Consider the following 58,150-nt stretch of genomic DNA (forward strand, 5'->3'; position numbering starts at 1 on the left):
AAATTATTCAAACTATATAGAGGTGCCAGTGGGGGGGGGCTCGGCCCCTAAGGCCCGCCCATGGCGACGGGCCTGGAAAAAACTACGACAAACAAAACACACAGACTACAGCAAACGAAGCCATCTAAAGCCATCGGCCCTAAAGACAAAATAACCTTCGACAAAATGGAGAAATAAATCACACTAACCACAGCAGGCCGCTCTCACCAAACACACACACACACACACACACACACACACACCGACTCCCAGCATGCACCGAGAGAAGGGCTGATGGCTGGCAGGGCAGGTCAGGCAGGTAGAGCAGTAGTGGATCCCAGGAGGGACATACAGAACCAGACTGCCTCAACAACAACATCCATCACAAGCCCACACTGCCAGGGAACCCCACTAATCTCTCACACACACACACACACACACACACACACACACACACACACACACACACACACACACACACACACACACACACACACGTGATTTCTTCAGTCGGAGGTCATGCTACTCAGCACTGTAGTGACCGCCTCACCCTGCCTGAGCAGAACTCGAGCTGCCATCTGTACCGGTTCTCCGTGAATCAGGGCTTATAGTCTCCATGTCAGCTGTGTATGCAGATGAGTGGATCTTAATCACAGGACTTGATCCGGGATGTGAGGGTGGATTCCCTTCATGGAGGACGCCGGTGCATGACTTGGTTTAATGAGGGGAGACTGGTGCACAGACAGCCACCACACGGTCCTTGACAGATCTGGGTCAGGATCCAGTGGCATGGAGTCCAAGATGAGTGGGGGCCCATTTCTGCTGCAGCCTTCATCCACCTTCCCAGCCATTGTGATGCCTCCCTAAAGTCAGCCATCATCCTCCACCTGTTCCACCATTGAGGTCTTTACTGTCCTGACACAGGAATTTACTTCAAACTGACAACGGTGTTTGTAAACTACTGATGATTTACTGCCCTGCTGAAGGAGCAGGTGTAGCTCATCATCATGTAAACTACTGATGATTTACTGCCCTGCTGAAGGAGCAGGTGTAGCTCATCATGTCAACTACTGATGATTTACTGCCCTGCTGAAGGAGCAGGTGTAGCTCATCATCATGTAAACTACTGATGATTTACTGCCCTGCTGAAGGAGCAGGTGTAGCTCATCATCATGTAAAACTACTTGTGATTTACTAGTCTGCTGAAGGAGCAGGTGTAGCTCATCATCATGTAAACTACTGGTGATTTACTGCCCTGCTGAAGGAGCGGGTGTAGCTCATCATCATGTAAACTACTGATGATTTACTGCCCCGCTGAAGGAGAAGGTGTAGCTCATCATCATGTAAACTACTTGTGATTTACTGCTCCGCTGAAGGAGCAGGTGTAGCTCATCATCATGTAAACTACTGATGATTTACTGCCCTGCTGAAGGAGCGGGTGTAGCTCATCTTCATGTAAACTACTGATGATTTACTGCCCTGCTGAAGGAGCGGGTGTAGCTCATCATGTAAACTACTGATGATTTACTGCCCTGCTGAAGGAGCAGGTGTAGCTCATCATCATTTAAACTACTGGTGATTTACTGCCCTGCTGAAGGAGCGGGTGTAGCTCATCATCATGTAAACTACTTGTGATTTACTGCCCTGCTGAAGGAGCAGGTGTAGCTCATCATCATGTAAACTACTTGTGATTTACTGCCCTGCTGAAGGAGCAGGTGTAGCTCATCATCATGTAAACTACTGATGATTTACTGCCCTGCTGAAGGAGCAGGTGTAGCTCATCATCATGTAAACTACTTGTGATTTACTGCCCTGCTGAAGGAGCAGGTGTAGCTCATCATCATGTAAACTACTTGTGATTTACTGCCCTGCTGAAGGAGCAGGTGTAGCTCATCATCATGTAAACTACTTGTGATTTACTTCTCCGCTGAAGGAGCAGGTGTAGCTCATCATCATGTAAACTACTGATGATTTACTGCCCTGCTGAAGGAGCAGGTGTAGCTCATCATCATGTAAACTACTTGTGATTTACTGCCCTGCTGAAGGAGCAGGTGTAGCTCATCATCATGTAAACTACTTGTGATTTACTGCCCCGCTGAAGGAGCAGGTGTAGCTCATCATCATGTAAACTACTTGTGATTTACTGCCCTGCTGAAGGAGCAGGTGTAGCTCATCATCATGTAAACTACTTGTGATTTACTGCTCCGCTGAAGGAGAAGGTGTAGCTCATCATCATGTAAACTACTGATGATTTACTGCCCCGCTGAAGGAGCAGGTGTAGCTCATCATCATGTAAACTACTGATGATTTACTGCCCCGCTGAAGGAGCAGGTGTAGCTCATCATCATGTAAACTACTTGTGATTTACTGCCCCGCTGAAGGAGCAGGTGTAGCTCATCATCATGTAAACTACTTGTGATTTACTGCCCTGCTGAAGGAGCAGGTGTAGCTCATCATCATGTAAACTACTTGTGATTTACTGCTCCGCTGAAGGAGAAGGTGTAGCTCATCATCATGTAAACTACTGATGATTTACTGCCCCGCTGAAGGAGCAGGTGTAGCTCATCATCATGTAAACTACTGATGATTTACTGCCCCGCTGAAGGAGCAGGTGTAGCTCATCATTATGTAAACTACTGATGATTTACTGCCCCGCTGAAGGAGCAGGTGTAGCTCATCATGTAAACTACTGATGATTTACTGCCCCGCTGAAGGAGCAGGTGTAGCTCATCATCATGTAAACTACTGATGATTTACTGCCCCGCTGAAGGAGCAGGTGTAGCTCATCATCATGTAAACTACTTGTGATTTACTGCCCCGCTGAAGGAGCAGGTGTAGCTCATCATCATGTAAACTACTTGTGATTTACTGCCCCGCTGAAGGAGCAGGTGTAGCTCATCATCATGTAAACTACTGATGATTTACTGCCCCGCTGAAGGAGCAGGTGTAGCTCATCATCATGTAAACTACTTGTGATTTACTGCCCCGCTGAAGGAGCAGGTGTAGCTCATCATCATGTAAACTACTTGTGATTTACTGCCCCGCTGAAGGAGCAGGTGTAGCTCATCATCATGTAAACTACTTGTGATTTACTGCCCTGCTGAAGGAGCAGGTGTAGCTCATCATCATGTAAACTACTTGTGATTTACTGCCCTGCTGAAGGAGCAGGTGTAGCTCATCATCATGTAAACTACTGATGATTTACTGCCCCGCTGAAGGAGCAGGTGTAGCTCATCATCATGTAAACTACTTGTGATTTACTGCCCCGCTGAAGGAGCAGGTGTAGCTCATCATCATGTAAACTACTTGTGATTTACTGCCCCGCTGAAGGAGCAGGTGTAGCTCATCATCATGTAAACTACTGATGATTTACTGCCCCGCTGAAGGAGCAGGTGTAGCTCATCATCATGTAAACTACTGATGATTTACTGCCCCGCTGAAGGAGCAGGTGTAGCTCATCATCATGTAAACTACTTGTGATTTACTGCTCCGCTGAAGGAGCAGGTGTAGCTCATCATCATGTAAACTACTGATGATTTACTGCCCTGCTGAAGGAGCAGGTGTAGCTCATCATCATGTAAACTACTGATGATTTACTGCCCCGCTGAAGGAGCAGGTGTAGCTCATCATCATGTAAACTACTTGTGATTTACTGCTCCGCTGAAGGAGCAGGTGTAGCTCATCATCATGTAAACTACTGATGATTTACTGCCCTGCTGAAGGAGCAGGTGTAGCTCATCATCATGTAAACTACTTGTGATTTACTGCCCTGCTGAAGGAGCAGGTGTAGCTCATCATCATGTAAACTACTTGTGATTTACTGCCCTGCTGAAGGAGCAGGTGTAGCTCATCATCATGTAAACTACTTGTGATTTACTGCTCCGCTGAAGGAGCAGGTGTAGCTCATCATCATGTAAACTACTGATGATTTACTGCCCTGCTGAAGGAGCAGGTGTAGCTCATCATCATGTAAACTACTTGTGATTTACTGCCCTGCTGAAGGAGCAGGTGTAGCTCATCATCATGTAAACTACTGATGATTTACTGCCCCGCTGAAGGAGCAGGTGTAGCTCATCATCATGTAAACTACTTGTGATTTACTGCCCTGCTGAAGGAGCAGGTGTAGCTCATCATCATGTAAACTACTTGTGATTTACTGCTCCGCTGAAGGAGCAGGTTTAGCTCATCATCATGTAAACTACTGATGATTTACTGCCCCGCTGAAGGAGCAGGTGTAGCTCATCATCATGTAAACTACTGATGATTTACTGCCCCGCTGAAGGAGCAGGTGTAGCTCATCATCATGTAAACTACTGATGATTTACTGCCCCGCTGAAGGAGCAGGTGTAGCTCATCATCATGTAAACTACTGATGATTTACTGCCCCGCTGAAGGAGCAGGTGTAGCTCATCATCATGTAAACTACTGATGATTTACTGCCCTGCTGAAGGAGCAGGTGTAGCTCATCATCATGTAAACTACTTGTGATTTACTGCCCTGCTGAAGGAGCAGGTGTAGCTCATCATCATGTAAACTACTGATGATTTACTGCCCTGCTGAAGGAGCAGGTGTAGCTCATCATCATGTAAACTACTTGTGATTTACTGCCCTGCTGAAGGAGCAGGTGTAGCTCATCATCATGTAAACTACTTGTGATTTACTGCCCCGCTGAAGGAGCAGGTGTAGCTCATCATCATGTAAACTACTGATGATTTACTGCCCCCGCTGAAGGAGCAGGTGTAGCTCATCATCATGTAAACTACTGATGATTTACTGCCCCGCTGAAGGAGCAGGTGTAGCTCATCATCATGTAAACTACTGATGATTTACTGCCCCGCTGAAGGAGCAGGTGTAGCTCATCATCATGTAAACTACTTGTGATTTACTGCCCCGCTGAAGGAGCAGGTGTAGCTCATCATCATGTAAACTACTGATGATTTACTGCCCTGCTGAAGGAGCAGGTGTAGCTCATCATCATGTAAACTACTTGTGATTTACTGCCCTGCTGAAGGAGCAGGTGTAGCTCATCATCATGTAAACTACTGATGATTTACTGCCCTGCTGAAGGAGCAGGTGTAGCTCATCATCATGTAAACTACTTGTGATTTACTGCCCTGCTGAAGGAGCAGGTGTAGCTCATCATCATGTAAACTACTTGTGATTTACTGCCCCGCTGAAGGAGCAGGTGTAGCTCATCATCATGTAAACTACTGATGATTTACTGCCCCCGCTGAAGGAGCAGGTGTAGCTCATCATCATGTAAACTACTGATGATTTACTGCCCCGCTGAAGGAGCAGGTGTAGCTCATCATCATGTAAACTACTGATGATTTACTGCCCCGCTGAAGGAGCAGGTGTAGCTCATCATCATGTAAACTACTTGTGATTTACTGCCCTGCTGAAGGAGCAGGTGTAGCTCATCATCATGTAAACTACTGATGATTTACTGCCCTGCTGAAGGAGCAGGTGTAGCTCATCATCATGTAAACTACTTGTGATTTACTGCCCTGCTGAAGGAGCAGGTGTAGCTCATCATCATGTAAACTACTGATGATTTACTGCCCTGCTGAAGGAGCAGGTGTAGCTCATCATCATGTAAACTACTGATGATTTACTGCCCCGCTGAAGGAGCAGGTGTAGCTCATCATCATGTAAACTACTTGTGATTTACTGCCCCGCTGAAGGAGCAGGTGTAGCTCATCATCATGTAAACTACTGATGATTTACTGCCCCGCTGAAGGAGCAGGTGTAGCTCATCATCATGTAAACTACTTGTGATTTACTGCCCTGCTGAAGGAGCAGGTGTAGCTCATCATCATGTAAACTACTGATGATTTACTGCCCTGCTGAAGGAGCAGGTGTAGCTCATCATCATGTAAACTACTTGTGATTTACTGCCCTGCTGAAGGAGCAGGTGTAGCTCATCATCATGTAAACTACTGATGATTTACTGCCCTGCTGAAGGAGCAGGTGTAGCTCATCATCATGTAAACTACTTGTGATTTACTGCCCTGCTGAAGGAGCAGGTGTAGCTCATCATCATGTAAACTACTGATGATTTACTGCCCTGCTGAAGGAGCAGGTGTAGCTCATCATCATGTAAACTACTTGTGATTTACTGCCCTGCTGAAGGAGCAGGTGTAGCTCATCATCATGTAAACTACTTGTGATTTACTGCCCCGCTGAAGGAGCAGGTGTAGCTCATCATCATGTAAACTACTGATGATTTACTGCCCCGCTGAAGGAGCAGGTGTAGCTCATCATCATGTAAACTACTTGTGATTTACTGCCCTGCTGAAGGAGCAGGTGTAGCTCATCATCATGTAAACTACTGATGATTTACTGCCCTGCTGAAGGAGCAGGTGTAGCTCATCATCATGTAAACTACTTGTGATTTACTGCCCTGCTGAAGGAGCAGGTGTAGCTCATCATCATGTAAACTACTGATGATTTACTGCCCTGCTGAAGGAGCAGGTGTAGCTCATCATCATGTAAACTACTGATGATTTACTGCCCCGCTGAAGGAGCAGGTGGAGCTCATCATCATGTAAACTACTGATGATTTACTGCCCCGCTGAAGGAGCAGGTGTAGCTCATCATCATGTAAACTACTTGTGATTTACTGCCCCGCTGAAGGAGCAGGTGTAGCTCATCATCATGTAAACTACTTGTGATTTACTGCCCTGCTGAAGGAGCAGGTGTAGCAGTTCATGAATCACCTGCCTGACAAACTGCCCAAAACCAGCAACACTGAAGTTCTGCTCAGTCCACGTCCTGCCCCATACGTGGTTTTCATGAAGTCGTAGGTGTCCTGGCGGGACGTGGAGGTGCTGGTCCAGACCTTCTGCTGGTCTTCTGACCATAGAAACTCACCGTTAACACACGTGTGCCACCAGGACAACCTAACGGGTCCAGATGTGAACCAGTATTCCAGATGTGCACCAGGGTTCACGGGCGGGGGGGGGGTTGGTTGAAAACGCATGTTGGGTTCTAAAAGGGGGTCCTGTAAATGAGCCTGCTGAAGACCAGCTGAAGGAGGCGCGTCGCCGTAAACAACATGAACATAGAGAAAGACCAGGTCCGGGTCAGACCACCGCTACGCGACATCCAGAACTACATACACACACATGACGAGTCGAGCTGCGCTCACTTACATGGACAGCAGCGGATCTTCAGCCCGGTCCGGTTGTGGATGGGAGAGGATGGAGGGTTCCAGCTGCGGACTCAGACCGGGACACCAGCGGACCAGGACACCGGAGGACTGCAACACCAGAAGAACGGGGGACCAGAACACCAGCGGACCAGGACACCGGAGGACTGCAACACCAGAAGAACGGGGGACTAGAACACCAGCGGACCAGAACACCGGAGGACTGCAACACCAGAAGAACGGGGGACTAGAACACCAGCGGACCAGGACACCGGAGGACTGCAACACCAGAAGACCGAGGGACCAGAACACCAGAGAACCAGGACACCGGGACCAGCTGTGCTTTTCGGCACCGCTGACAGACAGGACCGCATCCGAACCAGAGCACGTGGGAGGGGGCTCCAGATACCTCACCTGTCCGGCTTGATTAATGACCCCCCCCTCCCGCCCGCCCCCCGGGGCTCCTCTGCAGCACCACCTTCGTATGCGGACGACAGAGACAACGACGCTCAGGTGCTGCAGCAAAACCCGCAGCCGTCAAAGCGCCGCGGCCGCATGGTTTTCCTGGACGCCCAGAAAAGCGTCAGCCAGTCTTCAGTAAGCCGCCTTTCCAAGACTCGACCGCCTTCCAGATGGCTTCCCGACCTCGGCCACCCCGACTCCGGACTCTCTTGCGCTCGAGCCTCTGCTGGGTTTGCGCAGTTCGTCTCGCGCCGCAGGCACCGCTTCACGCCGACGAACCTTTCTCCAGCTCGCGCCTCCGTGAACCACTTCCTGTTGATGAGAAAACGCTTATCCCTTATCGCGACGGCCACGTCCCCCTCAGGCCACGTCCCGCTCAGGCCCGACGTTTACGTCAACACGAACCACAAAAAGTCCTCGAAGCAGCCCGCAAGCAGCCCGGAAGTAGCCCGGAAGCAGCCCGGCAGGAGATAACAGCTCATCCGAGCGTCAGCTGCAGCTCCGACATGCTGAGGTAGGAGGTGTGTGGGTGCTGACGGTGAAGTTTACAGGAAGTTGGTCTAGCAGAGACTTCCTGTTTAAACTCCTCCTCTACACAGAAACCAGCTTGTGAAATCCCTCAGTGATTTCCCCACACACACACACACACACACACACACCTCCCTTATACACCCTGCAGCACAACAATAACAATTACAATGATAATAACAATGATAATAAAGATGAAGATGATGACGATGATAAAGATGATGATGATGATGATAAAGATGATGATGATGATGATGATGATAAAGATGCTTGCAGTCACAGTTCATAGTCACAGCTTGGACGCAGTGGGATGGTTTCTGATGCAACATTTCACCTTTGTTGTTGTTGTTGTGCAAAGGAGGTGAATCAGGGGCAACTGGACTTGGTATGTTTCCGTGAAGACGTTTCGCCTCCCATCCAAGAGGCCTCCTCAGATCCTGCCTTTCTGACTAGACCAGACTAGTCTTGGTCTAGTCAGAAAGGCTTTGGATAACCAGGACCTGGATGAAGGAGAACATTCACAGACTTTGTTGTCGTTGTTGTTTTTCTTTAATCCATCAGTAAAACATTTGGGTCAGAACCAGAATCAGAATCATGTTTATTGGCCGTGCAGGTCCTGGGAGATTGTGGAACCCAGATATCTGTAGTAGTGTCCAACCCTGCTCCCGCAGAGCCGCCCTCCTGCCGGTTTTCACTCCAGGCCTGATCTAACGCACCTGATCCACTTAGTGAAGGTCTCGGTCAGCAGGTGGTCAGTACACCAGGCGGAGTGGAGAACGGCAGGACGGCATCGCTCCGGGAGCGGGGTTGGACACCACTGCTGGGTTTTCACCGTGCTGTTGAGTACGGTGGGGTGGAGTGGGAGTGGGGTTGGGAGTGGGGTGGAGTGGGAGTGGGGGTGGGGGGGGGACTCCTGAAGTCCACTGTCGTCAGCCCAGTTTTGAGCGTGTCCAGCTCCAGGGTGTTAGGGCCGCACGAGAGGACCGGCTGATCCACCTCCCGTCGACATGCTGCGTAGGTGCAGGTGTGAGAAGAGACAGACAGGCGTTTGTCCCGCTGGGCTGCGCGTGAGCTGTGATTTAGAAGTATGATCTTATTCCGAAACACGGAGAGACGCGCTCCCTTGACCTTCCTCTAGTCCCCCACTCTTTGGGAATTGTACATAATTTTAAACGGTTCACATATGACTGAAGTTTTCTCATTTAAATAATCTAAATCTCATCTCCTGATCTGAGCATCAGCCCCTCCCTCACCTCCCCGCTCCAGGTCGTTTCTCCGCCCACTTCTCTCGTTCGTGGTCCTGATTGGACGGCTGGCCGCTGAGTAACAGGCGACCGCACCAACCAGCTCTGCTGTAACCACGCCGTCACACACGCCGTGTGATTGGTAGGGGCGGGAAGTGGGCGGAGCCATCACAGAGATCAATAATTTCTCTGTTAGTTCATAAAATGTCTGCAGGTTAGAGTGCGTCATGGTGTCCAGCGGCAGGACGTGTTCGCTGAGTTCCGCTGCGTGACGCTGTTGCCGTGAGTCATCAAGTGGCACACAGTGGTTTCCATTAACCACCCTTGTCAGGGCAACTTCCTGCAGGCTGAAGAAGTTCTCTCTGCTCAGGACGTGTGAGGAAATACTGACGAACCACGGTCACATCCATGGAGGGTAGAAGAGGTGGTCCTAAACCCGGACTTTCTTGGCTGACCTGAAATGTGCTTGTGCGGTGAATCTACTTAACAGTTCTGAAATATCATTACCGTTAATAAAGTATTGTTCGCTGCTTTCTCCGTGCAGTGTCCTCTCCTGTGTCAGGAAGCGAGTTTAAACCCTTTACTTAATACCGCCATCTAGTGGAAATATTACGTCATTACATATAACCTGATTAAAGCTCCACCATGGGAAACTCGGATGAAAAGAAAAGTCCCTAGGCTGAACCCCCCCCCACACCCACACACCCCCCCCCCCACACACACACACCATCATCATCATCATCATCATCGGCGGGCACTCGGGGTCGAGTATGACCGTCCACCCTCTGGGTCCCTCTGGTTCTTCAAGTGGGTGTAGAGGCCGATCCTGGAGCTGCATAATGGGAGGACGCCTGCACGTGACAGCTTTTTACGTGGAGTGGCTGATGCGTCCGCAGCCACTCCACGGTCCTTGGCAGGGGTCGGCCAGAGTCCAATGGCATGGAGAACAGGGACGGCTGGGGACAAGCCTCTGTTACAGCCATCATCCGCCTTCACTGCCGTTGTGACCTAGAGACATCTTCCGCCAGTTCCCCCGTTGAGGTCTTTGTTGGATCACACTTCGTCTGGGTCCTCCCCCTTGACCTATCCGCCTTGGGTGACCCTACCAGGAGCCAAGCTCCGGACGGCATAGCTCTTGGGAACATTAGTACAAACAAGCTTCTCCACCACAGCAAGGTGGCGACACACACACACACACACACACAAAATTGAGAGACAGTTCTGGCTGCATCCTCAGGATCAGAACCCGAAATTCTTTCATTGCCATGTGCATTATATGCACTAGCAATTTAGCTTGGCGTTGTTGGTATAGAGAATAAAATAAAATGAGTATTTGGAAAAATATATACAAATACATATAGACGTTTTCCTTGCACGCATGCATGTTGGCAATGTTTTGCGCCTGGCCCGAAGTGAACGTTGGCTTTGTGTGTCTTTATGATTGGGTTTGTGTTTACTGGCTCTATGGCACCGTGTATCAGCAGAGTGAAAGTGAAGCTGGTAACCAGACTGATGTTGCACTCAGGTTGTTGTGCTGCAGGGTGCAACTTACCTCAGGAACAAATGCTATTTTGAAAATGAAAATGTTTTGGTTTCCTAAAAAAGAGTAGAGACGGCCAGCATGGATCACCGCTGTGAGAAGAGACTTAGCAGCCCGGCAAGAACTCCAGGATCTGTACCCTCGTGTTGTTTCAGGTGACAAGAACTCCAGGATCTGTACCCTCACTTCATGCAGGATCTGTACCCTCACTTCGTTTCAGGTGACAAGAATTTCAGGATCTGTACCCTCACTTTGTTTCAGGTGACAAGAACTCCAGGATCTGTACCCTCACTTCATGCAGGATCTGTACCCTCACTTCATGCAGGATCTGTACCCTCACTTTGTTTCAGGTGACAAGAATTTAAGGATCTGTACCCTCACTTCATGCAGGATCTGTACCCTCACTTCGTTTCAGGTGACAGGAAATCCAGGATCTGTACCCTCACTTCATGCAGGATCTGTACCCTCACTTCGTTTCAGGTGACAAGAATTTCAGGATCTGTACCCTCACTTTGTTTCAGGTGACAAGAACTCCAGGATCTGTACCCTCACTTCATGCAGGATCTGTACCCTCACTTCATGCAGGATCTGTACCCTCACTTTGTTTCAGGTGACAAGAATTTCAGGATCTGTACCCTCACTTCATGCAGGATCTGTACCCTCACTTCGTTTCAGGTGACAAGAATTTCAGGATCTGTACCCTCACTTCATGCAGGATCTGTACCCTCACTTCGTTTCAGGTGACAAGAATTTCAGGATCTGTACCCTCACTTTGTTTCAGGTGACAAGAACTCCAGGATCTGTACCCTCACTTTGTTTCAGGTGACAAGAACTCCAGGATCTGTACCCTCACTTCGTTTCAGGTAACAAACTCATGATATGTGATAGCTGATACACTAGTCTAGCCTAGTCAATTTTATTTGTATAGCCCAATATCACAAAATATAAATTTGCCTCAGGGGGCTTTACAGCAACACAACATCCTGTCCTTGGACAGAACAACTCCTTAAAACCTTTAACAGGGAGGGAAAAAATAGGAAGAACCCCCAGGGAGAGCACCAGAGGAGCATTTATACGACTAATATAGTATAAATGTTAGTAATATTAGTAATGTTAGATCAATGCCAGTAGTTAATACACTTTAGCTATGTTTTGAACTAACGTTATGATACCTGTTTCCTTTGCCGTAGTCTGCTGTCTCTTTGACCTACAGCACTTGAACTCAATTTAAGGAATTTAGAGGAGGTCTCAAAGTCTAACCAACGGCTGCTTTCATCGTGTCGGACATGAATTATTTATATGTAGGCAGCATGTGATGAATCAAACTGTCCCTGCGTGACCGGCCATTCTGGCTGGTTAATACACACCAGCAACATACTTTTGACAGAAGAATAAAAGCCAAAGTTAATAAGAATACACTTGCTAATTGTAATGCATTGTGACTAACAGGCAGTATGTTTGCCTGGCGCACACACACAAGCACACACTTTGTCTCTTGGCCAAGTCGCACTACACTTTCAGGAGTGGGCAATCGTATCCAGAAAGAGCCGGTGTGGGTGAAGGTTGTTGTTCCAACCAAGCAGTTACACACCTGATCCCACTAATCAACCGGTGGAGTCTTTGCTGAGGAACTTAATTAGGAGACACAGCAGTGTAACTGCTTGGTTGGAACAAAAACCTTCACCCACACTGACCCTTTCTGGATAAGACTACCCACCCCTCCCAGATAGCAGCCGGATGTGGGCCACTTCAGGCAATGATGCAGCACTGGTGGCCTTCTTCTGGCCCTGACAAACTGGATGTGAGCCTGAAGTGGCCCACATGTATAATAGCAAATATGGCCCAAATATGCCAAATCACATGTGGGCCTTTTCTGGCAAAGATGCGGTGCTCTGGGCAACATGTGGTCTGGATGTGACCCTGAAGTGGCCCGTGTGGTAAATGGTGAATATGGCCCAAATATCACAAAACAAATATGGTCCACCTTTGGCAAATATGTGGCACATGCGGCATTGCTACGGCTTGGTTCTAGCCCGGATCTGGCAAACGGGAGTAGACCACCCAAGTGCCATCATTTCATGCGGTATGTGGGCCAGATGAAAAAAAGATGAGAGTCAGATGTGGGGCGGGTCCGGGCCACAGCAATTTTGCTACCTGGGCTCCTTTAACCCATCCTAGAAAAACATACATGGGACTCCCTCTCTAATCAAACAATACCTTGCTGGTTTCCTTGTTGGAAAAGTGTACAGTTGGCATAATGACTGAAACCAGCAATCAGTTTCATATGCAAATATGGGTGTGCCTGTCACCATCTTACAATGCTGTGACTGCAGCTATTCCCCAGTCCTCTGTGAATAGTACACATGACCACTGTAACTCTAGTTAATGGTCACACCCATAATATCTGCATAGGAAACTGGTGGTTGGTTTGGGTGGTTATGCCACTGTATTGTTTATAAGGGTGGGGACACCTGCAGTCACTGTATAGTTTATAAGGGTGGGGACACCTGCAGTCACTGTATTGTTTATAAGGGTGGGGTACCTGCAGTCACTGTATAGTCTATAAGGGTGGGGACACCTGCAGTCACTGTATAGTTTATAAGGGTGGGGACACCTGCAGTCACTGTATTGTTTATAAGGGTGGGGTACCTGCAGTCACTGTATAGTTTATAAGGGTGGGGACACCTGCAGTCACTGTATAGTTTATAAGGGTGGGGACACCTGCAGTCACTGTATAGTTTATAAGGGTGGGGACACCTGCAGTCACTGTATTGTTTATAAGGGTGGGGTACCTGCAGTCACTGTATAGTCTATAAGGGTGGGGACACCTGCAGTCACTGTATAGTTTATAAGGGTGGGGACACCTGCAGTCACTGTATTGTTTATAAGGGTGGGGTACCTGCAGTCACTGTATAGTCTATAAGGGTGGGGACACCTGCAGTCACTGTATAGTCTATAAGGGTGGGGACACCTGCAGTCACTGTATAGTCTATAAGGGTGGGGACACCTGCAGTCACTGTATAGTTTATAAGGGTGGGGTACCTGCAGTCACTGTATAGTCTATAAGGGTGGGCTACCTGCAGTCAGGTGAGGCTGAAGAGGTCTCTTAGATGATGATGAAAGGTATCTGTCAGTAAATCTTGTGTCCAGATGAACCAATTCAACTTTCTTTAATAATGTAACCTACAAAAAGACTCACTGGCCGATCGCCAGGGAGTCGGCCCCCTTTAGTCGAGCGGTTAGCGATGCGGCGTTATGGTACAGTACAACCCGGATCGAATCCCGCAGCGGGCGGAAATATGCTCGGTTACAAAAGTACATTGGTGGCAGGTGTGGCTAACCATGTGCCACGGGGAGCCACTTGTGTGCAGGTTTTCGAGTCCGGCTGGAACGAAAACCTGCACACAAGTGGCTCCCCGTGGCACATGGTTAGCCAGGGCTGGTGTGGTATCCTGAGTCCTTTCAGTCTCAGGGACAACAGTACCTGTTAAACTGGAGCAGGAGGCGATGGTTCTGTCTTTACTGGGTCGCGTCACTCCGCAGGCCGGTCAGTATAGCTTTAGTTCGACATAAGGGAACCAGGACACACGAGGTTTTGTTTCATTGTTGTTGTTTTTTTTATTTTCAATTTTTCAATCATCTTTTTCATCCTGCTTAAGTTTTTTCTAATATATGGTGCATTAAATGGAAGTGTCACAAAAAAGGTGCAAACATCGCCAAACACAAACAAAAAGGTAAAGATGCCCCCCCCCCCCAACACCCCGGGGTAAAGTCATTGGAGAGCCTCGGTCGCTTAATGGTGATGTCATCACACCGCCCTAGTACACGAGGACGGTGCAGCGGCAGTCTGAAAACCTCAACCACTGCTTTAAAGAGTTACAGTTCAACAGATGCGGATGGTGGACGCGGCGTCCCCAAGTCTTTACCCGGCCTGTGAAGTGGTCCGTCCCTTACAGAGTGAGACAGGCTTAGAGAACAGGACCAATAGAAACCGTGTTCACATTCAAATGAAACATTCGCTACCTCTTATTTGGCTGTACTTGTATTAAAGCAGATTACATGAATACACTCGCAGGCGCCTCACCCCCCCCCCCCCCGTGACGTGTCAGTTCCCCATTGGAAGACATTTTCAGTGGTGGTACTCTGAGGACTCTGATTGGTTCATTTGATTGCCACCATGTTTACGCACATCTGTGACGTCATCCGGGTGAAAAAACAAAAACGGAGCGGGATGACGTCACAGCCTCGCGAGACAACCAGACACCGCCCCTTTAATCTTCCGACCCTGCCCACTCATGCGCCACCCCACCTAAACCTCGGGTGGGTTTCCTGCAGTTTGAGCCAAACCGTTTCAAAGCTGGACAGAAACGGTCAGTTTCCATCATGATGACGTTGTCTACCTGCTGCCAGCAGCTCAGCCATCCTCACCCGAGGTTCAAGTGGGACGAAGACGAAAAGGGCTTGTGGTGTTTTCAGGAAAACCCTGTTTCTTAACTGCAGACAGACCGGGAGCCGTGCCTGGCAGACAGGAAGTGGGGACAGGCAAGGAGGAAGTGATGACATTGGTATCGAAGGAGGAGAGGTCATAATGCAGTTTACCAGACGGGTCCAAACATCACTGAAAACGAGTCCAATCAACTCCGCTGTCAGTTTAGATCTCATCCTCACACCTCATGTTGTGAGTTTAGATCTCATCCTCACACCTCATGTTGTGAGTTTAGATCTCATCCTCACCTCATGTTGTGAGTTTAGATCTCATCCTCACACCTCATGGTGTGAGTTTAGATCTCATCCTCACGCCTCATGGTGTGAGTTTAGATCTTGTCTTCACACCTCATGTTGTGAGTTTAGATCTCATCCTCACACCTCATGTTGTGAGTTTAGATCTCATCCTCACACCTCATGTTGTGAGTTTAGATCTCGTCTTCACACCTCATGGTGTGAGTTTAGATCTCGTCCTCACACCTCATGGTGTGAGTTTAGATCTCGTCCTCACACCTCATGGTGTGAGTTTAGATCTTGTCTTCACACCTCATGGTGTGAGTTTAGATCTCATCCTCACACCTCATGGTGTGAGTTTAGATCTCATCCTCACGCCTCATGGTGTGAGTTTAGATCTTGTCTTCACACCTCATGTTGTGAGTTTAGATCTCATCCTCACACCTCATGGTGTGAGTTTAGATCTCATCCTCACGCCTCATGGTGTGAGTTTAGATCTCATCCTCACACCTCATGTTGTGAGTTTAGATCTCATCCTCACACCTCATGGTGTGAGTTTAGATCTCATCCTCACACCTCATGGTGTGAGTTTAGATCTTGTCTTCACACCTCATGGTGTGAGTTTAGATCTCATCCTCACACCTCATGTTGTGAGTTTAGATCTTATATCCACACCTCATGGTGTGAGTTTAGATCGTGTCTTCACACCTCATGTTGTGAGTTTAGATCTCATCCTCACACCTCATGTTGTGAGTTTAGATCTTATATCCACACCTCATGGTGTGAGTTTAGATCTTGTCTTCACACCTCATGGTGTGAGTTTAGATCTCATCCTCACACCTCATGTTGTGAGTTTAGATCTTATATCCACACCTCATGGTGTGAGTTTAGATCGTGTCTTCACACCTCATGGTGTGAGTTTAGATCTCATCCTCACACCTCATGGTGTGAGTTTAGATCTTATATCCACACCTCATGGTGTGAGTTTAGATCTTATATCCACACCTCATGTTGTGAGTTTAGATCTCATCCTCACACCTCATGTTGTGAGTTTAGATCTCATCCTCACACCTCATGTTGTGAGTTTAGATCTCATCCTCACACCTCATGTTGTGAGTTTAGATCTCATCCTCACGCCTCATGCTGTCAGTTTAGATCTCATCCTCACACCTCATGTTGTGAGTTTAGATCGTGTCTTCACACCTCATGTTGTGAGTTTAGATCTCATCTTCACACCTCATGTTGTGAGTTTAGATCTCATCCTCACACCTCATGTTGTGAGTTTAGATCTTATTTTCACACCTCATGTTGTGAGTTTAGATCTCATCCTCACACCTCATGGCACCTTTCCACAAGAACCAGAAAGAAGACACTGGTTGTACTGGGAATGAACCATTATGGATGTTGGGAGGTGTATGGGACTGTATCAGGGTGACTGTGTTTTCTCAGGACTAAACTCACAGCTGTTTGACCACTTTGCAGACTCTCCTGACCTCTGACCTGAGAATCATCTCATCACCCATGGAGATGGTTTAGAAATGTAACGCCAACCTGACAATGAATTCATTGTGTGAAGAGTTGGCCTGTGATGAGAGGAAGGCTTGACCTGGATCTTTGTGTTAAACGTGTTAAGATGAGTTTAACTGGTTTAAACGGGGCAGTGATGTTTCCTCATGAGGAAATTCAAAGTGTGAATAGTTGTGGGCAGTGTTGTCTGACTGACGTCACATCTACCTGGTCACACAGCGGCAGCCAGGAGAGGACGCTGACGTCACATGTGGTTAAACGGATCGAGGCCCAGGTCTGAGTGACGTCATCGTCCTCTCCTCTTTCCTTCCTGTTGGTGACGTCAAGAACACGTCCGATGACAGGTGGAGAGGAAGAAGGTGACGCCTCAGGCTTCATAAGGCTGTCGCTACACAGGAAGGGCAGTGAGCTGTATCTGTTTTAAGACACCTGTCTATCGATCTGCCTGTCTGTCTGCCTGCCTATCTGTCTGCATGTCTGTCTGCCTGTCTATCTGTTAGTCTGTCATTCTGTCTATTTAACCACGTTAACCAGAGGTGATGTTTCCTATTTCACCTGAAGGTGAAACAGCGTTCAAATGTTACTTCCTCCACATCAAGGCGACGACTTTACCAAATACATCAGTACTGACGTATTCTCACTATCCAAATTCATCAGTACTCACGTCTTCTGACTAGCCAAATATGTCAGTACTCACGTCTTCTATCAAATACGTCAGTACTCACGTCTTCTGACTAGCCAAATGTCAGTACTCACGTCTTCTATCAAATACGTCAGTACTCACGTCTTCTGACTAGCCAAATACGTCAGTACTCACGTCTTCTATCAAATACGTCAATATTCACGTCTTCTCTCTTGCCAAATGTCAGTACTCACGTCTTCTATCAAATACGTCAGTACTCACGTCTTCTCACTAGCCAAATGTCAGTAATAATGTCTTCTCACTATCCAAATACGTCAGTACTCACATCTTCTATCAAATACGTCAATACTCGCGTCTTCTCACTTGCCAAATGTCAGTACTCACATCTTCTATCAAATACATGAGTACTCACGTCTTCTGACTAGCCAAATGTCAGTGCTCACGTCTTCTTTCTATCCAAATACGTCAATACTCACGTCTTCTCACTAGCCAAATGTCAGTACTCACATCTTCTATCAAATACATCAGTACTCACATCTTCTCACTAGCCAAATGTCAGTGCTCACGTCTTCTTTCTATCCAAATACGTCAATACTCACGTCTTCTCACTAGCCAAATGTCAGTACTCATGTCTTCTATCAAATACGTCAGTACTCACATCTTCTCACTAGCCAAATATGTCAGTACTCACGTCTTCTCACTAGCCAAATGTCAGTACTCACGTCTTCTTTCTATCCAAATACGTCAATACTCACGTCTTCTTACTATCCAAATACGTAAGTACTCACATCATCTCACTAGCCAAATGTCAGTACTCACGTCTGCTTTCTATCCAAATACATCAATACTCACATCTTCTCATTATCCAAATACATCAGTACTCACATCGTCTGACTAGCCAAATACGTCAGTACTCACGTCTTCTCACTAGCAAAATATGTCAGTACTCACGTCTTCTCACTATCCAAATACGTAAGTACTCACATCATCTCACTAGCCAAATGTCAGTACTCACGTCTTCTTTCTATCCAAATACATCAATACTCACATCTTCTCATTATCGAAATACATCAGTACTCACATCATCTCAGTAGCCAAATGTCAGTACTAACATCATCTTTCTATCCAAATAGGTCAATACTGACATCTTCCTACTATCCAAATACATCAGTAGTCACATCGTCTGACTAGCCAAGTACGTCAGTACTCACATCTTCTCACTAGCCAAATATGTCAGCACTCAAGTCTTCTTTCTATCAAATACGTCAGTACTCACGTCTTCTGACTAGCCAAATATGTCAATACTCACATCTTCTATCAAATACGTCAGTACTCACATTATCTCACTAGCCAAATGTCAGTAATAATGTCTTCTTTCTATCCAAATACGTCAGTACTCTCACGTCTTCTCACTAGCCAAATATGTCAGTACTCACCTCTTCTTTCTATCAAACACGTCAGTACTCACGTCTTCTCACTATCCAAATACGTAAGTACTCACATCTTCTCACTAGCCAAATGTCAGTACTCAACGTCTTCTTTCTATCCAAATATGTCAGTACTCACATCTTCTCACTAGCCAAATGTCAGTACTCAACGTCTTCTTCCATCCAAATATGTCAGTACTCGCATCATCTCAGAAGCCAAATGTCAGTACTAACGTCATCTTTCTATCCAAATAGGTCAATACTGACATCTTCCTACTATCCAAATATATCAGTACTCACATCGTCTGACTAGCCAAATACGTCAGTACTCACATCTTCTCACTAGCCAAATATGTCAGTACTCAAGTCTTCTTTCTATCAAATATGTCAGTACTCAAGTCTTCTGACTAGCCAAATACATCAGTACTCACATCTTCTATCAAATACGTCAGTACTCACATCATCTCACTAGCCAAATGTCAGTACTCACGTCTGCTTTCTATCCAAATACATCAATCCTCACATCTTCTCATTATCCAAATACATCAGTACTCACATCGTCTGACTAGCCAAATACGTCAGTACTCACTTCTTCTCACTAGCCAAATATGTCAGTACTCACGTCTTCTCACTATCCAAATACGTAAGTACTCACATCATCTCACTAGCCAAATGTCAGTACTCAACGTCTTCTTTCTATCCAAATATGTCAGTACTCACATCATCTCACTAGCCAAATGTCAGTACTAACGTCATCTTTCTATCCAAAAAGGTCAATACTGACATCTTCCTACTATCCAAATACATCAGTACTCACATCGTCTGACTAGCCAAATACATCAGTACTCACGTCTTCTTTCTATCAAATACGTCAGTACTCACGTCATCTCACTAGCCAAATGTCAGTACTCACGTCTTCTTTCTATCCAAATACATCAGTACTCACATCTTCTCACTATCCAAATACATCAGTACTCACGTCTTCTCACTATCCAAATATGTCAGTACTCACGTCTTCTGACTAGCCAAATGTCAGTACTCACGTCTTCTGACTAGCCAAATGTCAGTACTTACGTCTGCTTTCTATCCAAATACATCAATACTCACGTCTTCTCACTACCCAATTAACTGGGCGACGACGTTGAAGAACTTGAAGATACTTTGGAATAATCTGCTACTGGTCCAACCCACCGCTGACGTCATCAGATTAGTATCTTGAAGTCCGTGGTGTTCAAGGACATCCACCATCATTTTCTTAAACATCTGTCAATGTGGTTTTAAACTGTTAATATATGGATGACGTCACACGCGTTGTTCTGAACAGCTCATACATATAAGACAGTGACACGTCCCTCTATAAAATCACACAATCAAAGCCCCGCTGATCCATTTCCCCGCCCATTTTCAACCCGGCCCCTCCCCCCTTCAGCCAAGAGAGAGTGAGGGCTTACAGGCTTTAAAAAAGTGCAATGTGTTATATTTCTGCTTCAGCGGCATAATATCACCAGTAAATACCATCATAATATAACCAGTAAATACCATCATAATATCACCAGTAAATACCATCATAATATCACCAGTAAATACCATCATAATATAACTAGTAAATACCATCATAATATAACCAGTAAATACCATCATAACATAACCAGTAAATACCATCATAACATAACCAGTAAATACCATCATAATGTAACCAGTAAATACCATCATAATATCGCCAGTAAATACCATCATAATATCACCAGTAAATACCATCATAATATCACCAGTAAATACCATCATAATGTCAGCAGCAAATATGACAAGTCAATATAATAATATGGCTAGGAAATATCAGCAGGTGTTACCGAGTGGTACTGATCAAAACAAAGTAAACGAGTCAGACTTGGACTGGTTGCAGTTTTGATTCGTGGTTGTAGTTCGCGGGCCTGAACGGCAGGGGGCAGCACTTAGTTATCAGCCACACGGAACATGGTAGACGCTGTTCAACATATCCGTTTGTTGCACCTGAGCAGAAATGTTCTTTAGTCACCTTTACACATGCCGTCACTTTGCGTCAGCTACTCATAAATACCCATATCAAATCATATGGAGCCACACTGTAGCGAATTAGGAGGAACGACGCAACCACAGGAAGTGCCGCGGCCGGGACGCGAACCCGTGTCGCCCGCACCGCAGGAGGCATCGCTAACCGCTGGACTAAAGGGTCAGACCCTCGAGCCAGCGGCCAGCGTGTCTCCTTCTCCATGCACGTTACCATATGTTACATTCCAAACGAAGAAACGCTTTGTTTCTACCTTTGCACTTCCGCTATGAGACTCCAAGCAAACTGCCGTTGTTTTGTGAGTCACACAAATGATGCGGACATCCGCCCTGCAACCCTCCTCCACGCGACCTCCCCCACACGCGGCCCGGAGCGCTGAATACGAGCTGGGCCGTGTTCGGCTGGCTTGGTCAGCGGCAGACCGGCGCGCCGCAGCACGAAGCTCCGGCTCTCGTTGTTTCCTCAGCAGCCACTCACCACGTTTCCCACAGGAGCGCTGACTGGGACGTGACGTCTCATCCGCCGCCACCACATTTCCGGTTTCCCCTCTAACCCCCCCCCCCGCCCCCCTTTGGCTTTTGTTGTTGTTGTTGTTTGTTTTTGTGGCTTTTCCCGCCCTTTTTCTCCCCAATTGTCCTTGGCCAATTACCCCACTCCCCCGAGCCGTCCCGGTCTCTGCTCCACCCCCTCTGCTGGTCCGGGGAGGGCTGCAGACTACCACATGCCTCCTCCCATACATGTGGAGTCTCCAGCCGCTTCTTTTCACCCGGCAGTGAGGAGTTTCACCAGGGGGGCGTAGCGCGTGGGAGGATCACGCTATTCCCCCCAGTTCCCCCTCCCTCCTGAACAGAAGCCCCGACCGACCAGAGGAGGCGCTAGTGCAGCGACCAGGACACATACCCACATCCGGCTTCCCACCCGCAGACACGGCTAACTGAGTGTGTAGGGACGCCTGACCAAGCCGGAGGTAACACGGGGATTCGAGTCGGCGACCCCCGTGTCGGTAGGCACCGGAACAGACCGCCACGCCACCCGGACGCCCGTTGCTGTGACCTTTTTATTGCCACCACGACCACAGCGCAGAAACTCGGCCTACAAACAAATCCAGACTGTCCGGGGGATAATTACTGAACTGTCGGGTAGCTCATGTCGGCTCATCTCGTAATTACAATGACCTGGCATGACCTCCCGAAGGCAGCATTACTCCTGGCTAGACACGACCCGCATCGCAGAGCACTGTGGGAAATGTAGTCCTAACCCGAACCCGTGGGGGTGAGGACCCTCCTGTCACAACACTGTCCTACACAGCTGTGGTTCCGACAAGCGGACATGCTACGTGAAAACGGGTTAATGCAGAGCAAACTGTTTAACCACCATCCTCCACTTCCCCGACCAGAACAGATTAGTCTGGTTCTGTACCAAGAGATTTGTCTGGTTCTGTACCAAGAGATTTGTCTGGTTCTGTACCAAGTCCGTGTTTGCTCATTCGCATCAAACAGGCAAATTATCATTCCAAAAGACACAGAACACAGTAAAACAAATACAATGTAACGATTTCCCACGGCACGTGACCTGCGGGGGTGAGAATCACGTGAGCTGACCTCTACAGCCAATCATCTCCAGGCAGGAAGGAGGAGCGCGCGCGGCACGGTGAAGCGCAAAACATGCACAGAGGACTCAGAACTCAACCAGTTCCGGTCCAAACATCCGTCAGCAGGGTCAGCAACAGGTCCCCCATCCAACCCCCCTTTTCCAACACCCCATTAAAATCTCACGCACACACACACACACACACACACACGCACGCACAATAAATAAATAAAATAAATTAAAAGTGTGGCATGTGGCCTGTAGAGACGATTTCCAATCCAAAAAGTTCGGACTCCGGGTTCGGACTCCGGGTCCGGACTCCGGGTCCGGACAGACAGAAGCAGGGTGTAAAAGTGCCGCTTTGCGTTAATCAAAACCAAGACGTGGTGTGAAGTTTTCCACCATGGCTTAAAGCTCGGGGACAAGTCTCCGCATTCAACTGTGGAACATTTGGAACATCACGAGGGCGGTGGCGGTGATAAGGATGAAGAAGAAGAAGAAGAAGAAGAAGAAGAAGAAGGGTAGATGAGTTCAGCCTCCCCGTGCCATTCAGCAAAGGCTTTTTTGCATAAAATGTAAATTCATCGTCTTGATTTTCCGATTTTTTTTTTCCAGACATTTTTTTTCTCTAAAATATTTCATCACAGGCAAGAAGATTCCGATTTATTTTTTCAAGGACTCCGTTTTTTTAGCATCTTTTTTTCTTTTCTGTTTTCTTTTTTTCGTCATCGTCGCTGACGTCGCTCTCGCCTTCGTCCAGGTCTCCTCAGTCACCGCAGCTGTTGTTGTTTATCGTCATGGTGGTTTGTTGTCGTCAGTGTGGTTGCGGTTGTTGAACAAGGACTATAAGAAATGGGAGTTAGCCTCCAGGGCTGCGGGGGGCGCTGCAGGCTACGAGCCGTCCTGCTCTGTAGTGTCCTCCTGCGGCTGCTCCTCATCCACCTTCTTCTCTCCGTTCATGGTGGGACTCTCGTCATCTTTCCTCATTTTCTCCTCGATCTCATGCAGGGACGGCTCCTTGTACATACACACTGCAGACAGAGAGAGAGAGGAGGGAGAGAGAAACAAAGGTGGAAGAAGGGATGGGTCAGACAGAGAGAGAGGGGGGAGAGAGAAACAAAGGTGGAAGAAGGGATGGGTCAGACAGAGAGAGAGACAGGAAGAGGGGAGAAATAAGAGAGAATCTGATAAGTAAGGGATATTTCTAAATGAATATATAGAGAAAAACAGAGAGAGGGGGAAACAGGGAAACAGAGAGAGAGCGAGAGAGAGAAAGCGAGGGGGCAGAGTGAAAGACAGAGAAACAGACAGACCAAGAGAGAGAGAGAGAGAGAGAGAGGGAAACAGAGCGAGAGAGAGAGCAAGAGAGAGGGACACAGAGAGCGAGACAGACCGAGAGAGAGAGGGGGGGGGGAACAGAGAGAGAGCGACAGAGAGGGAGAGAGCGAGACAGACCAAGAGAGAGCGAGACAGGGAAACAGAGAGAGAGCGACAGAGAGGGAGAGAGCGAGACAGACCAAGAGAGAGAGAGGGGGGAAACAGAGAGAGAGCGACAGAGAGGGAGAGAGCGAGACAGACCAAGAGAGAGAGAGAGGGGGAAACAGAGAGAGAGCGACAGAGAGGGAGAGAGCGAGACAGACCAAGAGAGAGAGAGAGGGGGAAACAGAGAGAGAGCGACAGAGAGGGAGAGAGCGAGACAGACCAAGAGAGAGCGAGACGGGGAAACAGAGAGAGAGCGACAGAGAGGGAGAGAGCGAGACAGACCAAGAGAGAGCGAGAGGGGGAAACAGAGAGAGAGCGACAGAGAGGGAGAGAGCGAGACAGACCAAGAGAGAGAGAGAGGGGGAAACAGAGAGAGAGCGACAGAGAGGGAGAGAGCGAGACAGAGACAGAGACGGGGGGGGGGGGTGCAGAGGCGCTGCAATGAGAGAATGAACGCTGGTTTTGTGTTTCCTGTTAAACACAACATCTGTGATATTCGAGCCAGCGTTTGTCCCCAAGCTCAGAGGAAGTCAAACTACACCTTCATCTTACTTCACACACGAGGCGGTGAAATGCCAAACACACCTGGCAGGAGCAGGAGGTCCCACACTGATGACTCCCTGTTTTACCAGACGAATTCATCTGAAGATTCAGCCTGCCGTTTCTCCCCCTCCTCCCGCCGCCATCATCCTACATGTGACTTACCAACCAACATGTCTAACAGCAGTGTTGGTGTGCATCTATGTGTGTTTTCTGTCTCACCTTCGATAGGTCTGGGGACAAAGTGTGAGCAGGGTTTGGTTTTCTTGACCCGGTTCCCCTTCATGATGGCTCCGTCCTTGTTGAGGCCGAGGAACCAGGCCCGGCCCGACTCGTGCTGCCGATACAGTGTGGAGGAGTAGATGACGTAGTAGTTCTCAAAGACCGACTCCTTAAACTTACACTCCGCCGTGAAGATGTCCTGAAAGACACAGGAACAACAGCATGAAAACAAATGAAATATCCGGAGACAAATGGCGACTGCCCCTGACCACTGAATGTCATCTGGCAGGCCTCACGATCTGCTATGAATCCTCTACTCAATGGAAAGAAATAGCATAAAACGTGGACATTCTTATGGATTGACTTACGCAACCCTCTACCTGAGGTTGTGGAGGTTGCAAAACAAGCCCATTCAACGGAGCACATCCATGGGCTTTTTTTTTTTTGCATGCTCAATAATCCAGGTAAGAAAACCACAGAAAGTTGAATCAGTTCATCTGAACACAACATTTATTGAGCAGTTTTACATGAGTTTTAAGCATGGAAAATTTAGAATCCAATGCAGTCATCGGTTGCTATTGTCCGCAGACGTGTGCGCCTATTCAGCAATGGCCTGGTCATGAGAGCTAAGTTTTTGTTGAAAGGGTTTGATGGTATGTTTTAGCTTCTCTCTTACTGGAGATATTTCAGCCTGCAGGTCGAAGACAACGAGTCAATTTTACTGCAAATCTCCCCTTTCAACATATCCAAGCATAACTTTTAGTTGTCCCAGATTGCGCCCTCAGAGTCGGTAGCGTCCCTAAGTGGTGAAACAGGATCTGCCAAGTGCAAGGCTTTCATGCAGCCAGTGCATGCCGAGAGAGGGCGTTTTTGCACGTGAGGACAACATTGTTGGTCAAAAAATATGAAAAAGTACACCGAAGAAGTTCAAACACAACATATAATCAAACACTGGCAAACAAATGATAAAAAAATAAATAATTGAAAATGATCACAAACTCATGGAGCAATAGAGAGACCCATCTGTCTACCCCCCTCTTCCTCTTTAATGCTCTGCACATGGAAACCAAGATCTGCCTTTTAAACTTTAATAGCAGTAAATTAATAATGGAGAGAAATAGAGGCAGTGGTTCAACGCTGAGCAGAGAGCCACTCGGATACCCAGATGACATACATACTTTTAAACTAGCTGTGTTTCCCAATACAGAATCAAGATCTTCTTTTGCACCTGCTGTTGATTTTGCTGGTTTCAATAAATATACCTCACCTTTTCTAATATAACCCATCAAAAAGTCATCAGGGAGAATGTTCAAGTTTTATTTCAGCAGGAAAGCTGATAGTTATTAGTTGTGCAGTGTTGTTTAGTACGTGGAAAGAGAGTCACTTGTAATTGTGAAGTAGTGACTGGTGAGCACTAAAATCTGGAAATAAAACTAAATGGTCCGCTAAGCGATTTTCATATAGATCTTCTGACACCTACGGGTGAAGGTGCAGCTGAGGCTCCCGACTACAAATATTATATGACTTCCATTCACTTTCACTTTATTTAACTCGCAAAATCAACGGGTCACAAGAAAACGCAGATGGAAAACACATGAGATTTACAAAAACATGATTAATTCAGTTGTTACCTGTCCAACAGGAATAAAGCAATTTTGGCATCCCTTGGATGTCCTTAGTCCATTTTCAGAGCTTTCTGACCTGAGAAGGCCACAATATTCACCCTCGTTTGGCTGTCATCGTTGGTTGTGACATTGCTGTCTTTCTTCGTCTCTCTTTTAAGCCTCTTTGTTTCCGACTCTCCTGGTGTCTGCCAGTGAGGTATATCCATGATCTTCCATGTTTGACTCACCAGCCATTCACTGCACTGAGATACCACTGGGTTATCTTGCCAGTTTTACACCTAAATCTGCGACCACCAGGCATTGTGATCTGCACATGAATACTTTCTACACTTTCAGGTGTTGAGGTTCACATCAGTTTTGAATGGAAATCTGGGATTTGCAACATGAAAATGACTATGGTGACCAGCAATTGATACAAAATCCACTAAAACTGAAGAAATTAAGAATAACTCCTTGAATTCAAATTAAAAGTCAAATTGAATAACATAGAGGTTCCCGATGACTGAAGCCAGAGCCACCGCTGAGAAAACCAGTTCTGTAACTATAATGGTATAACTGGTTTCAATCTAATAAACATTGTTACAGTGGTTAAACAGACATCTACCATTAATAGAAGCCATCCCGACACTGGAAAGTTACTGGTAACCAACCGGTCAGTGACCAGAATGTCATATTAGACATACTCATCTGAGGAACTGAGGTCAAATCTCAGTATAACTAACCAGTATTAAGACAGACAGACAGACAGACAGACAGGCAGATAGATAGATAGATAGATAGATAGATAGATAGATAGATAGATAGATAGATAGATAGATAGATAGATAGATAGATAGATAGATAGATAGATAGATAGATAGATAGACTTACTGATGTGTAGAGAAATCCCTCTCCATTCATAGCAACGTAGAGTCCAGCCTTCACTCCTTGGATGGCCACCACCCTCAGTCCTACTGGAATCAAATTAAAGAGAGCTGGAGAGACAGGTGAGAGGGGGAGAGAGAAAGAGAAAGACAGAGAGAAAGAGAGGTTTTTATTTTTATTTTAAAAAACATTTATTAAAAAAACTGACAAAAATGTAAACTTTTTTCCATTACAAAAAATAGTACTGTACAGTACAGTTAAAAACACAATTTCATCACTTAACTTAAAAATGGTATTAAATACTAAGTCATCACCTGTCACTGAACATATTTTATCGTTATAGCACCACTTTTTGATAAAATCACCCATGTTCCTTTAAAGAACACCGGAGGGTGTGCTCTGATTATCGGGGCATCACACTGCTCAGCCTCCCTGGGAAAGTCTACTCTAGGGTGCTGGAAAGGAGGAGGCTCCGACCGATTGTCGAACCTCAGATACAGGAGGAACAATGAGGATTCCATCCTGGCCGTAGAACAACAGACCAACTCTCTATGCTTGCGGAAGTGCTGAGGGAGGCATAGGAGTTTGACCAGCCAGTCTACATGTGTTTTGTGGACTTGGAGAAGGCTTACATCCATGTACCCCGGGGGTCACTCTGGGGGGTACTGAGGGAGTATGGGGTAATGGGGCATTTGCTACAAACCATCCAGTCATTGTATAACCAAAGTGAGAGCTGTGGCCACATTCTCGGCACAAAGTCAAACACGTTTTTGGTGGGTGATGGACTCCGCCAAGGTTGTCCCTTGTCTCCTATTCTGTTTGTGATATTCATGGACAGGATCTCAAGGTGCAGCCACGGTGAGCAGTGTGTCTGTTTTGGGAACCTCAGAATTGCATCTCTGCTCTTCACAGATGATGTGGTTTTGTTGGCTTCATCAGAACGCCACCTCCAGCATGCACTGGGGCGGTTTGCAGCTGAGTGTGAAATGGTCAGGATGAGAGTCAGCACCTCCAAGTCTGAGGCCATGGTTCTCCACCAGAAAATGGTGAATTGCTTCCTCCAGGTTGGGGATGAGTTGTTGCCTGAAGTGAAGGAGTTCAAGTATCTCGGGGTCTTGTTCACATGTGAGGGCAGGATGGAGCAGGAGACTAACGGGGAGATTGGTGCAGCATCAGCAGTAATGCGGACATTGTACCGGACCGTTGTGGTGAAGAGGGAGCTGAGCCAGAAGGCAAAGCTCTCAATTTACCAGTCAATCTTTGTTCCAACCCTCACCTATGGTCATGAACTTTGGGTAGTGACCGAAAGGGTGAGATCGTGGATACAAGCGGCTGAAATGAGTTTCCTCTGTAGGGTGTCTGGGCTCAGCCTTAAGAGATAGGGCGAGGAGCTCAGACATCTGGAGGGAGCTCAGAGTAGAGCCGCTGCTCCTTCGTGTTGAAAGAAGCCAGTTCAGGTGGTTCAGGCATCTGATGAGGACGCCTCCTGGGCACCTTCCTTTGGAGGTTTTCCGGGCACGTCCAACTGGGAGGAGACCTCGGGGAAGACCCAGAACTCGCTGGAGCGACTACATGTCCAATCTGGCCTGGGAATGCCTTGGGATCCCCCAGGAGGAGCTGGAGGGTGTTGCTGGGGAGAATGACGTCTGCTGTGTCCTACTTAGATTGCTGTCACTGCGGCTCGACCCCGGAGAAGCAACTGATGATAACATAAGATGAGAGGAGATGTTCCTTTAAAGAATCTAAAATCAACCCAGACTCTGGCTTTGACCAATGAGAGGAAAACAGGAAGTACTTCCTGCCCTGTCCTGTTCTCCACTCTGTTCTTCCTGCTACTGTGGATGGACAGTTTGGCCTCCCCTACTACGAGATTTAGTAGTTGCCACTTACAGATGTCAGATTTTTTTGCAGCCAACTGCCAAAATAAAGACAGTCTTAGACCACCTCTCACCAAACTGTTCGCCTATATATGGCCTCGATCTCCTGTGGAATCTGTTAGATTCTGTAGTTCCACCATTTCATTCTCTAGATCTGTCATAGACCTGGCTATGTCTCTGGTGACATTGCGAGTGTACCGCTGGCAAAACTGCTTTATCTGGCACTTGCCAATGTCCCACCATTGCTGTAAAGAACTAAAGTCAGACCTTCGGTTTCTGTACTGGCCCCAGAAAAATCTTAAAAGCATCTCTAAAGTTGTTATCATGTATGTTGGGTATGTGTTTGGGTATGTGTGTTCGGTTACACTTTATTGTAGGGGATCGGAAATTACCTAGTAATTTCCTAGTATTGGGTGGTAATTATCACGTAATTTCTTAGAAATAAGGTTGAAATGACCTTGTTATTTGGTTAGGGTTAGGGTTAGCTGTAAAATAACCAGTAAAAACTACCACCTTGTTACTAGGAAATTACAAGGTAATTTCAACCTTATTTCTAAGAAATTACGTGATAATTACCACCTTATTACTAGAAAATTACTAGGTAATTTCCAACCCCCTAAAACAAAGTGTTACCGTGTGTTCTTGTAGTTTTTGGATGTGTTGTTGCCTTTGTGTTGCACTGCTGTGGGCTGGGGGAAACGGCATTTCGTTTCATTTCATGTACGCAAGTGCATGAAGTGAAATTACAAATAAAGTGTTCTTGGTTCCTGATTCCTTCCTGATGTAAAAGGGCTGTATTAAAATGCCAGAAAGTACAATTTGTTTTGACACTTCTTCTAAAAACCGAACACTGTACCAGGGAGTGATCAGAGAAACAAACAGGACGTATATTGCATTGTCTAAAGACGTTAAAATGATGTTTAAAACAATAAAACCGATCGAGCCTTGCTATGGAAAGCACACTATCTTTTGAATGTGTCCATGTTCCATAAAAAGCTCTCCAAACGTCTTTTAGTTCACGTGACAGTCTCCCTCAGACTCAGACTGTCAGACACTCTGAGTTAACGGTCATTGGATTGGCCCTGTCGAGTTGTGTTTGTGCTGCTTGTTGTGTGCTGCGGTAGTGCATTATAGATAGGGTGTTATGTGCACCATGCTTGTTGATATATTTTGTTCTTATTTCTATTTCTTATGTATCTTTGATTTCTGTCTGTTTCTATTTTCTTATCTTGTTAGTTTTTGGTTATTAGAGCGTGAGTGTCTGTAATAGAACTCAATTTCTCCTCGGGGATATAGATAAAGGATTCTGACTCTGATTCTGATTTAATTAAAAGTGTGAGCCAACAAAGAGATGCAGGATGTGGTTCCTGATGATTCCTGTCCAGCTTGCAAATTTCTGTACAGCTAAAGTCCCCTCCCAGAAATAAATACTCCTCACTGTCATATTTACCGATTACATCAAATAACACATCCATAAAAATAGTATTTCGGGGCCAAGGGTTGGACCATAAATATTCATAAAAACTATTTTTATATTTTCATATTGTGCTCTTACTTTCAGTAGTCTGCTTTTGACTGCTTCCTCTACTTCAAAGGAAGGTGGCATGAAATCTTTTGAAAACAGATTCCTGACCCCACCACACATAGTTGATAATGACTGAGAATCATTTCTCCAGTCCAATCCCTCTTCCATTCAATTTCATTATCGAGGGTGCCTTGTGTTTCTTGCACAAGCAAAACATGTATTTTCTTAAAATCAACCAGTTTAAACACAGCAGCTCTTTTCATGTCATCTCTTGCTCCATGTAGATTTAAGTGCCTAGTTGTATATTACCCATGAGGAGAATGCAGCTGAGCTGTGCCAAGGCCAGGCTTACACTAACCAAAAAGACAAAACTTGTAATTATCATCAAGGAGCTGCATTTTTACTACCTGTACAAGTTTTTTCAGTCTAAAGATTTCCTGTTCAGTAAACGTGTTTACCTCCAAATCAATCAATCAATCAATCAAGTTTCATTTTATATAGCGCTTTTCTAGCTGCAACAGCCACTCCAAGCGCTTTAACATGAAGTTAACAGGAAGTCTCATGTGTTTTTCATAAAAAAAATTCCCCCTTTTTCTCCCCAGTTGTACTTGGCCAATCACCCCCACTCTCTGTGCCGCCCCGGTCTCTGCTCCACCCCCTCTGCTGATCCGGGGAGGGCTGCAGACTACCACATGCCTCCTCCCATACATGTGGAGTCACCAGCCACTTCATTTCACCTGACAGTGAGGAGTTTCACCAGGGGGACGTAGCACGTGGGAGGATCACGCTATTCCCCCCAGTTCCCCCCTCCCCCCGAACAGGCGCCTCGACCAACCAGAGGAGGCGCTAGTGCAGTGACCAGGACACATACCCACATCCGATTTCCCACCCGCAGACATGGCCAATTGTGTCTGTAGGGACGCCCGACCAAGCCGGAGGGAACACGGGGATTCAAACCGGCGATCCCCGTGTTGGCAGGCAACGGAATAGACCGCTACGCTACTCGGACACCCTTCATAAAACATTTAACTGAGTAAAGAAAAAGCTGCAAGTCTGGAAAGAAATGTTCCACCTTGACTGCCCCCAAACCCTTGGTCACCTGTAAGAACTTGCTGATTTTCAGGACAGCACAGCTCCCTCCTCCTTCTGTCTCCACCTGTGTGTGAGGAGTGGAAACTAACCCACAGTCACTTCCTTCTGTGTCCTCGTCAGGTAAAGAAGAGGGAGGCTTTTTACCTTTGGAAACCCTCCTTGCTCTTTCATGTTCCTGTCTACCCTCTGTGGGCTTCCTTTTAATAGACTTTTTTGATGTTATTTCATCATCCAACAGCATCTCTTCCTCTTCCTCAAGTACAGACTCTGCCACTCTAACAGCAGTCTGCTGTATTTGCTTCTTCCGGCCACAGTTCATATCTCGCCCAGCCAATTTGCTGTACTCCCTGTTCTCACTGTATTCATTTTTTTTTTATTCTGTTCAACCTCCCCTACCTGCTCCTCCTGGCTGTTGGCTTCCACCTGCTCAAATTCTGTCACCTTCTCATCGTGTTCACCTTTTTTGACCTGCTCAACCTGCCCACCTTCCTCTCCTGCCTGCTCAGTCTGCCCGTTTCCCTTGTGTTCTCCAGCCTCGGTCTCTTCCTGTTTCACAACCCGGTCTATTTCTCCTGCCCCTCGCTCCCCGGCCTCCTGTCTGCCCCGTGCCGACTCGGCAGCGCCGTCTCCGCTCGTGGTGGCATCGGGGGACGATAGTGGCCCTTGAGGATCAGACCTACGTGTAAAGTGCACCGATAAATAGACTCGCTAGCCCTTGGCTAACAGGATGGACCCTTTGGTCGACTGGTTAGCATAGTCACCCATGGTGCGGGAGACCCGGGTTCATGTCCCGGCAGCGGAGGTTCCCAGGCTGCCCCCCGAATTCGCTACATTGGTTCCAAAAGTGGGAGGGTGAGACCACGAGCCCATCAGAAGCGTGTGCACCCAGAGGCGTGATGGAGCTGATATGCTGAAGCACGGGGACGCACTTCCCGACGGAGGGGGGTAGTGCGTCCCCGTGGGCGTCCCTACAGACACAATTGGCCGTGTCTGCGGGTGGGAAGCCGGATGTGTGTGTGTGTCCTGGTTGCTGCACTAGCGCCTCCTCTGGTCGGTCGGGGTGCCTGTTTGGGGGGGAGGGGGAACTGGGGGGGAATAGCGTGGTCCTCCCATGCGCTACGTCCCCCTGGTGAAACTCCTCTCTGTCAGGTGAAAAGAAACAGCTGGCGACTCCACATGTATGGGAGGAGACGTGGTAGTCTGCAGCCCTCCCCGTCTTGGCAGAGGGGGTGGAGCAGCGACCGGGACGGCTCGGAAGAGTGGGGTAATTGGTTGGATACAATTGGGGAGAAAAAGGGGGGAAAATCCCAAAAAATAAAAAAAAATATCTCCATCTCTGAACCAACTCACACACAACATTTAGGACTAGCACACTTAGGACGAGACAACGTATAAAACATAACAATACAAAATGCTCTCTGACATGAGGAACCAACCTGCTGCCGGTCGCCACATGAGGAGCACCCCCCCCCCACCCCCACGACCCAACGACGAAGGTTCACGGAGGTGTGTGGAGGTGTGTGAAGAACTGAGGTGTGTGGAGGTGTGTGAAGGTGTGTGAAGGTGTGTGATGGTGTGTGAAGGTGTGTGAAGAACTGAGGTGTGTGAAGGTGTGTGAAGAATTGAGGTGTGTGATGGTGTGTGAAGAACTGAGGTGTGTGAAGGTGTGTGAAGAATTGAGGTGTGTGAAGAATTGAGGTGTGTGGAGGTGTGTGAAGAATTGAGGTGTGTGAAGAATTGAGGTGTGTGGAGGTGTGTGAAGGTGTGTGACGGTGTGTGAAGGTGTGTGACGGTGTGTGAAGGTGTGTGACGGTGTGTGAAGGTGTGTGAAGAACTGAGGTGTGTGAAGGTGTGTGGAGGTGTGTGGAGGTGTGTGGAGGTGTGTGACGGTGTGTGAAGGTGTGTGGAGGTGTGTGAAGGTGTGTGAAGGTGTGTGAAGAACTGAGGTGTGTGAAGGTGTGTGAAGGTGTGTGAAGGTGTGTGAAGGTGTGTGAAGGTGTGGTGACGGCCGGCGTGACTGTCTGGAGGAACTCACTGTAGTCGCTGTTCTCGTCCTTGTTGCCGCCGAGGCCTCCGTCAGGCTGCATCTGCAGGTAGAAACCCTGCTCACTGAACAGACGCGTCACTATGCCCTTCAACTGTGGGTCTGTAACAAACACACACACACACACACACACACACACACACACACACACACACACACACACACACACACACACAGACCAGGGTTAGATCACCTTCATGCCCACATAACACACACACACACACACACACACTGTGTGTGTGTGTGTGTGTGGTGTGTTTTGTCAGTGTGCCCTCGAGCAGGCCAGCATAGCCCCCATGTCTGGTGTACTTGGCTGTGGAGCAGCGAGCTAGCTGAACACTGTGGATCTACCAGATATGAGCTGCTGCTCTACATGACAATGTGGGCCAGGAGGACTCAGCACTGACAGGATGGAAATAGACGCTACGCCTGCACACCTAATGTGGAGCAGGCCGACTGACACCCACTCCAGATGAGCAAGGCACACAGATGGACCAGGAGAAAGACAGACACACAGTGATAGACAGACAGACAGACAGACAGACAGACAGACAGACAGACAGACAGACAGACAGACAGACAGACAGACAGACAGACAGACAGATAGATAGATAGATAGATAGATAGATAGATAGATAGATAGATAGATAGATAGATAGATAGATAGATAGATAGATAGATAGATAGATAGATAGACAGACAGACAGACAGATAAGACAGATAGATAGATAGATAGATAGACAGACAGACAGACAGATAAGACAGATAGATAGATAGATAGATAGATAGACAGACAGATAGACAGATAGATAGATAGATAGATAGACAGACAGACAGATAGACAAATAGACAGACAGACAGACAGACAGACAGACAGACAGACAGACAGACAGACAGATAGATAGATAATTGTCTGTGTCTCATTGGACATCCTGAGTGGATTGTTGTAATTATGTCTGGAAGGATGTGTACTTCATACAAGAAACCTCAACGCCTCGTTTCATTAATACTGCTTTCATCTCAGACAGGAAACAGTTGTGACAGAAACACCAGTCCATACAACTCCTTCCTGTTTTTCAGAGAAGCTACGTATATTGACAACCCGGCTGTCTTCTATTGCAGGTTTGAGAGAGGGAATTCACATATTCACACAAATTGACGCCCCCCCCCACCCCCCACTCCAGCCCAAAGACAACAGCCTCCATCACACCTCTGGCACCTCAGGCTGAACTCAAGATACAGGTAGAGGATGTGAGCCGGCTTTTCCAGAGACAGAAGACCAGGAAAGCACCGGGTCCAGATGGTGTCACCCCATCCTGTCTTAAAGTCTGTGCTGACCAACTGGCTCCAATCTTCAAGCAGATCTGATACAGGTCCCTGGAACTGTGTGACGTCCCCTACTGCTTCAGACACTCCACCATCATCCCGGTCCCCAAGAAACACTCCATCACAGGGCTCAGTGACTACAGGCCTGCCGTTTTGACGGGTGTGGTAATCAAGACTTCCGAACAACTGCTGTGGGCCCTTCTGAAGAAGGCCACAGGACACCTGCTGGCCTCCCTGCAGTTTATTACTGGTCAAACAGGTCACTAGAGGATGCAGTTAACATGGGAGTGCACTACATTCTGCAATACCATGACTACCCAGTGACATGCAAGGATCCTGTTTGTGGACTTCAGCTCAGCGTTCAACACCATCACTCCAGAATCCTCTCCTCCAACCTCTCCTAGCTCACTGATCCCCTGCCATCTGTCAGTGGATCGCCAGCTTCCTGACAGGCAGGAAACAGCGGGTGAGGCGGGGGGACGGGACTTCTGGTATACAAACAGTTAGCACCTGGTGCTCCCTCGGGATGTGTCCTCTCTCCACTGCTTTTCTCCCTCTACACCAGGGGTGGGCAATCATACCCAGAAAGGGCCGGTGTGGGTGAAGGTTTTTGTTCCAACCAAGCAGTTACACACCTGTGTCTGCTAATCAAGGTCCTCAGCAAAGACTCTACTGGCTGATTAGTGGGATCAGGTGTGTAACTGCTTGGTTGGAACAACAACCTTCACCCACACCGGCCCTTTCTGGATAAGACTGCCCACCCCTGCTCTACACTGTGACTGCACCTCCAAGGACCCAGCTGTTAAATTACTGAAGTTTGCAGATGACACTACGGTCACCGGCCTCATCCAGGATGGCGACAAGTCTGCATATCGGCGGGAGGTTGAGCGGCTGGTGCTCTGGTGTAGTCAGAGAAACTGGGAGCTGAACATGCTCAAGAATGTGGAGACGACGGTGGACTTTAGGAGACACTCATCAGCACTGCTCCCCCCCACAATATCCAACAGTCCTGTGTCAACCGTGGAGACCTTCACATTTCTGGGAACTACCATTTCCAAAGACCTGAAGTGGGGGACCAACATCAACTCCATCCTCAAGAAAGCCCAGCAGCGGATATTGTTTCTGCAGCAATTGAGGAAATTTGGTCTTCCACAGGAGCCGTTGAGCCAGTTCAACACCGCAGTCATCACACCTGTCCTGTACCTCCATCACGGTCTGGTTTGGAGAGGCAACAAAACAGGATAGGAACAGACTTCTGAGAACAGTAAGGACAGCAGGAAAAAAGTCATTGGCTCGCCCCTGGACACCCTGCAGGACTTGTACACCTCTAAAGCCTGGAAACAGGCAGGCAGAATCAGCACAGACCCCCCCCCCCCCACACAGGTCACAGTCTGTTTGAACTCCTACCCTCTGGCAAGCACTGTAGAGCAATGTGCACCAAAACTGCCAGACACAGGAGCAGTTTTTCCCCACAGGCCATCTCTCTCATGAACACTTAACAGCATGGTGCAAAAATAAACACTTGCTATGTAAATAGGACACTTTGTAAACAGCCCCCTCTGGTCAAGATGTCTCACCTACATATCTGTGATGTGCACTACCTCTTTTTAAGCCACATGTGCCAATGTTTGTGCAATACAATGTACAACTGTAAATACACCTACAACTGCTGTATACTGGTTACAAACCCTTGTTGTTACTGTTGCATAGATACATAATAGAGTGTGTAGATGTGTGGTGGGTGGTAGGTGAACATGTAGGGTATACTTCAGGTACATAAGATAATACAGTGTAACACTGTGAGTATATAGCATTGTATATGGGCATGATGGGTTGTGGAGTTGTGGTATTAGTATATGGTATAGTGTATGGGCAATATAGCATATAAGTAATATGGTATAATATATGGGCATAGGTTGTTGATTATTCAACCATAACACAACTCTACAGTAGAGACATACCTGTTGTGCATACATACTCTCCTCCAATGTCCTGTTGTTGTTCCGTTTTTGTTTTTGTTTTCCTTTGTGTTTGTTGTTTTGTTTTTTTCTGTGTGAGTGATGTCTGCAAGTGCCAGAAGCTGCTGTGTACCGCAGTCAAATTCCTCGTGTGCGTAGACACACTTGGTTAACAAAGCTGATTGTGATGGTGATGTGTGTTAGCATACGTCATGTCACCCTGCTACACAGACATGCCAATCTTCAGCTTCACAACTGCAGGACAAAACTCAGCAGCAACTCACCACCTTCTGACAGGCTGGCTTAAAGGTTTAACACCACAACCTGTAGCAATGCATCCCTCTAGCTGGATGGACAAATACACACAGACAGGAAGACAAGACAGATTTAGCGTCACTGGATAGCAACAGTGGAGACAGACAGGAAATGGGGGAGACAGACAGGAAATGGGGGAGACAGACAGGAAATGGGAGAGACACAGGAAATGGGGGAGAGAGAGAGAGAGAGGGGGGTATGAAATGCAACAAACGTCGCTTGCTGGAACCGAAGAGGCGATGCTGGGACCATGTGGTAACTAGGGGTGGGACAATACTGGATCGAATTCAGAATCATTCGATATAGTCTTCATGGTTCAGCACGCTCCTCGTTTCGCAAGACCGCGTGTTATCAATTGGGCGAACGTACGTCATGTTTGGTGAGATTACGTAGCATATTTTGCAGTGGCATTGGTGAGAATGCAAAACAAAAACCAAAACACCATAAATACAAATAGTCATTCTAAGTCTTCCCGAATCATTGTAACATTACAGGGGTATACAAGAAATACAGCTAGCCTATTAGACAGACCACTTCAACAAATTCGTTTGTGGGTGTGGAATCTTCTGACTGTTGGCACAACTGACGGGTGGCGCTTAAGTGTTGCACTAGCTAATTAGATGTTCTGCATAAAGTAAAAAATAGCAAACGAAGGTGAAAACAAACTACAACTTGAAGATGCACCACCATCTTACAGGTCAGCGGTTTGGGGGCATTATGGATTTAGTTTTACACTGGATAAGGATGGGAAAAAACAAGTGGACAGAAGGGAGACGGTGTGCAGGCATTTTACACAGGCGGGAGGGAGCAGGACGAACTTGTTTGCCCATTTCCTCCGGCATCATCCTTCGGCGGCATTAACGTCCGGCTTAGACAGCAACGTATTCCTGTTGCTTTGAAACGGCCGCTGCCCGCCCGTTCAGACAGAGCAAAATGAATCAGCAAAGTATTAGGACAGTCCATAGCCAAGGCCATGCAGCCATTTGCAATAGTGGAAGACTCTGGATCTTAAAATATTGGAGCCCCACTACACTTCACCATCAAGGAGCCACATCGAAGGCAAAAGCATCCACGGCCTGTATAACGAAGCACGGCATAGAATTTAGTCCGTCGGCCTACAGGGTCGGTTGGAACCATCTGGGGGGAATAATTCTCATGCTGTTTTTTGGCAAGGTGTACACCTCTAGTGCTAGAAATATGTGATATCCTTGCAGCAGTGGGAGCTTTATGTGTGTTAGCATGCATTTTATAAAACCTCCATAGACAAAAAACGCCTGGGCATAGAATTATACTTCTGCCAATTCTGAGCTTTTTCTCTGAGTCAGTATCAAATGTTATATATCATATGATTCAGGAGAACCTCCCCCTTCTTGCTGGTGCAGTGTACAGTTACCACCATGCATTACCTGTGTGTGAGCATACCACATTTGACATTTTGTTGAGTAACTCCATAGTCAACCATTGAAATTGTTTTTTTTTTTAATGTGAAAAGTTGTCCTTAGGTGTCTTGTAACTCCATGTGAAGTTTGGTGCAAATACGCCTTTCCCTCAGTGAGTTACAGCCATTTATTTGGTGATTTACCTAGGCCTTTTTTATTTAGTCAAGGTAAAATCACGTTTTACTGGCTATCTCCAAAGTTAACCAAGGACGCACAATCACATGTATTTGTAGAGAATTTATTCAGGAATTCAAATAATTACTAAATACAAAGACTGTTAATTACAAACTAATTACAAGTACTTACAAAGACTGCCTCCCATACTTTGTTTTACATACTTTCATAATCGAATAATCATAATCACTTTCCAGGTCTTCCACGTCTTCCATATCTTCATCTGAACTTTCCACACTCGGAGGTGGATGCTTGGTTCTCACAGTCTGCCAGTCTACACATGTCAGTACACCTGACATGTGTAGACTCCCAAGATGTGTGTGTTGCACACATCTGACCGTGAACGTGAACATTTCTTTGGACAGTTACAGGCCAGTAGATTCAAGACGGCATCAGGTGCTGGCTGGCCTTCCATCCAGTGCACTACCAACTGTTCAGCTTCCTCTTCTCTCTCCATCTTCCATCCTCTGCCAACAGGGCTTGGCACTTGTGGGCCCTTCTCCAAACATCTTTTCCATATACCAGCCTGGTAGTTGACTCACTGTGAGTGTTTTGTGAAGCAGTCCTTGCAAGGTGGGAGTTGATGACTTTCGATTTCACCTGTTTTGGCATAGAAAAGGTGATTGATATCATTGATCTTGGTGGTCAACGCGTTTGGGGCATAGAGGAAACATGCAAATGTCTCTAGTTTGTCCATCAGGCCTGGGGAGAGGTCTCATTCCTGACCCAACTCTAAGAATGTGTCCTGAATTTCCCTGTTGCTGGTTAGACACTTATAGTGTCACAACCTGTATATGCATGCAATCCAATGAGAGACCTACAAACCTCTATGCCAACAGTGGCAGTAACCTTCCTGATGTCTACAAGCCTTGTACGGGTTCCGGTGCCACACTTCTGGAACAATGGGGCCTCAATCATGTCGCAGAATGCTAAAGACATAATAAAAACATCTGTTTCTTCTAGGCGGATAACTACAGATTGGTATCCCTCTCGTTGCATGGGCAGCATGAAGAAGTAGGCGGCCATCTGCTTCTTGTTGACATTGAAGAGCTGGCACTTCCTCACTATCTTGAGAGGTAATTCTGTAACATTTGTCATTCACAGTTGCACACAGAATCTTCTCCTGTAGCTTTGCTCTGTACAACGTCTTCCTCCATCTTCCTCCATTCATGGACTAAGAAGCTAATGAGACTAGTTATGTTACTGACCTTGGTCAGGAAGCTCCTCTACTGCCTCACCATCTGTGTGCCTGTGATACCTTGCAACTCATGACCAGTCTCTTCATCCCGTAGAAATCTTTCACTATTCTTGATAAGAGTTCTCCTTGTATGTGTGGAACACAACATCTATTCTGCTACTCTGACTGCCTTTCCTCAGAGCCATACCTAGAATTGTTGTGGCAATATCTCTGAAAGTAACTTTAGCATTGCTCACCAATCTCATATGCCTTCATCAGGTCAGAGGAAATGTCCTTGGGCGCTGCCTTTGCTGTAGAGATGCTAATGAGGTCCCGCTTCTCTGCAAATGGGTTGACCCATCCATGTATGAGGCTAACCACTGCTGAAACTGGAAACTGGATTCTTGGCTGCTGTAGCTCTGCATAACAAAGCTTTGATTTGGTGCCTTGCACCATCTCCCTTAACTGTCCCAGGAATGCACTGCGGTGCTCAGCTGTTATGTAGTAACGCTTAAAAGCTGCAGCATTCAGGCTGAACCGTGATGTGACCCCAGGAGTCTGTGTGTCTTTGTTAACAGTGACTTCTGTAGCCTGGTCCACAGGGATTCGCCCAAATGGGCTATTACCTGACAGCTGCACTGAAAATTTGCCTGTTTGGAAGGCCTCATACACTGATGGATTCTTCTCTGGGAGGTTTGTCATCTGAGCAAAGTAAGGGGACAGGTACCTGGCATAATTCAGCTTATCATAGGCAAAACACCATGGGATCATGATTCTTATACCATGGAGGTGCAACTCCCAGTCCCCCTCACAAAAGCGCGCAGAAGGCCAAGTACTATGTCCTCTACCATGTCAACATATGACATCCAGAATGCAGAAAGCTCTCCATTGTTGTGACGGAGGTGTTCCAGAAAATCTGTCCACAGGGTTATCAGCTCGGCCAAGAGTGGACTTTGCAGCAGATTGTTCAGCTTCTCTTGGTTCAAGTCACTGGCCATGTCTTTCCCATTGTCTAAGCATGATCTGATCATCCCACTCCTCTCAGGAACATTGTCCTCAGCCCACGGTGTGAACTCTGCCCAATCGAATCTCATCAGCTCTGAGTTGTACAGCTCGTGTAAGTTTTTCCGTGACTTGGAGCCCTTCAGAAACTTCACCTTATTACAAAAAATACAAATCGATCATACACTCTTGCTTCTGAAGAGGAAGATCTCCTACTTGGCCTTTTTGACATACAGGTATTCTCACCAGCTTCATCAGTAATGCGTTCCGTAGCTCTCTTTTTCAGAGCCTCTAAGAGTTTCTTCATGATGAAGAGGCTTCGGCATTTTCGATGGTAGTAGATTCTTGGGACTTCATTTTCTCCAAGTTCTTCAGCAACGTCTAAAATAGGGGCATGGTTCCTCACTTGTGCTGCTTCAAGTAATGTTTTCCAGGATTTATAGTCTTGAGGACTGACTAAATGATCATCATCTTCCTTGGATGTTTTCTGGTGTATGATACACTGTTTCGTAATAGGTTCGTTTTGCGTATGGCTCTCCATTCTGAAGCAAAGTGATTCAGCTACTCCAGATCTAAATCTACTCTATTCATCTCTCTCCTCTAATGTGTAGGACTATCCCACCACCACCACAATACCTTAAACAGAAACAAGGACACACAGTGTCATAGATGTGAAGCATTTTTGCATAAAATGAACTGGTCTTCCACAAAGCTCATGAAAATGAAACAGTTAGCATTAGCATTGCTATGCTACACTTTGGAGCTTCTCAGCAATTCTGTGATTACTGTTGTACAAATGGAAAAACATGCCACCCTATAAACATTGTCCACAATGTCAATAAAATGTAATGGTGTTCAACCCAATGTAATGTTTTCCTACCTGTTCATACTGTGGTTAAAAAAATCACATTAACATTGCTGATGAGAAAAGCACCTGCTGCAAACTTGATATTAATGTATGTATAAATGGTGATGTAACAGTTATCCTATGCCTCATTCTTACACTATATTTAGTTTAGTGAATTGCATAATACATTCCCTTCAAATCTATGTGGTAAACATCGTAATCAATCTTCAGGTTACGTACAGAGGAAACTTTTGTGTTACATATTTCATGAAAACAGAAGTACATTTTATGTAATGTACCGTCACTGTGTTGTCACGAGATAACATGTAGAGATGCCAATTTTAACAACTTTTCTGAAGAATATATAGTCTGAGCTATATTCCCACCAATTTTCAAAGAGATAGGGTCAACAATAAGAGAGAACCGTCAGTTTGAAATAGAATGTTTTATTATTGTTTTGAAAAGTATGTTTTTGCATGGGGTTACAAATCGAGTGATAACACACGTAAAGCTCCCACTGCTGCCAGGTTATCACATGTTTTCTAGTGCTAGGGGTGTACACCTTGCCAAAAATCAGCATGAGAATTAGTCCCCCCAGATGGTACCGGTGGCCCAAGTTTGGGGCCCTGGCTCACCGACTAATTCTGAACGACGCAAGTGAAGCACACCACGTGACTTTGAACACCGCCTCGTGGACCTCGAGAACCACGGAAAGTTATGTGACGGCTCGTTATATTACTTCAGTTATGTTATTGTACCCGAGCCTGTTTCCACCCGCTGCGGGATTCGAACCGGGTTGTACCGCGCCACGAGGCGACATGGCTAACCGCTAAAGGGGGCGGACCCCCCTGGCGATCGGCCAGTGAGTCTTTTGTGGGTTAGGTACAAGATGTCCACGTCTAAATTAGCTACTGGATTATGTTTTAATGGTTTTATTAAAACAATTGTGTTACAAAACAAGAAAAGATGGCACACATTTTTTTAGGACTTTTGCATTAAATTTGATAATGCCAAATAGAGAACTACAATTGTGTTTTGTCTCTCGCTTACCAAGGCATCCGCTGAATCGTATATCGTTTGAAATCGAAACCGTGAGCCCTGAATCGTAAGACGTATCGAACCGTGAGATTTGTAAATCGTCCCACCCCTACTGCTACAGAGGCGCCCCTCTATAGGAGGATTTTAACGCCTGTGTAGTGTTATATTATATTGCAGATTATCAGGTTGCATGCAGACTGTGGATGGCTGGCAGGGAGTATCGATCAGGGAGTGCTGATCATGTGGTTGCCCAGCAGACCAACAGGCTGTTTCAGAGACAAGTCACAATAATTTGAGTTGCCCTAAATCACAGTGACTTCTCAGAAGGCTTTACTATCACACCACATTCTGTATGATACGAGACAACTGCTGTCCTCAGTCCATCAGTTCAGATGAAGAGAACGTCCGCACAGAAATACATCACCATCATTGGGAATCAGAAGGAAAGGGCCGCAAACAGCCTGCTGTTGTTCTCAGATTGCGGCTTCAAATGCTTCTCAGGAACTTTGTCTTTCAGTCTAATTCAGTCTTTTTTGTACCAGAAGAGAAACCAGCCTTCCAGACAGAAAAACAACAACAACAACAACAACAACAACAAAAACATAAGGAGAACCATTAGAACACAGGACAGCATCAGGAGATGTGAGCAGCGAGGCTGTCAGAAGCCTGAGAATAATAAATACTCGGATAGGAAAGCTCTGTTCACATATCCTACTCATACCACGCAGTCACGATGTTAAGAAGGTTTAAATCCCTCTCTCCCAACGTTCCTCCTTCTCTCTCCACTGCTTAAACGCTAAAACCAGTAAAGATTAAACACCACCGCTCTGTTGTCTTGCCAGAAACATAAGAAAGAAGGCCTGTCGGTGGTGGGGAGTAATGAGCAGCACTCCTTACATGTATGGATGTTGAACTCTATCCAACAAACCACATCCTCTCCCTTTTTCCTGCCGTCCATCTATTCTAAATGTTTCGCTGTCGGGTGGTAATGCTGCAGATGTAGGCACTTTCCTCAAGTTTCCTCAAAGATGCTTACATGCAAAATTAAAGTTTGTTTCCACAGACACACACACGTGTCAGCGCCGCCAAGAGAAACTGACAAGATACCACGAATGAAACCGAGGCGACAACTTGACATGGACGGACAGGGGTGTACTAGAAAAGAAATCCAGTCCTGGACCAGTCCAATGGGACCGGCCGGGGGTTGGTGAGGGGTGATTATACGTGTACAGTATATACAACAGTCAGTTAAATTTGGGGTATAGTGTAATTACAGGACATGGCCCACTAGCTTTAACACCCTAATCTTTGCTGGTGTAACTCAGCATTTTCTTGCCCACTGCAAGAAAATGCAGTATCCCAGTGTTAACTCTGCCATATTTGTTAGGTGCAGACAATTTTGTTGTTGGAAGAGGCATATACAGAAACGTTTCTTCTCGAGTTTCTTCTCCTGAGATTGCTATGCCTGAAACAGGCAGCACTATTGAAGCAACTCACCAAGGCCACGCAGAAACAACAAGGTCACACTATTAAACCATATTTACAAAATACTACTCAACAAGGTTCTAATCATGGTACACTGCTTCACATTCAAACAAATCCTCTCTCTGCAGGAAACTTCGTTGCTAGTGGAGGCTTCAGTGACACGGATTCTATCCCAGTTCAGTACAGTCAAGACAGCCCTCTGCATCTCCATGAAGGACCTGAACCACTAAAAGCCAGAGCACAAAACTGGGCAGCACAGCATGAAACCAACTGCATCTCCAAGGGTGCAGGGACCTTCTCTGGACTTCTTGCTAAAGACATGGGAACTCTTCATTTGGAGCAAAGGAAAGAGGATGGAAAGGTTCACTGTAAAGCCCTTCCATTCTTATCTCTTGGTTCCCCAGAAGGAGGAGGAGCACTGGGCTCCTCTCATTTCTCACAAAGTCCAAGGCAAGTGGGTTACCCTGTGAGGGAGGCAAGTGTACCGTCCCTAAACTAAACAAGACAAACTAATTCAAATAGAAAGGTGGTGGATACACCACATGTCAACTGACATCTGACTCTTACTAGCAGCATGATATTTACTAGTACCAGTATATATTTAGAAGTCATAAGATATTCACTCGTCATAGTGTGACATGCACTAGGCCTATTATGATACCTATGAGTCACATTGTGATAGCTGCTGGGCATATTGTGATATTTAATGATCATGTTGTGATATTTACTAGTTGTACCATAGGTGGTACAGTTACATTCACTTGTCATATAATGATATTTTCTAATTACAGTATGATACTTACTGGTCATATTAAGATATATATTAGTCACACTATGATATGAGGACATGACTGTACAAAATTTACATCAATAAGCAAAACTCAGGTTCCACCAGGTTTTATGTGTTTCTGACACAACAGCCCTGCTGACTCTCATTCACCTGGAATGGAGCTCAGACACCCACCCCACTACCCTCTACATAGGACACACACTGGTACAGTAAAACCACCAGATTCAGGATTTTGGCTTTAAATGTTGGTTATTGCTGTCTGGCGGATCCGCAGAACCTTTCCAATTCTGTAAAACCAACCTGGTTTTCGGCGTACAGGTTTTTTCTTCCCGCTGCAGAAGCGAACCTTACTGAAGACGCTGAAGATGTGTCGCTCGCACAGCGACCGAGGGTCCTTGCTGGGGCTAGAGCGTCTCTTGCTGGTGGCGACCTTGTCGCTGTTGGACTCCCTGGCCTGACGCTTCTGCCGGATCAAGGAGCTGGCAATGGCGGCGGCCATGTCTCTCCGCCCAGATCTCCTCTCCCAAGTCAAAAACGATTTAGTCCAGGTCTTCTGTCACGTCTCTCCCTGGTTGGTGGAATCCAGCAAGTTTCAGTTTTTTGCCTGGTGAGTCCTTGGAGTAAACAGTGGTAGCTAAAGTTTGTAGATGAAAGAGTTGTTTGTATTTGTCTTTTCATTTCATAGATCTCCATCAGATTATGTCCAAAAAACCTTTCACTGAAACCATTACACAAACAGTTTGAGAGGAATGCCGGAGGGAAAATAAGTTCAGCATGTGGACAGGTCTGGTAACGTGGACAGGTCTAGGAACGTGGACAGGTCTGGTAACGTGGACAGGTCTAGTAACGTGGACAGGTCTAGGAACGTGGACAGGTCTGGTAATGTGGACAGGTCTAGGAACATGGGGAGGTCTGGTAACGTGGACAGGTCCGGTAACCTGGACAGGTCTAGGAACATGGGGAGGTCTGGTAACGTGGACAGGTCCGGTAACCTGGACAGGTCTAGTAATGTGGACAGGTGTAGTAACGTGGACAGGTATAGCTCGGTGTCCTGCAGACAGATTCAGCAAGTTAGATGTAGGTAAGCTTCACATGGTGACATCATCCCCTCCATCATGAAGCTCCAAACTGACTGCCGAGTCCATGACAGGACGCAGAGAACAGACAGCAGAACAGACAGACAGATGGGAAATGCCGGATACTTTGAATGTACACTGTATTCATTACCTGTCCATCGTGTTTCCTGTTTCTTTCTTCCCAGTTTCCAAATTCCATCTTTCAACAACTCCGCCGCTCTGCGCGCGCAACTTTGGTTCCGCTTTGCTGTGCGGCACGAGAGAGAAATGCGACGTCTTGTGGCAAGTAAAAACCAAAGTTGGAGAAGAGAAAAGTACTGCGGGAAGAAAACAGAGAGCCCGGAACAGTCCTGCTACACCTCCATCACTGTCCAACCATCACTCATACGACCAGGTTATATCGCCATCACTCACACATCCAGGTCATACCTCCATCGTAAGAATGAGTTCTTTTGTGTTTCCTTCACTTCTTTATCGGAAGTGTACAAGAGCTCAGTGATGAGAAGCGCTCTGTGGCAGAGAGACGGGGGGGAGAGAGAGAGGAAAGAAGAGAGAAAGTGAGGGGGAGAAGAGAGAGCGGGGGAGAGGGGGGGAGAGCAGAGAAAAGAGAGAGAGGAGAAGAGAGAGAGAGGAGAAGAGAGAGGAGAGAGAGCGAGGAGGTGGAAGGAGAATGGTGCTCAGCGAGTCAACAGCAGCATCTGAGATAGAGACAGAGAGAACATGTGTGTGTGTGTGTGAGAGAGAGAGAGAGAGAGAGAGAGAGAGAGAGAGAGAGAGAGAGAGAGAGAGAGAGAGAGAGAGAGAGAGAGAGAGAGAGAGAGAGAGAGAGAGAGAGAGAGAGAGAGAGGAGAGAGAGAGAGAGAGAGAGAGAGAGAGAGAGAGAGAGAGAGAGAGAGAGAGAGAGAGAGAGAGAGAGAGAGGTATTCTGGAAGGAAGGACACCAGAAGCTGGTTCCTATAAATAACCCGGTGAGCACAGGAATCTCCCACAGCACCGAGTAGTTAAAAATGTAATCCACGTTACACACACACAACCTCTTGTATGGTTTCTGCACAGTTTACTCACATTATTTCCCTTTTTGTTTTATAGCAATGCTGTCAAAAATGCATCACCACCAAGGAAGGATTTTGTGCAAAGAACGTCACCCGAACAGTCACGTTTTAACCCGCAGTGACGCCACAAGCATTTACTCAAGCGTGTGAAACTCGTAGCTGATGAGAAATATGTATATATATGATAGGCTGCAGCATCCCGCGACCCTAAGTAGGATAACCGGCTTGGATAATGGATAATGGATGGATGGATGGATGGAGATATATATATATATAGTATATAATTTTGTTAAAAGAAACCCTCAATGGTAGGGAGAGTGCCCAACAAATAAGGAGCAAAATAATCCAGCGAGTCAAGTAAATTCCTGTGACCCTGAGAGCAGGATAAGCGGCTTGGATAATGGATGGATTGATATATAATCCAGTGAGTCAGTAAATTCTTCATGAGACAGTACAAGCCTGTTTCACGCCATAAACAATCACCAGCTGTCAGTAAAGCTACAGGAGGAAAGAACACGCCATTTACTGCCTCGTCATGCACACCACGTGCACAACGTCCAATGGGGAAGGGAGAGGTGCCACATTCAAAAATTCAAAAACACGTGATCACCAACGGTCCAATGGGGACGGGTGATTTGTCTATTGGCATGATTTATTATAATAGCAACATAGGTGCTTCTATGCCTGTGTGCAGCTGCTGGGCAGTGCATTGCTGTTATTCAGTGTGGACATTTGTGGCTTGCAGAGGATAACATATTGTTCAGGTAGACAGATGACACACTTTACTGCTGGCTGAATACGCCTTGTTCTTTGAGAGGATTTCCAGCTGGTTGAACAATTAATGTTTCTGTCCACCAGTGACCAAATATAAGGGCTTAAAGACGTGACTTTCTTTAAACGGTTGTTTGTAAAGCTACACACGTGTGCAGTAAACCTCTTTTTGAATGTTCCCTCTGTTAGACCCCCGCATGTCTCCAGGTTGCCGTTGTCCTCCCTCGTCACCATAGCTTGGTAGATGACTCCCTTCGTTATGCATGAAACAGACTTGTACTGCCTCATAAACAATTTACTTGACTCACTGGATTATATTACATATATATATATATATTAGCTCAACATGGATACAGGAAAAAAGATGTTAATACATTGCAGTACAGCCTGTTTCGTGCGTCTTGTCTCATCAGCTGCTAATCGGAATATCATCCGTGTTGATATTCCCACTCCTCATTAGTTGAGCACTCACAACACCATTGACGGTTTCGGGGAAAATAACGCCATATATATATATATATATATATATATATATTTTGACAGCTGATGACTGCTTATTGCATGAAACAGACTTGTACTGTCTCATAAGAATGACTTGACTCACTGGACTTATGTATTTATATTAATTTATATTTATATAAATATAAACGCTTTTAACTATATTTCTATTTGTATAAATAAATGTTTATATAAATATAAATAAATGCTTATATTTTTTTCATATATATTTCTTTATATTTATATGAAGAAATATTTATATAAATGTAAATAATATAAATAATATAATTTCAGAGCAGAAACTAGACCAGGTCAGTATGTGGATCTACAGTGCATCGGAAAGTATTCACACCCCTCACTTCCCCACATGTTGTTATGTTACAGCCTTATTCCAAAATGATTAAATTCCTTTTTTTCCTCATCCATCTACACACAATACCCCATAATGACAAAGCGAAAAACGTTTTGTAGAAATTTTTGCAAATTTATTAAAAATAAAAAACTGAAATATTGCATGTACATAAGTATTCACACCCTTTACTCAGTACTTGGTTGAGGCACCCTTGGCAGCGATTACAGCCTCAAGTCTTCTTGGGTATGAAGCTACAAGCTCGGCACACCTATATTTGGGGTATTTCTCCCATTCTCTCTGCAGATCCTCTCGAGCTCTGTAAGGTTAGATGGGGAGCGTCGCTGCACAGCTATTTTCAGTCTTTCCAGAGACGTTCAATGGGGTTCAAGTCTGGGCTCTGCCTGGGTCACTCAAGGACATTCACAGACTTGTCCCGAAGCCACTCCTTCGTTGTCTTGGCTGTGTGCTTCGGGTCGTTGTCGTGTTGAAAGGTAACCTTCGCCCCAGTCTGAGGTCCTGAGCGCTCTGGAGCAGGTTTTCATCAAGGATCTCTCTGTACTTTGCTCCATTCATCTTTCCCTCGATCCTGACTAGTCTCCCAGTTCCTGCTGCTGAAGAACATCCCTACAGCATGATGCTGCCACCACCATGCTTCACTGTAGGGATGGTATTAGCAAGGTGATGAGAGGTGCCTGGTTTTCCTCCAGACGTGACGTTTGGCATTCAGGCCAAAGAGTTCAATCTTGGTTTCATCAGACCAGAGAATCTTGTTGCTTCTTTCTGGCAAACTCCAAGCGGGCTGTCATGTACCTTTTACTGAGCAGAGGCTTCCGTCTGGCCACTCTACCATAAAGGCCTGATTGGTGGAGTGCTGCAGAGATGGTTGTCCTTCTGGAAGGGTCTCCCATCTCCACAGAGGAACGCTGGAGCTCTGTCAGAGTGACCATCGGGTTCTTGGTCACCTCCCTGACCAAGGCCCTTCTTCCCCGATTGCTCAGTTTGGCTGGGCGGCCAGCTCTAGGAAGACTCCTGGTGGATCCAAACGTCTTCCATTTACGAATGATGGAGACCACTGTGCTCTTCGGGACCTTCAAAGCTGTAGAAATACTTTTGTACCTTCCCAGATCTGTGCCTCGATACAGTCCCTGTCTCGGAGGTCCACAGACAATTCCTTTGACTTCATGGCTTGGTTTCTGCTCTGGCATGCACTGTCAACAGTGGGACATTATATAGACAGGTGTGTGCCCTTCCAAATCATGTCCGATCAGTTAATTTACTAGAGGTGGACTCCAATCAAGATGTAGAAACATCTCAAGGATGATCAGTGGAAACAGGATGAACCTGAGCTCAATTTTGAGTGTCATAGCAAAGGGTGTGAATACTTATATACATGCAATATTTCAGTTTTTCATTTTTAATAAATTCTCAAAAATTTCTACAAAACCTTTTTCACTTTGTCATTATGGGGTATTGTGTGTAGATTGATGAGAAAAAAAAAGGAATTTAATCCATTTTGGAATAAGGCTGTAACATAACAAAATGTGGGGAAAGTGAAGGGGTGGGAATACTTGCTGGATGCACTGTAATATACCCATGGTGACGTGAGACTAGATGTGTTGTGGGATCAGGGTTCTGGTAATATGGTGATATAATGTGGTGATATAACTGGTCTTAAAGGCCGCAGTTCAGTAAAGTGAGACCATTTTCCTTACTTATTCCACTGTTTTAGTGAAATGAACAACGAATGTCTCTACCTGCTTGGTCACCACATCCACATTACTATTGATCATTTATCACCACCTTTTCTGATGTGGAAATATCTTATGAAAGAACCAATAGTCATCCACTGAATACCACCACATCATCCATATAGAGGGGTTCAGTCAGGAAATGTTTGATTTTATCAATTTTACCCAGTCTCACCACAAATACATTTTCCTTTTGTCATGTAAGTTTTTTTTAAGAGTTCTCATCCACAATGCTGTTTGGCTTTTTAAGGGAAAATCAAGTGATGTAAACTACATTGTTGAATTTTTCTGAAATTAAGAATACAAAAGTCACCATTTTATTCTCGGCTATCCTGATGAGTGTCTTCTCATTTGGTTCATTAATACTGGGTTGGGTAGATTTCACCTTCGTGAGCAAAGCTGAACCATAATCTAAACATCGATATTTTCTAACATCACTTAATTATGTAGTCATCATACTCATCATGGTCAGTCTCCCTTTACAGAAAAATATTTGAATATAAAAGTAGAACTAATTTTTTTGTTCCCTTTTTAGAAAAGCGCCTCCGACTTCAGCTTCTCTCAGCCGATCTTTTCTCCAATACTCATGATGTCACCAGACATTCATTTACATACGGCCAATCAGATCAAGCCATCAAACTAAGAAACCCTGCCCACCCTGATCACCACCCTTGCTTGTATTTGTCACGCAAAGGTCGACTCATGAATATTAATTAGGACTAGACCACACCCTCACAGTTAATAACACAACTGAGAACAGTTATGGATAAAGGTAAACAAAACCAAACACACAAAATGGGGGCGTCCGGGTGGCGTAGCGGTCTGTTCTGCTGCCTACCAACAGCGGGATCAGGTGTTCGAATCCCCGTGTTGCCTCCGGCTGGGTCGGGCGTCCCTACGGACACAGTTGGCCGTGTCTGCAGGTGGGAAGCCGGATGTGGGTATGTGTCCTGGTCACCGCACTAGCGCCTCCTCTGGTGGGTGGGGCGCCTGTTCAGGGGGGAAGGGGGAACTGGGGGAATAGCGTGATCCTCCCACGTGCTACGTCCCCCTGGTGAAACTCCTCACTGTCAGGTGAAAAGAAGCGGCTGGTGACTCCACATGTATGGGAGGAGGCATGTGGGAGTCTGCAGCCCTCCCCGGATCAGCAGAGGGGTGGAGCAGAGACCGGGACGGCTTGGGAGAGTGGGGTGATTGACAGGATATAATTGGGGAGAAAAGGGGGGGGTCCAAAAGAAAGTGTGGGTGAATGATTAACAGGCCGTGTGGGTCAAGGCTTCAGAGACATGGAGAGCTTCACGCGGTTACTCCTTGTGGTGGCTTGTTGTTGTTGTTGTTGTTGTCGTTGTGTGGTGGGGTTGTGTGGTGGGGTGTCGAGGCACGTGGAAGAGCCCAGAATAGACGGCGTTAACAGTAAATGTCATCTGACACACGACTCGTTAGACAAAGCACACGGGTTAGAAACCCTCAACACTGCCGGATATCAGTGCTGGTGTTCAGACCTTCGACCTCACGGACGACTCGGGACGGCTCCACCCTCTGGAGGACACGTCGCCGGTACTTGTGAATGAATAGACGAAGCCCTGGTCTCAAACGTGATGACACAGCACATGTACACTAAACACGGTGGTGCAACATGGAGCGGTGTGGACTGCAGCAAATGGCTGTGGGACGAGCTGGACAACCCGAGTAAATCCGATATGAAAGGACATCGTTTGGTGAGGAAAACATTCCTTTGGGGGGGGGGGGGCATCATGGTGCTGTGTGTGTGTCTGTGTGTGTGTGTGTGTGTGTGTAGATGATGAAGATATCTGAGAACTGAGCTCACCGTACGGTTTATACCCGTGCTGGTTAGCACCATGTGTCACATGTACATCTGAATGATCTCCGCCATGCCATGTGAGGGGTGAGGGCTGACACCATGTCAGGTTTCACTACACACTATCACCGTGACCACAAGCAGTCACAGTAACCACAGTAACCACAGTAACTACACAAAAGCTACAGACATTGGGGGGGGGGGAATGCTATCAGTCAATTTTGTCTTTAACTTTGTTTATTGTGCGTTTTGTCTCCTACTGTGTAAGGAGGGGTATTAGTGGTACTGTCTTAGCAGGGGTCTTCGTAGTACTTTGTTATGAGGGGTATTAGTGACACTAAGGAGGGGTATTAGTAGTACTGTGTTAGGAGGGGTCTTAGTGGTACTGTCTTAGCAGGGGTCTTCGTAGTACTTTGTTAGGGAAGGGTAATTAGTGACACTAAGGAGGGGTATTAGTAGTACTGTGTTAGGAGGGGTATTAGTAGTACTGTCTTAGCAGGGGTCTTCGTAGTACTTTGTTAGGAAGGGTGTTAGTGGTTCTGTGTAAGAAGGGTAATAGTACTGTCTTAGGAGGGGGATTAATAGTACTATGTTAGGAGGGGTATTAGTGACACTAAGGAGGGGTATTAGTAGTACTGTCTCAGCAGGGGTATTAGTGGTACTAAGGTGGGGTATTAGTTGTTGTTATTCGTCTATCGCAGCGACGAGGACCATCTAGTCATCCTGTGATAGGTGACTGATGACTTGTGCAATGGTTAAAGTGAGGAAGAGTTGCACATCATAAGCCCCACTCTCTCGTCCGAGACCACCCTGCTACCAGTGGCAAGACTAGCGAGACGACTGGCAATGGAGATGGATGCAGATTTTTCCTCAGGGTTTCTTCCCGAAGCCTTTCCTGTAGACGAGTATACCCGCAAGGCAGCGGAGGTTTTAAATCAGAGTTGTCCTTCTCCTAGAAGAACTGCCCGACAGGCTAACGAGCCTCATCTACCCGGGTCTGAAATCAGAGTTGTCCTTCTCCTAGATGAACTGCCCGACAGGCTAACGAGCCTCATCTACCCGGTCTGAAATCAGAGTTGGCCTTCTCCTAGATGAATTGCCCGACAGGGCTAACGAGCCTCATCTACCCGGGTCTGAAATCAGAGTTGGCCTTCTCCTAGATGAACTGCCCGACAGGCTAACGAGCCTCATCTACCCGGGGTCTGAATCAGAGTTGTCCTTCTCCTAGAAGAACTGCCCGACAGGCTAACGAGCCTCATCTACCCGGGTCTGAAATCAGAGTTGTCCTTCTCCTAGATGAACTGCCCGACAGGCTAACGAGCCTCATCTACCCGGGTCTGAATCAGAGTTGTCCTTCTCCTAGACTGGCTGCCATCCAAGGCTAATGAGTCCAATCGACCCACCCGGTTATGCCGACGGGAACCCGGTCGCCCCAGCTTCCCGGCAGTATAACCGGGACTCCCCACTAATACCCCGGTTATACTAATACCGCGGGTATTAGTAGTACTATGATTAGGAGGGGTATTAGTTCTACTAAAGAGGGGTATTAGTAGTACTATGTTAGGAGGGGTATTAGTTCTACTAAAGAGGGGTATTAGTAGTACTATGTTAGGAGGGGTATTAGTTCTACTAAAGAGGGGCCTCAGGTAGCCACAGGGACGCCACATTGTAGCTCCACTCCATAAGAACACAGCCTCCCTGCCACAAAACACTTGCTCTTGAGCCCCCGCTCTGAATACTATCAATAACACTAACCATTACATTAATAATACACAGACCACATATATATTCACTTCAACTTAAACACAGGTGTATTTTTTAGACCCAAAACAGCCACACACCTCTCACGAAGCAGTGAGACCGTTCAACAAAAACTTAAAGGCCCGGGGGTTCGGTTCTTAAGTAGTTCCACGGTACCACGTCGGAGCTCATGGGTCCACAAAGTAAATGTTCGTTACTTACAGTCTGCGTCCGTACTGATGCGAAGAACACTTCAGGAGTCAAGCTGTTCAAGAAACAAAACACAGCAGGTCCAAGTGGTCCTCTCCACAGCACATGTCCATCTTTTACCCCTCGCATGCAGCAAAGCAGGGGCAACCCAGCTTCCGCTGCCAGGGACGAACCTATTGCTGACGCTACTTAGGACGATACGTATGCTGACGCTACTTAGGACGAACCCTATGCTGACGCTACTTAGGACGATACGTATGCTGACGCTACTTAGGACGAACCCTATGCTGACGCTACTTAGGACGATACGTATGCTGACGCTACTTAGGACGAACCCTATGCTAACGCTACTTAGGACGATACGTATGCTGACGCTACTTAGGACGATACGTATGCTGACGCTACTTAGGACGATACGTATGCTGACGCTACTTAGGACGAACCCTATGCTGACGCTACTTAGGACGATACGTATGCTGACGCTACTTAGGACGAACCCTATGCTGACGCTACTTAGGACGATACGTATGCTGACGCTACTTAGGACGATACGTATGCTGACGCTACGTAAGACGATACGTATGCTGACGCTACTTAGGACGATACATATGCTGACGCTACTTAGGACAATACGTATGCTGACGCTACGTAAGACGATACGTATGCTGACGCTACTTAGACGATACGTATGCTGACGCTACGTAAGACGATACGTATGCTGACGCTACTTAGGACGATACGTATGCTGACGCTACTTTAGGCCGATACATATGCTGACGCTACTTAGGACAATACGTATGCTGACGCTACGTAAGACGATACGTATGCTGACGCTACTTAGGACGATACGTATGCTGACGCTACTTAGGCCGATACGTATGCTGACGCTACTTAGGCCGATACGTATGCTGACGCTACTTAGGACGAACCGTATGCTGACGCTACTTAGGCTGATACGTATGCTGACGCTACTTAGGCCGATACGTATGCTGACGCTACTTAGGACGAACCCTATGCTGACGCTACTTAGGCCGATACATATGCTGACGCTACTTAGGCCGATACGTATGCTGACGCTACTTAGGACGAACCGTATGCTAACGCTACTTACAATACATAAGCTAACGCTACTTAGGACGATACGTATGCTGACGCTACTAGGACGAACCGTATGCTAACGCTACTTACAATACTTAAGCTAACGCTACTTAAAGTCAGTACGATACGCGGGCAGTCAGAAAACAACAAAGGAGGGAGTCGTCTGCGAGTCAGGCGGCGATAAAGCTTTTTCCATTTGTCTGACGCTGACGCGCAGTACTGAGCACCAGCCAAGCTCGGTGCCGCTTCTTTCCGTTTATGTCCAACCGGGGTCCACGTTCTTTCCCCCGTAACCGGATAACGTTTAACTTAGTTCCTCATTCATCCGAGCGGCCAAACTCCTTCCCCGATCCTTTCTCCCCTCCTCTCTTCGCCTCGGTCGAACTTGAACTCCTCCCCTTTCCCCCCGCTCTCCTCCAGCACCAACTCCTCCCCTTTCCCCCCGCTCTCCTCCAGCACAACTCCACCCTTTCCCCCCGCTCTCCTCCAGCACCACCTCCCGCTCTTTTCCCCCTGCTCTCCTCCAGCACCAACTCCCGCCCTTTCCCCCCGCTCTCCTCCAGCACCACCTCCCGCTCTTTCCCCCTGCTCTCCTCCAGCACCTAACTCCCCGCTCTTTCCCCCCCGCTCTCCTCCAGCACCAACTCCCGCTCTTTCCCCCCGCTCTCCTCCAGCACCAACTCCCACCCTTTCCCCCCGCTCTCCTCCAGCACCAACTCCCACCCTTTCCCCCCGCTCTCCTCCAGCACCACCTCCGCTCTTTCCCCCTGCTCTCCTCCAGCACCACCTCCCGCTCTTTCCCCCCGCTCTCCTCCAGCACCACTCCCGCTCTTTCCCCCCCGCTCTCCTCAGCACAACTCCCGCCCCCCCCCCCGCTCTCCTCCAGCACCAAGTCCCGCTCTTTCCCCCCCGCTCTCCTCCAGCACCAACTCCCGCTCTTTTCCTTCCCGGGTTCAGCCCCTCCCCTCACACAAACGATTGGGCAATTAAAGCTATTGGTTATCTTAATCACGTGACTTTTCATCGACAACGAACAGCTCGGCCATGTTGGAGGACCGCTGGACTTAGCAACCACTGTTTACGCTGAAGTTCTTGTTGTCGCTCAGTGTTTACAAGAACGACATTTTAGGCGAAAACCGGACAAAGGCACGGACATAAAACATGGCAGTTGTGATCTTCGAGAAACAGTTTGCAAAATAAAGTTTACAAGTTCCGCGACCCCGACAGCAGGATGAGCGGTTTGGATAATGATGGATGGAAGTTCTGGCCGAACGGTGCAAAGGATCAGGTTCGAACCACGGAAACGGTGTTGAAATTAACCATTATCCAAATGAATTAATAATAAACTTTATTTGTACAGCACCTTTCATACATGAAATGTAGCTCAAGGTGCTTCACGTTAAAAACAAGGGAAACAATAAAACTCAAGCACAATAGGGATAAAATAAGTTCAAAGCAATACAGCACAGACGTAGGCGAACAACACAAAACCAGGCAAGAAATGAATGAACCAATACGAACCACGGCAGCTGTTCTGTCTGAGTCACACCCGGAAACAAAGTCTGTCACTCTGGCTGCTCGGACGGTAGACGCGCTCTCACCGAGAGCACCACAGTACCCTGCGGACTGGAGCCGTTGTCCTCCAACATGGCGGATGTGTTGCCTTTACATGATATGTGACGTAATATGCGACTAACCCATAGGCTTCTGGCATGAACAGTTGCCCCTCATGAATATCCTGCATTAATTAACGTGTATCACGTTTCTATCACATGAACCTTGAACCTGACCAGTGAAGGACCGCAGCTGACGGTGCACACACACGTGGAACGGTGATTACTACAACAGCACCCGACAAGGAAATAAATACTGTGGTGGTGCACAGTTGAGGGTAGATTCAGCAGGGGCTGCTGCTGCTCCTTTAAGGCAGACGTTCAGAGTGATGACGTAGGTACTGCTTAGTTTCCGGGGCGGAGCATGTGGGCAGCAGCCTAGCGGTTGGTCAGCTGGTTGCCAGGGAGATTGTGCTGTATCGTGTTGTTTTGTGTGGCGAGTAAACGGGATGGACTCGCCTCGGTCTCTCCGTCTCCTCCTCCCTGCACCCCCAC

The 58,150-nt window shown here is 46.8% G+C and overlaps 1 protein-coding gene across 3 annotated transcripts; it reads right to left on the reverse strand.

Annotated features, from left to right (window-relative positions):
* Positions 1-23,747: 23,747 nt before the first annotated feature.
* On the reverse strand, positions 23,748-46,177 carry LOC130133394 (fibroblast growth factor 12-like). 3 transcript variants are annotated; one of them, XM_056302003.1, is made up of 6 exons: positions 37,937-37,980; positions 35,230-35,240; positions 34,119-34,229; positions 27,596-27,699; positions 25,101-25,299; positions 23,748-23,887 (listed from the first exon to the last, which is right to left on the reverse strand). In XM_056302003.1, exons 3-6 carry the CDS (start codon positions 34,168-34,170, stop codon positions 23,748-23,750), a joined length of 495 nt encoding a protein of 164 aa, XP_056157978.1. In that variant the 5' UTR covers positions 34,171-34,229; positions 35,230-35,240; positions 37,937-37,980. The 3 variants fall into 3 exon arrangements, with proteins under 3 accessions (XP_056157978.1, XP_056157979.1, XP_056157977.1); XM_056302004.1 differs by having other exon boundaries at positions 37,934-37,971; XM_056302002.1 differs by lacking the exons at positions 35,230-35,240; positions 37,937-37,980 and adding an exon at positions 45,979-46,177.
* Between the last annotated feature and the right edge of the window lie 11,973 nt (positions 46,178-58,150).

The sequence above is a fragment of the Lampris incognitus genome, unplaced genomic scaffold (genome assembly GCF_029633865.1).
Source record: "Lampris incognitus isolate fLamInc1 unplaced genomic scaffold, fLamInc1.hap2 scaffold_305, whole genome shotgun sequence".
In the NCBI taxonomy this organism is placed as follows: Eukaryota; Metazoa; Chordata; class Actinopteri; order Lampriformes; family Lampridae; genus Lampris; species Lampris incognitus.

What these genes read in the sequence shown, in the direction of transcription:
- LOC130133394 (XM_056302002.1), bottom strand. Translation starts at nt 46,177, where the DNA reads ATGGCCGCCGCCATTGCCAGCTCCTTGATCCGGCAGAAGCGTCAGGCC. An exon ending in ACCTGTACGCCGAAAACCAG is followed by an intron (nt 34,230 to 45,978) that starts GTTGGTTTTACA and finishes TGTTTGTTACAG; the next exon opens with ACCCACAGTTGAAGGGCATA. An exon ending in TGTCCCCAGACCTATCGAAG is followed by an intron (nt 23,888 to 25,100) that starts GTGAGACAGAAA and finishes CTCTGTCTGCAG; the next exon opens with TGTGTATGTACAAGGAGCCG.